The sequence below is a fragment of the Chaetodon auriga genome, chromosome 11, assembly GCF_051107435.1.
Source record: "Chaetodon auriga isolate fChaAug3 chromosome 11, fChaAug3.hap1, whole genome shotgun sequence".
Classification (NCBI taxonomy): Eukaryota; Metazoa; Chordata; class Actinopteri; order Chaetodontiformes; family Chaetodontidae; genus Chaetodon; species Chaetodon auriga.
This window is the reverse complement of record NC_135084.1, coordinates 26,469,403-26,541,491: the sequence shown is the minus strand read 5'-3', so window position 1 is coordinate 26,541,491 and position 72,089 is coordinate 26,469,403.

The following is a 72,089-nucleotide window of genomic DNA, read 5'->3' as shown; positions in this document are numbered from 1 at the left end:
TCCCTCAAAGACAAGTGTGTGACCCACCAATCCCTCCAAGCGTTCGCTGCTTTTTAATTCAGTTCCTTTTGTATCACATAATGGTATAAAAGTTAGAATTAATTCTCCAGAGGTTATTAATTTGGCTCTCCTTGACCTGCTCTTTGGAGAGTCCTCTTTTCTCACCTTTGCATCCATTCTGCAGGTTATTAAAAAATGCATATAACAGCCAACTCATTACCAGCATGCATGTGCACTGTTCTGCATTGATGGCTAAAAGAAAAACCACAGAAGACCCAAACCATGTTCACATCAGTGACAGTTTATCATGTTTTAAACACTAAATTAAATTTTGGTAATTGATCTTGCATATGCATATCTTGTAAATAGAGGTGCAAAAACACAGGAAAAAATGTATTAAATGGATAAACAGCCACAAACATCCCGTCGATGATGGTCAACCAGGCGAAGTGCTGGATTTCTGTAGGACGTTACTCCAGTTTCCAGGCTCAGATGTGTCACATTCTGCCTCAAACACATGCAGAGCATTCATTAAGCAGACTGTATGCAGGATGCCCCTCTCTCCTCACTGCATGTGCATGTCAGGGAGGACTGCACAAATAAGAGGAGGAGACATGTTAACAGAGGTTAATTATGTATTCTGCTGGATTTAACGGGGTTGTGGAATCTGCGACTGTCAGATTTGTGCAGAAATTATTTTCCTCTGAAAAGACAAAACAGTGCAGGATTTACAAGAGGCGCCAGAAAGACTGTCAGGAAGAGAAACGTGCATCAAATACAACTAAAGACTGATTATTAGAAACACGAACGACACAAAATAGATGATTATTACACAACGTCTGATCATTATTAGAACGAAAACGAACAGTGGACAAATGTTTTGGTTTGTGTTCATCAAACTTCATTTGAACTTCACATCAATGAACCATAAAATAACTGCAGGCTGCAGATAGATGTGCTTTAATTGAACTGTGCATTTAGCTCAGCATTAATGTCCACATCAAACTATCTACACCTCCACCTGCCCCATCTCTCTCTCTCCTCTCTCCAGTTGTTGTAGTGCTGTGTGAACAACCACAACACACCATCTTCTCACTAAATGTGGCCCTAAAATCCAGCTAATTAACACCTCGACTGTGCTTCCGTCTCTTTCTTCTGTTGCATTCTTGCACTTTTTTATACTAATTCACTCTCCCACCCTCCACTTCTCACCATCTTCGCAGCGCCTGTCTTGTTTTGCAGCGTGCTGCTCTGCTCACAGTCAGCATTCACCTCATGTTCTACCTGTGATGGCTGACAGACAGTCCACAGCCTCATCCTGGGAGCAACCAGTGTAGCAAACATGCACATGAGACACACACCGAATGCACACGGGCATACAGAAACACACAGGCGTGTGCACACACACATATTCATACACAAATTGAATGACACAGCTGCCATTGCAAATGCACACTTTCAGTTTGAACACCAAATATGTGGATGAAAATGCACATACATAAATGAAACAACGTGACCATGAGGGAAAGCCAGAACACTGCATTATCCACTATTGTCAGTGGGGTGGTGAATATGCAGTAAGATGAATGTAATCATATAGAATCTTCTCCAGCTGACATCCATCTGCAGCTGATAGCTGTGAGTCTGCTGGACAAACAAACACCACCTCTGCATCTCATTTTGGTTCAGATGTGCTGTCAAACCATAGAAGACGACACTGGAGCTTCAGGCAAATTCATTCAAAGACTTTTCCTTCATGAAGTAATACACATGACCGGAAGTATCATAAGAAGTACACAGGGTAGATCTGAAAGTGGACATGTTTTGCAGTTATCAGAGCATCACTTGGCTGCTCTGCTGTCAGAGCTGAAAACCAAACATCTAATAATGAAAAAGCAGTTGTGCTGTCATTGGCCGAGATCCTCGCACGCCTACTGTTACTCTTACTACTTCGTTCACTTGCTGCTGTCAGTGAACAGAAATACAAATCGAAGGTTTGACAGACACTAACAACGGCTTGGCCTTTTAACGTCAGTCATGGCGCCTCATGTCATTATTTGGTGTCAGCTGCTTGTAGACCTTTGACCTTTGGCTGCTCTGCCATCCACCATGACTGGACTTCTGAGGGATGAGATTGGCCTCTGGTGTTTAGTGCTGACATGTCAGGAAGCTCAACAATGAAAGCTATTATACATGTTTTTTTGTTAAATGTCTCGAAGGTAAATCCTTCAAGAACCAGTGCAGAGTAAGTGTTATTTTTGCTCTCGTCTATATCTGAACTACTTTCGGCGAATGTGGTGTCATGTTAAACTCGGTGAGGCTGTGTGCACATCCAATCCCATATCTAAACCAGGAGCAGAATAACAGATCAAATAACAGAATATTGGAGAATATGTGCAAAAAGGCGGCATTTTAACAGAAGCAGGGTTTCATCTGCTTTTTCAATTCAATTACGTTTTAGAAGCTTTAATGTGAAATGCAGAAATCTCCATTTTTTCTTCATTAAAATATCTTTTGATATTCTTTTATGACTGTTGTCGAAAACCATTTTTTTCCCATTTTTTTTGCAGGACAAAGGCTTTGTTTGTTGTCCCATGAGCACAGAGACGTCTCTTTGTCTCTTGTGTCTTCTTCTCCTTGTCCTCTCTTTTCACTCAGGCTTCTCTGTGCTGAACCATCACCCCCCTGGGACCCCCCCTCTCCCTCCTCCCTCCAGATGTTTTGGATCTGGATCTGGATCCTCCTGGAGGTTCAGCCTCTCCTCTCCTCTGTCTCTCTCCCTCATGTGCATGTTGTCCTTGTCTCTCTCCCTCCGTCTGCTCTCTCCTTTCTGTGTCAGCGGTGTCTTTTAGCTTCGCCTCTTGTTTGTTCGTGTACTTGTCCTCTTTCCAGGTCTCCGTGGTTGAGAGGAGGACATGTGGCTTCTGCTCTGATCTGAATCGAGGGTCTTGGGATACAGATTGTAAAACCCCTTGAGGCATCTTTGTGATTTGTGATATTTGACTATGGTTAAGGTATGGTTTCTATTTTGGTAACATGCTTTCAGTGTAAATATAACTCTTATAGCCGACTGCATTTCAAAGTATGTAAGAGCTTCTTTTGGCATCCTGTCATAAATGCTGTTTCCTGTCTTTCCTCAAAGAGTTTGCTTCTACTCAGACCTGCGTTTCCTTCATCCTGACCTTTTTATTTCCCTGCTGTCAGATGAAAAGTGAAAACAGTTTGAGTAACAACGTTTCAGACCAGGAGAATGGTTTTACAGTCAATCCACATCATTGGGTGTTTTGAATAGGTCATTCATCACCTGGAAGTACACACCACCTCAGGGGTTAGAAGAACACTTCTTAAACTTAGAGTCCTGTCAGGAGTCAGAAACACTGGCTTCTCCCGCACAGGAGGAAGATATATAAGAAGACATATATAAGAAGAGAAGTCCATTTTAGAATATGTTAAATCTGTGACGGATTTCTCCTTTGCTTCAGTTCCTCCACTGAGCTCTCTCCTCATCCTCTTTGTGTTTCAATAAAAAAAATCCTGAAGTACAGCCACTGCTGGCCCTCCTTTCAAAGGATGATGGGATATTATCAGGTATTAGAGGTTTTTAAAGGACAGGTAGACTGTCATCGTCCTGCTGTAGCAGGATTTGTTGATAACCTTTACCCTGAAGACTTCTTAATGCACTGATATGTCTGTGGAGGAAATGGGGACATGCTTTATCTGGCCTGCAGCTACACTTACACTCAGTCCTCAGACATTTCATTTTTTTCAATCACAGCATATGTGAGAATGGATTCAAAGCTTGCAAGAGGCAGAGAGAGAGCAAGCTGTTTAAAACACTCCTCGGCTTTTTTCCAGACATGTAATGTATACTTCAGAAAAGGACATGACAATCAAGGCAATGACCTAATTCAACACAGGTGACCCTCAAGGGTCCGAGTCATTCTGATGAATAGCACAGCTGTTGTTTTCTCTAGATTGCATTTTGTTGGAGTGACTAAGCCTGGGCTTCCTTCACTTGCCTCTTGTGGCTATCTGTGATGAAAATCTGAAAATGTTGAGAATTTGATAGTTTTATTAAAGGCCTTGGGCATGCAGTCAAATACAAGAGTCCTAAAGGAAAGTAACTTTGAGAAGGACCAGACCTGATGGGTATGTGTCCCAGTCTCCTGTTTACACTGATCACATAAAGAAGAGGTATTGGGTTTATACCATGAAGCCTGGACTTTGAATAATGGAGTCTGTCAGCTGATTTGAATTGTATTGAGGTATGTCTAGCATTTATAGAACTATGGTGAATATTAACAAGAACAGCCTCCCATACTAAATCAGAGATGTCAGTATCTAGATCCTGATGCCAAACATTTTCCAGTTCCTCACTGGACACTTCTACGACAGCCAATGAAATATCTTAGTTTTCCCTCAACATTCAAGGCTGGGTCTACTCGGGCAGGAGGGAAGACATGGTTGTGGCAAACTGGGCTGTCTTTGTGTACTTTCAGCAGGTTAAGGAAAGTTTGGATTTATTCCCATACTTTCAAGAAGTGACTGGATTGTTTCTGTAAGTTGACATTTTCGCCCTAACTGGGTCACTAAGTACTGCCGGGAGGAAAGTACAGCCACAAGTCGCCAGCTCAATCTGAAGGAGTGAGGACCTGGTCATGTGATGGTGGTCGAACTGGGACAATATCTTGACCTGGTCTATTTTTTCTGGACAGAAACTAAATTGAAGAGAGATGGTGAACAGGAACAACCTTGAAGAATGGCTCTCTGTAAGTGCAAAGTCTGTGACACCTGACTCTTAGTGATAATTGATGCTTGAGGACTGTTTGAAAGTGGGCAGCACATTCACATATTCAGTGTGATCAAAATCCTTTCAGGCGTCCAAGGCAACTACCACAGAGTCTTCTGCATGGTTATGATACGTCATGTTGAAGTAAATGTGTTGACCCAAGACAAAACCCATCAGATCAGGATGTATTATATCAGCTCTGTCTTTGCATAGTCTGTTAGCCTACATGTTAATAAAATTTTCATTTCCTTTTGGAGGAGGGATACTGGACAGTATGATGACATTTCCACAGGGTCTTTTGTCAAAATCAGAACAATGTTTGCCTTACAAAGCAAGTGGGGTGGCGCTGAGGTTTCTTCGCAATGGTTAAGCATAGCTAGAATCAATGGAGAAAGACATGATAAGTATACTTTATTGAGTTCAATGACTAGCCCATGGGGGTCTGGGGCTTTGTTATTTGGAAGTCGAGACTTCAGAGCAACTTTGATCTCATAAAGCGTTATATCAGCATCCGTGGCCTTTGCTGAAGTAAAGAGCTGTCTGTTGTGTAGATATTGGTTCATAATCTGGGAATCGATGGTTTTACCTTTGGACTGATGTAACTCCTCTTTGAATTGTGCCAAACATGTATCGATCTCATCGTATCTGTTGTAAATTTACCTTGACACGTTGGCCTGTCAGTGCTGCAGCTGCCTTGTGGGTAGTCTGTGGGATTTGTCTCACAGTTCAAAATGTTTTTGTTGTGTTACATCAAGCACTGAGCCAACTCTTTGTGGACAGACAATGTTGTATTCATATTCTAATTAGGTGAGAGACTCCAGAGTCGGGCATCATTAGGATTGTTCTTAAACACATTCTCCTCAGTTAAAAGGTCACGTTCTGTATCTTTCAGTCTACTGCTCTCCATTTTCCTTTCACTGGAGACACAGATGATATGACCTCTGATGACTGCCTTTAGAGACTCCCATAAAATGAACTCACTAACCTCGCCAGTGTCATTCCCACAGATAAAGTGAGAAATTCGTTCTTGCTAGTTGGTGAACTGCTCATCAAACAGATACATGAGAATAAAGCTCCCCTTTTGGCTGGCTACCAGCTCTCAGTTCCCCATTTTCATTTCCACGGACGATCAAATGATCAGACATTATGATGAGGTGATATGTTACAGTCTCGATGGTTGATGATAATTTAGATGTGGACTGTAGAAGGAGTAATCTCTTGGAGGGATTTTGCAGACTATTAAAGTCACTACCAGATTACAACGTTTGTATCTGAAATATTTGGGATCACACACACAAAAATTGCTGCGCCCCTCGCTTTAGTAGTAGTTGGTCGACTCAGTTGTCCTTAAAAATTCCCTTAGCTTAAACTTAATTTGCATTTCCTGTAGAAACATCATATCTGCACGTAGGAATACGGGCTCATTGAAATGGGAGTTCACATGAATGAGCGGTGGAGACCAGCTCTCCACCCAAGAATCAACTTCGATGATATTCTCAATTTATCAACAAGACAAACAGGTCTGTTTTATTTGGTTCGCAGTGACGTGTAACTGGTTAATGATATTTTTGGATAAGAAACAACTGATTACTGATTACTACTTCAACTGTTATTGTCTATTGTGTCCATATGTTAAATATATTTTTTGCTCATATGGATTTTTGCCTCTGAGCACTGCTTCTACATTGGGAAAACACGCCCTTACAATAATTACCAAGGCCTGTGCTGTTACGCAGACATCACATCTCTTCCAAACAAGCGCACATGTATAATCTGTGGAATTAAAGTCCTCAGTGAGCACAGGATCCACAGGTGCAGTCACATCACAGGTGGTTTGTCCTATAATTATCAACATCACCTGACCCCCCTGTCTGCACATACGGCAGATGTAAGTTCTTCTCAGAGTTCTTCATAGGATAGAGAACTGACATTTAAATTTATTTTGATGCCATGATTTTACAGCAAGGTCGAAATATATGTAAAGGTCTCCACCAGTTCAGAGGGCTGGACTGCTCTGAGATGAAGTTGTGCCTCTCTTACCCAAATCTGATGTACATAAACTAATAAAGACCTATTCTCAAAGTGACCTCAGGCTAATTACACCCATTTCAACCTGAGCCAAAGGACAGTGGAGCAATTAAGTCTGACCCAATTACACCAAACTGTTGTGAATAAGAGAGATGAATGATGAAGCTGTAAGAAGAGATAAAGATGATATAAAGCACAACCTGCTGCTGGGCAATGTGCACCACCTGTCATCAGTAAATTATTACTTACTGTACCATGATAATGGGTGAATCATATTATCAATTCGACCATTAGTTTAATATGACATCAGAAAATTGAATCGTCTTCAGTATCTTCAATCTCAAGTGTTAAAGGTTTCTTAGTAAAGACCACAGTTCAATTTATTTAGGAAGCGGTAACAAAAATACATTGTTCAGGGGGAACTAATAAACCAATGCAAAACAATAAGGATGAACTTCTGTGGTAGTGAGACTCAAGTCTATTTGAACCTCAATTTTAATTTTCTTAAAATACGCCTGACTTAATGAAAAAAGCCTGTGCTACAGGTAAAGCCCTCATGGACACCTTTTGACTCCTATATTCACAGGCTACCTTTAAGTGTGCTGTCACCTACATTTTGGTCAGATTGTGGGATGTAGATTGAAGCCCTAAGGGCCAAAACACCTGAGGAGGGAAGTGCATACCAATGTTGACCATAAGCAAACGTCAAGTTTACCCACCTGAAGGATGAATGTAGAAGCATTACTTGATTCAAGACAAATTCGTACAAACCACACCAACATACTGCTTTCCATTTTGAATGGGTTGGAGTTCAGTTATCTTCTGACAAATTTCATCAGATCTTCACCACAATTGGTGCATAAAATACTTAGATTATCCCACAGAAGTATTCATTTGTTTTTGCATGAAGTCTTGGTGATTCAGATGCACACCCTTTAAATTTGTCACACCATATTCTTACACGTTATACGTGTTGTAACATAAATAGGAAACCTTATCAGTGCACCTGCTAACTGGATGTTATATAGAATCAAAGAACTAACCAATTATTAGCTCCTTAAAAATCAAAGTTTGAGTCTTCTCAGCAAGCAGCTGGCACATGTCAGCTCATGACAGACAAAAGGAAAGCTTTTATTACTTTGAGGCATGAGACTGTTTCAGAGATGTTGCCAAAAAACTTAAATTACCTTTGAGTACTGTGGATTACACTATCAGAAGCTGCAGAGCTGAGCAGGCTCCAGCAGACCCAGACTGACAACAAAACCAGACAAGGTTGTCTTGTGGAAGAGAAAGCTGACTGCATCACACATCAATGTTGAAGAAGTCAGGAAAAAATAAAGTGTCCTCTCAAAAGTGGAGTGAAGGTACCAGAAAACAGCTGTTGGAAGATACAGCAGCTCAGAAACCTTCATTAAAATGTCAAAACAGAGTTACGATTAAAGGGCCGAGAAGAAGTGGACAGTTGAGGCTTTATAGGCTGATGAATCAGTGGTTAAGATCTGCTCACTGTGCCATTTCTGTCACTTAAAACATATTCCTTCCTTTAAGAGTATGAGTACTTTGACACAAAAAAAGCTAGTAGAGAAGGCAGAGAGTGCTCAGAAGTGGTCTGGGTCTGCAAGCTCCAAGATGAGGACTTCAGCTGGTCTGCTTCTCCTGATTACACCTCATTTCCTCAACACAACACAGCTGTGGTTTGCATTTGCTAAGAAATGACCAAGTTTGCAGTCAAATAATCACAACCTGTCTTTTCTTAAGCACTTTCCCCTGACCTCGATGGAAAGGAAAGATTTGAAGGAGAATTAATAAGAACTTATGAAAAGACAACACCGGCACTAAGAGAACGGTAATTATGTGACAGTGGATGTCATTGGTGTGGGTCACCCACAAGGCAGACAAGTAAAAGGACATCTTCGATCCTTTGCTCTGTTGATTCGTGCAGGCTTTAAAACGTGTTTTCATCACACTAATTGTTAAATTTAGGCATAAGTCATAAGTTTAAAACATACATTGCAAAGATGACTGGGGGCATCCTGGAGCCCGCTGAGGAAGAGGAGCCACCAACACCACAATCAGTGTAAGGGATGAACATGGTGGTCAGGACAGGACTGGTGGTCCCAAAGTGTCCTTCACTTCTGCAAGATCGTTACTGTTCCACGCTGTGAAGTGACTAAATGTCTGTCCTTTGACATTTTGTTTTCAGCCAATGACTCAAGAACATTTCCTCAAAATTTTTGTTTGCACATTAATAAATGAAGAACTTGCCTTTTCTTTCACAGTGTTTGTCTCTTTTAAACCAGTGTTACAGGGGTCCATCGGGTCAAACTACTCTGAATAATAAATGTAGAGTGTCTGAATGGAAATGGAAGTAAATATGAGGAGGGGGTGGCCGCGTTCTACATTTATGTCTGTGTGTTCAGTCACTCCTTTTTTAATCCGACATTTCATTTAGCTGAGTTGGTCACTTTGATTTCAGGGAGTTTTAATGTGGTGAGGGACAGCTCTGACAGGTGGGCTGGTGTTAGTTTCTAGATTGAAGCGATGCGCTGCTCAGTACTATTCCATTCATTCAGCAGCTGAAGAGTTTCGTATTAGTCTTTAAATTAATACAAGCAACTTTGCACAAATTTTTTTTAACATGTTTAGAAAGAGGAAATGCCCGTTTTGCTCATATATTGCAGCAACCTTTGCTTGCTCCTTTTCAGCCTGCTTTTTGAGGCATGCCCCCACCTCTCTTACCTTTTCGCGGGTAGCTGGGAGCAGGTGGAGGGCATGGACTCCTCCTCACTATCTGTGCCAGGCGGGGGGACGTCTGTGAAGGCTCTTCGCATCCACAGGTTGTGGCTTCAGCAGTAGTCTGGCACCAAGCATGACACATCGAGGGAGGGAGGGTGGCTGAATGAACGGCCTTTCCCCAAGTGTCTCATGCTTGGCATCGAACCACGGCCAAGTTACCGCTGTTGCCTCACCACGGTCAGTGCCTGTGCTGGTGTGGGGGGGTTCTTGACTCCTATTAACATCAGGCACAACAGAATGTTACTGATAGGGCAGCTGGTGCAGAGTGAACAATGAGTCTAAGTGTTGCCAGCCATTCAACTTCGTAAATCATGACTGTGGATTGATTGGGATATGCTGCGATGCCTGCTCTCACCACGATGACAGAGAGGAATGATTTTAGTTTGGATGACTGTTTACATGTATATTGTCTTTGTCACATTTGAGCAAGTTATGATTAATTATGGCATAAGATAGAAAATGCAAAAATAAACAGCGGTAACTTATATTATGGTCTGCTTCCCTCGTCAGTCATGTTGATCATTCCTGTGAACGACTGGATCGTGCATTGCTTACATGTTGCAGCTGCCAGGAACCCTGGGATGGCATTATCTCCTTTCCTTTTGTAAAGGATGGTCCAGTGCGTCCTACAATATGAAAGGAAACACTGAAGAACCTCTTTTCAGCATTTAGTTTTTGTTCTGTAGAAAGCATGAAATGTTCTGAAGAGCTTTTTCTCAAGTCTTCCTCATTACACAAATCTGTCTCCAACTACAGCAGCACATTACTTTTAAACAAAAGGAATAAAAGTGCAGCATGTTCATGAATGTGTCAGGAAACTCACTCTGCCAAGCTGTTTGAATTATTTTAATGTAGGAAGGAGGTCGCTGGTTCGATCCCCGGGTCGGGCAGGGCCTTTCTGTGTGAAGTTTGCATGTTCTTCCCGTGCATTCGTGGGTTCTCTCCGGGCACTCCGGCTTCCTCCCACAGACCAAAAACATGCTCATTAGGTTAATTGGTGACTCTAAATTGTCCATAGGTGTGAGTGTGAATGTCTGTCTGTGTGTCTGTCTATGTTGCCCTGCGATCGGCTGGCGACCGGTTCAGGGTGTACCCCGCCTCTCGCCTCTAAAGGGATATGTGGGTATAGAAGATGAATGAATGAATGAATGATAGAATCATTCAGTTGATCTGTTAGTGTTTGTGATTCCCTCTTTCTTCATCAACACTGCTCATATTGTATGTCTGACATTATAAAGCAGTGAAACAGCAGGTCAGTGTGTTTGACAGTCTATCATGACTAATGTTTGGCTGAACACTCAGATCCTGACAACAGTTCTGCTTTATTTAGGGTTAGTGGATCAATCCCTGAATCCATTGTCTGCATGTGCAAGAGACTGATCCTCATACTGCTCAACGTCCAGCCTGTCTTCACCTGTCAAAATAGTCATTTTCTACAGCCTTAACCATCATTTTTTATACCTGATTATCTGCCAATGTTTACACATGCCCGTGTGGACACAGTTAACTAGTTAGCTAACTAGCCCGGTTGTTTTATTTAATTACTTGCTTGAGTTACTTTGTTGTCAGGCTGAAGTGCAACTGACTCAGTTTCTCAACAGTTTTTCCAGATCACCCACAGCTTCACAGCGACTTGACGGTGACCGTATCCTCCCCTTTGTTGAAGTTACCTTGATCGGTAACTGGTAGCGTTAGAGGCTAGACAACATCAGTTAGACTAGATAACATTAGTTCGCAAGCTAGCGCTAGCTAACTAACATGAGCGCTAACTAATGTTATCTTGTGGTAGCTACTTAACTAGTCTGCTAACGCTAGCTAACTGATGTACTGAACTTAATTTTACCTGGACCGTTACCGGTAGCGTTAACTAGTTAGTTAGGTAACACTATTGGTTACCGGTAGCATTAACTAGTTAGCTACCCAGCCCAGTTGTTTTATCAGCAGCTTCACAGCCACTTGACAGTGACCGTATCCTCCCACTTGCTGACGTTACCTCGACCGTTAACAGCAGAGCTTGGCACTTCACGGCCACAGGCCACATCCGGCCCTCACAGCATCTCTGTCTGGCTCCTGTGAGGTCAGTCCCCTGCAGCGGACGTCAACATTTTTCACTTCAAATAGGATTTATTATAACACCATTTGTTGCAAAACAGGTATGATATTAAAAGAAATATGAACAGAAATGCAGATTAACTTGATAATAAACATTAACAGAAATGGAAACAATTAAAAGCATCACCCATCCATAAAGACATCTGTGCATGAATCCATGCGCAGCATCTGATTCTTCACAGCTTAATTCATATTTTTCCCTTCAATCTGTTCAATGTATGTCGAATCTGTTCAGTGTATGTTGAACAGATTGAAGAGTACCTTCCGCTTCCTCCATGTGTACTAATTGACGATGTTTGCATACTTTAGTTTAAGAAGCCAGCAGTGTTTTCCTGAGGCCCACACAGTTTGCAGTGTGTGTGTGTGTGTGTGTGTGTGTGTGTGTGTGTGTGTGTGTGCCTCATCAATCAGAGAGGTATATAGCTGATTGTGTATCTCTATTCAGATTTTGGTAACACTGCAGTCTGTTGTTTTTTGATCTTCTATAGCCGGCCTGCATTAAATGGTTTATTGGCGTTGCCCGTCCAGCCTCTCTCTCTCTCTCCCTCTCTCTCTCTCTCACACACACACACAGAGGATGGTGCAGCAGTGGGTGAGGTGGAGTGAGGCGGTTGAATGGAAATGACCTCGCTGGAACCTGCTGTTACCCAGGGTCCTCTGGGTCGCACCAGCATGCCCTGCGGCAGCAAAGTTAATGGGATAGCAGCAGGACTGCTGATCAAGCACACTGGTGGCACACACTACGGTACACACTCTCATACATACACAGCAGCAGCAGCACCGCCGACACATTTGGCTACACACACACAGACACACCTAAGGAAAAAAAAAAAAACATACAGCCATCATCATTAAAGGGAGACATACACAAAAAGACGACACACACTCACACACCCCTCAGGAGCTTCCAGTTCAGGTGTGTCCCACAAGCTTCTGCCACACTAACTTTACTACACACAGAACACAACACCTGCATCCACACAGTCGAGCAGACGTTTCCACCGAAGCCACAGAAGTGAAAGACAGACGCTACTGTTGAAGCATCCAGTCAGCAGCCACAGAGCGCGGCATCATGAAGACAGATGGACGCATCACTGGTCAGTGACGACCTCCACTGTCCTATCACACCCTAAAAGTGAAAGCTGTGTGTGCTTGCAGGAAGTTGGAAAGTTTGGGGGTTTTTTTTCTTTTTCTCTGCACGAGCAAACAGGTATGAGTGAGCAAATGCTGCTTGATGTTAATGGTAAGCATGCTGAAAAGCTTTTGAAAAGGAAATGCCTACAGTAGACAGCACGACTGGGCTGTAGCTTTCAAAAGCACAAATAAGGTCAACAGCAGTCAGCAGCTTGGTCTGGATACCACACACAGAGGCATGAGCAGGAAAAGACGGTGTGATGGAAACTACTTTTATATGTGAAGAAATGAATTTGTACTACAAATGTTTGTATATTTAATGACTGTCCATCTGTTTGCTTGATAACGGTCATATTCTGAAAATCATCGTGTAGATGGACATCATGATGGTCCAGCAGAAGGTCCATCATTTCAGCAGCTTTTGACTGGTTCTGTAGTTCAGCATCAGATCCCACCTGTCGATCCACTGAGGCACTAAGGTGAACGTACTGTTTGTCTCACGCTTTGCTTAATGTTCCTCACATTAGTTCTACAGATCACCTGTGGCACATAGACCACCAAGGACACTGAAGAAAACGCTGTCTTCCACCACTCCCTTCCACCTGTGCTTACCTTCTTTAGCCACCTCACAGCTCGTCCCTAACGCTTGCCTGCAGCCTGGTGCCTTCAGGGGTTCAGACAGTGCAGCGCCTCTGCCAGCCGAGTGCGACAGTGGAGACGAGCTGCTCTTCACACTTCAGAGCTTGGGTGCAGTTCCTGAAAGAAGTGCTTCATTATTGTGCAGTGGCGTGTGTGCAAGTTGGTGCTTTATGTTTCTGGAACATTTGTACTTCTGCTCGAGTGTGTTGTGTCAGTGCTGAGTCGCTGCTGGCTGGTTTGTTTGATTATGTTTGTGTCGTGGAGTAAAACAGCCGCTTATGCTTTTTATTTCTGCAGAGCTGCAGAAGCTCGATGTTAATGTCGGGTTGTTTTTTTGGCACATGTTCTGTCTGTCTGCGCTCTCACTCCCTGTCTGCCTGTATGACTCTGCAGACGTATTTCAGTCTGTACGTGCTTATTTAGAAAAACAGGATGTAATGTAGATCCATTGGTTTTGATTGGAATTTTTCGCCTTTAATTTTCTGTTCTTTCTCTCCTCTTTTGCCTTAATTGGGGACACTCTGCTGATGTAACCAGGCCTTTTTTAATCTCTGAGATGCTCTTGAAGTGTATTTTGTATTTTCTCTTTTCTGTCTTAGCCTCAAGTTTTAGCAATTCCCTGCCCAAAGAGCTTAGAATGGTAAAACAACTTTAATCTTTTGAATCGCTTCTTAAAACACTGTTTTCTTTTTACAGTGAGGCTTTGAAAATGTGAGTTTACGCATTACAATTATTAGCTTTGCATACTGTCTCATACTTCCAGGTCTGCCGTTTGTGTTACTTAAATTATGTACACATTAATCTGGAACTGTCACAGTTTTTACAAAGGCGGTAAAATGTGAGCGTTCTTTCTTTTAGGACGGAGCTGTTGTAGTTGTAAAAGCTGAAGTCCTCAACAAGCTTGTTTGTGTCTTTAGAAACCACCTGATAACAGGTAAGAGTCCCATGCAGAATGAATCATTTCAGATGAATCCTTCTACTCTCTTGTCCTCACGTGATGAACTCATGTGAGCAGAAACTGGGTGGCTTCAGTCTTTTATTCAGTATCATTTACGTCTATAGGAAATATAACAAACTGCCATTAAAGACAACTTGAGCCGGCTTGGCTGTCCGTGACAAACAAACTGTGAGTTTCCTTCCCTGCCAATTAGCCGTCCCTCCCTTCACGCACACCTGTTTGTCATCTGCTCACCCAGCCACACCTGTTCCTCATCAAGCCTTTCCCTCTCCAGGTTGCCAGATTGTCAGTGTTGCTTTTTGCCATGGTTTTGCTGGCTGTACTTGTTTTGAGTAAAGTCTATTTTTCAGCCTGTTTGGTCAGACCGTCTGGATTTCAATCATTTTTTCCTGTTGCTAGGTGCCTGTATTTGCCTGTGTTGGGAAAAAAAAATCACCTTTATGGTCAAAGAAAAGCACAGTCACTGCTGTTAGGAGGTGATTGCGAGTCACACAGAGTTTTAAGAAAGTCATGCTACCTCTGCTTCCACTGGAGACTCATAATTTAATGACTGCAAGAGGCTGTTTGTCAGGATGTCCAACAAAGACACAACGTCAGGATGTAAATGCTGAAACTTCAGAACATGACGACAGCTCTGTTAGTGAGAGCAGTCTGGAGCTGAATTATACGGCTGCAACAAACGCTTATAGTCCCACCATCAGTAACCTTTTTAAAGCTTTTGTTTTTTGACAGTGGACAGTCAGGGACGGGCAGGAAATCAGGGGATTTGAAGAAGGACTTTCCCATTTCATGGTCGTATTCCACTAAGACGCCACTATTAATCTGTGTTTTGATCCATTCGTCATGTGGCCTGCAGTGGAAAACGTCCATCACAGTTTCCCACACTCCAAAGTGATGCCATTGAAGTGTTTGTTGTCCAAAACTCAAAGATGTTCAGTGTACAGTTATAAAGGATCAAATGTTGATCATCACCTCTGCCTGCATATCAAAACCTTTAACGCTTTAAGGCACTTTGGAAACCTGGACAGTTGATTCTCAGTGGACGACGTGGGAGAGTGAAGCAGTTTTCTCCTGGTAATTGCTTCCCAGAGGAGCATATCTACATTCCCAGGGTCTTGTGTTCCCTTGCTCAGTATTCTGTTAACACACATTAACCCGCCCGCTGTGTTTGGGTCAAATGAACCGAAACCCTTACCCTAAAACTGAGGAACACAGGACCCTGGAAACGAATGACTCCCTTCTCAGCTTTCAGCCCAGTGTTATTATTAAGATGCCAAAGGTACCAACATATGAACATTTATTTCTGACTTAAAAATAGCTAATTCCTCCTTTTAGTAGCAGAGTGTTGGTTGTGAAGGTGGTAAATAAAAACCTGCCGAGCTCAATGTAGATTTCCTTGGATCCTCAGCACAGTGGAAAGATGTACTCATGCTATTTGCTCCTGAAGACGATGATGTGAGAGTCGGTCGCCTCACTGGCACGTCACTATTTACTAATTAAAATCCAAAGCAGGTGACCTGATGTTTTTGGTATTTCAATATGGAAAGTTTTTCACCTTGAAAGTGGCATTAAATGAACTCAATACCATCCCACTCTGTGTTTGGATGTCTACCTTTATCATTCCTACAAACTCTCTGAAGCACAATAAAATGTAATATTTAAGGCAGAGCGAGTACAGGCTCATGGCCACTGTCAGCTGTGCCACATTACAGCAGTTTACATAATTGGTTTGGAGGAGAAGTGCTCTCTCTTAGTGCTGCAAACACCCAAACTCTGCTGCTGATTTAAACTTGTCTTGACATTTGGAGCCACATTGTGTTTGGCGTAATACAAATCAATCTAAAGGCTGGACAAACCAAAATGAGATGAGATTTGGACAGAACATTCGTACTTTCTGACAGTCTTCAGAGACACTGTGCACCTACAGCAAAGACACCGAACAACCAAAGTCCCTTTGCAGCTTTTAGCCACGCTGCCATTATCCAGAGACAGCGAGTATGAAAGCATCTGTCACAGAGGAGGGAGAGACGAACCATTGAATTAAAACTATTAAAATAGTCCCTCTTTTCTGGCCTGCTGTCATCACTGACCACATCACCGCACACATCCACGTCTGTCTGATATTGTCCAGCCCTGCTTCAATTCCCAGAGTCCCACAGGAAAAGATAATAGATTCACAGATTGGACTGAAAATGGACACGGATGGGATTTGGAGGAGCGGTTGATAAAGTTTTAATTGAAGGAACTAATACAGATTTAGTTATTTTCTAAAGATTAAAGGGGCAGGCAGCTGATTTTAGGTTAATGCTGCTGATTATTTCTTAGCCTATGTCATCTCTGGACAAACTGGAGGTGTGGGTGTTTACCGTGCAGACAGGCTCAAACCAGCTGCTATGGGATCCAACATACTTAGTTTGACTTGTACTAGCAGCTAAAGCTAGCGTGACCTCTACTTCCTCAGCTTTCACCATTTCAATCGTTCTTTCTGTGACGGTTGAGGACACCGCTGCGTCTATGGAGTGTCAATTTGAACTCGAACACTCTTATGAGACAGGAAATGTATTTCCTCTGTATTCCTGCTTGATTTGTAGCATCAACTAGTACTCAACAAAGCAGCCCTCATTAACGCACACTTTAACTTGTAAAAACACGACATGCATCAAAAAGGCGAAAGCCAGCCAGCTGCAGTCGCGCTATCTCGTGAGTGATTAGGTTTGTTGAAACACAGCAGCTACACAAAGCCGTCTCCGAGCGCCGCTCTCCCACAGCAAAGTGCTTTGTGATAAATTGTGGAAACAGCTTGTGAATTACTAATTGCCACTTGATCAGCAGGAATTTAGGAATTGGCACTTTAATCTGCCGTTCTGCACATGTCCCATGTTTAAGTGAGTCTGCCAGATCCCATGTACCCCCCCCCCCGACAGCATGAAACACAGGATATGATGTGATTGGATGTGACCCTGAACAGTGTGTGATGACATCAGTGGATGGCAGAGGATACAGCGCAGGTGTGGCAGACAGGTATGACTGAAGCAGTGTGAATGTTTGAGGCGTAACAGGTAATTTGGTGCACATTTGAGGCGTGTGGCGCCCTTTTCCTTTTATTTGAATCTCCTCCTGCAAATCTGTCATCATTATCAGACGTTCACCAAGTCTTAACCGGCAAAGTAACAAGAAATTATGCTATTGGGAAAAATATGAACAGCATCAGAGCAACACTGGTTTGAGGCCACAGAGGCACTGCTGATCCTAAAACAGCTTTTGATTTATTCTGAATAGATCTAACTTCATGAGGAACACTAAGAGCCAATTTTATGTGCTGTATTGATCATGTTGGCCATGAAGCCTTACAGTAGGACTATGAAGTAACTATGAAGAATTAGGCCGACGGGATGCTTTTTCAAAACCCTCCTCAACATTGTACCTCTATTTTGATGATGAGCAGTCGAAGTTTCAGGATATTTTTGATTAAGATGAGACTCAGAATGCAATTTGTCTTAAGATGAAGACAAGAGTTGAGTTTTGGTACAGAGTTGTGCCACTAAGGTCTGGGTGGAACACACACTCAATCAACAAGGATCCTCCCAAGTACAGAAATACAAGTGTGTGTGTGTGTGTGTGTGTGTGTGGGTGGGTGTGTGTGTGTGTGTGTGTGTGTGTGTGCAGCAGATCTAATCAGATGTAATCTTTTAAAACTGCAGCTGACCAGGTATCATACTGTTAAATAAAGACATCGACTGTACACTCAACAGTGAAATTAAATTTACAGGGGATCTTGGGCGCACACAGACGGCGTGAAGACCAGGCTGGGCTACGGGAGCCTTTCCACGCTGGCTTACATGCATTGTTTGACTTACAGTGTTGGCATGTTACAGAGAGAGAGAATCATGTTTGCTGAAGCTACAAACCCTCACGCTGTAATTCTTATGTATGTCTGCACACCAGATGACACCAGTGGGAAAATGAACGGAGAGTACTGGAGCTAACCTAAATCTCTTCATATATACAATAATCTTCTAGGATATTTTTTAATATTTTCATTTAAGTCATTTGTTCTTTTATATATTTTTTTCATTTATCATTTGTCTTAATTTTTCCAAAAACAACACTTGATTACTTCACTTGTGTCAACGTTCCACAATCTACTTTGGCATTTTTGCACCTGAGTGAGGGATTGAGGGAGATAAAGATGGCGTACCACCCATTGTGTGCTGAACTATGCAGCATGCCTGAGTGCATCCATGGTGGCTCATTTACACAGAGAGCCAACAGTTAGCCAGCTCATGGAAAAACACAGCTGAACTGCCACGTCATCAATTAAGTCTCCGTCCCTGAACACACGGGCGGTAATAATACACATTAAGAACGGCCTGTCTGGGATGGAGAATTAGCCTTTCCGCCCTGCTCGGCGGCATTAGCATTAGCATAGTTGGGAGGGCTCGGTTCCACGGGGCGGACCCTGCAACCAGAAGATAAGAACTGTACGGACAGCACACAGCAAAGGTCTGGTCTGTCCTCCCTCCACATGCTAATATTTCCACCTCTGAAACATCCTGCTGACTCTGAAACATCCAGTCAGCCAAGGGAGAGGAAGCATTAAAAACAGCTCCACCATTACAAGCAATAGAAAACATGCACATGGGGGCGCTTGCACATGCACAAACACATTCTTTAAATGTGTGTCTGCATACACACAGGCTCTCCAGAACACCATTACTCTGCATAATGACTGTGAATCGATTGGAGGAAAAGGGGCTGCAGGAATCTCTGTCTTCACAGGGCTTATTACTGTGTTTGATAGCACACATTTCTACAGCTGTGGCACATCTTCATTAGTTTATCTGCTGTCACAAGAAAAGTCCTGCAGATGTTGTTAATCACAGGTCATTTTTCTATTAGCTTTACTCATAACCACGTTTTCATTGTATTCTTGTGTATAATTTGTCCAACACTTTCTCCTAAGAACTGTGTTTTTCTGCAAGTATTCTGCATTAGATCGATGCATTTCGTGAGAACAAGGTTGAGGTTGTTTAAATACAGGTGATGGTGTCATCAGCACCTCCATGTAGCACATTAGCAGCAGACCTTTTTCAACACGAAGATGTGCACTTGTCACAGCAGGGAAAGCTCAGCAGTGTTCAAACACAACGGCAGGGCCATGGAAGTGGAACACGTCGTGCAGTGTTACCATAATTAATGTTCCTAATTACAGCAGTGATTGCGAGTCAAAATGTCTTCTGTGATGAAGGTCTTTGAAAATCAAGCCCATCAGGGTGGATACAGCGATGCAGACAATGGGTGACCTAGACCAGGAGTGTATACCATAAATGCAAAATGGTGCTCAGCCCTGATGACATGGAGTATGATTAAAGCATCTATGGATCGTTATTAGCCCTGTGGAAAGCATGCAGCCCCCTCATTCATTCAAATGATCCCAGCTCAACAACATAACCAACCAAAACCAAAAAAACCCAACTACAATTCATCATCATCATCCTGCAAAGCGTTCCACTGACCGATCGGATGGACGGCAGGTGAACGTACGATCGCTGCGATGACAAACTTTAAAAGTCACCCATCCATGACACAAACTGACCTTCCTCCATCACATCTCATGGTCTCACTGATACCTGCAGCCCCCTTTTTGTGTTTTCAGTCCTGACCTGTTTTCGGTCTGAACACTGACAATGATTGGAAACATGAAGTACTGTGACAGGATTTTTCTGCCTATACTTTTGCCGTGTTGTGTGAGTCACAGGCATCCATTAGAGTGCAGCCATGAGATTCCTATATTTACTAAAAAGATGTAAATTACACCTTTTATCCAGCTGCCTGACACCTATGATCATCTTGTCTGACACTTTGACTGACGGGATGAATGGATGAAGGGACTCCATATATTTGACTAACGCTCTTCAAAGGGTCTGTTTCTGTCGCTGATACCTTTGAGGGGCGACACCGTGGGCGATCCGCTACCTGCAGCTCCCGCTGAGCCTGAACAGGACTTCAATACTGGGACGGTGATGTAGATGTGAGTCAGGACTAGAACACCAACAAAACAAAGAGCGAATCCTTTCAGAGTTTAGAAATTTTGACTGTTTGGGAATGTCTTATTAATATCTGAGAAGTTATACTTAAAAAAATCCCAGTTAATGAGTTTATTTGCTGCTATTCTCACATTCACACATATAGAAGATGTATCGACCCACACCCTGAACTTCTTCAGGTGTTCTGTGGTGATGTTTTAATTGAAGCCTACAGAGTGAAAGTTACCCTCCAGGTACAGATCACCTCAGAATCTCATCAGACAGCAGCAGGGGGAACACTGGTTAAATGAGCTCATCTGAGCTTTTTCAGGGTCCACTGTGCAAACGCAGGACGCTGTTTTGTCTAATGTGAATTCAAAACATCTGCAATACAAATCAGTCATGACTCAAAACTGGAATTCATTAGAATTGTCTCACTTCACCTTTTTCCTCATCATGAAAGGATCTTTGAAACTTCAGTCGGATCTTATCAAGTTTTCCTCCACATCTAGAAGAAAGCACTGACACAGCAGACGTGACGGTGGAGTCCAACTGAAATTCACTTCCCATTCATTTCTACAGCACGTGGAACAGGCCGATACACATTTACCTTCATCACATCGCGCAGAATTAAGTCTGATGAAACAAGAGTTGGGACTTTGTCAGTGTTACACATTAATCACAGGAATATGTTTCCAATACATTGGACTGCTGTTGTCAGCATGCTGTCCATGTTTGTTCCAGCAGTTTCTGTTCATAACCGGACCAAAGCTGCTTCTTTCTCTGACTCTGGCCTCACCACGAGACATTTTTGAATGTTTTACCATGGACTGATTGAAGAAAACTTCTAAATCAAAGCTAAATATGTGGAAGAATGGGACTAATTTCTAAGTACTTGGGACGGCTTTTCCACTAAAATCCATTAGATGTGACATTACGTGTTCTCCTCAGTGCCTCTCTTCCTCCCTGCAGCACCGACGGCGAGCAGCGTGAGCTAATGTTCACTTAGACATGGAGTCCGCTAACGCCAACAAACGACATGACACAGAGCCCAACATCAAGTCCAAACATTACTGCAAAGCATGTCAATTATATTGTGATATTGTAATTTGACCTGGCTAATGTTACATTAAAAATAGCTTGCATGCTAACACAGATGAATTACAAGCTAGGTGGTAAATTAGCTAGTTTTGCTGTTTGCAAAGTATTTTATCAGCTAACGTTAAAAACAATGGCAGGCACATGCAGCATAGGTAAGTTACAGCTAAATGGCTAAACTATATATATATATATCACCTTTTATTCTTGCCATTATTGCTCTAAATTTCCCGTGTGGGGTCGATAAAGTTACATCTTCTCGTCTTATTTTCTGATGCTGGCAGAGTGTTAGCTTGAGCAACAGGAAGCTAACTTCAGTTTACTTAATGGCCAAAAGGCCGCTAACGGTATGTGTAACTTCCAGATAATGTTACTCTTGGCGTGTTAATTTCAATAAAGGCGTGTTTTCATACCTTCAGTATATTTCGGTCTTGCACAGAACGAACGCGGTGCCTTTAAACTCAGTCGTCCTAAACTACTTTTAATATGCTTCACTGAGACCACACACACAGTTCATCACCACTGTATTAACTGATCAGATTTTCTCATCTCTGCCTGTTTTTGGTTTTAATGGGACATTTTGATGTGTGTAGTTCATTTGGCTTTGATCCAGCGTTCGTGTTCACACTGACTACAGACAGATCCTGCTGTGGTCAGATAGGGGTGTTAAGGGATTGTCTGTGCCCTGAAGTGTGCTTAATCTGTGTCTGTTATATTGTAATTTGTGCTCCTGTCAAATGTGCAAATGTGATCTCTCTCAACGTAATCTCCCAGATGAGCCCCATCTTGGCCTACCGCTACCACATCTAATTCCACTGCATGCTGTGTTAAGACAAGTTGGTGCAAATGAAATACTTTGTAGTCGAGGTACGACAATGGCAGGCATCCTGCCAGCATCCGGTTCAGATGCTGTGAAACAGCAAATCCTCACACATGCCTGCACCAAAACAGAAATGGACATCTAACAGTAAACACTGCTCCAACAAAAAGGCAAATAAGAGACAAAAACAACACCAATAAACTCTGCAAGAGTGAGGTTTGATTCATTTGACCAGTTTATCTGCAGATAAATGGGATAATACCATAATACAGTACTGTCACTCATGGCACACTGCAGTAATTCTCCGTTCACTGTTTTCCATCACAGCAGGTCAATCCAGCCACGGCGTCAATCATAACCATCATCCACCCATCATGACATGCGTCCACCATTTGAGATGTTACCTCCCAGAGGTGTCACTATCCGCCGCGACGCCTCCAGACGTCTGGCTCCTTCCTAGGTGGTGATCATTCATGTCAGGTCGCACATCCAGCTGAAGCCTGGCAAAGTGTCTTAGCATCGATCATGGTGAGACAGAGGAAGACCATGACGGTCGCAACAGAACGTGTCCTCTATAATCAGTCCCTGGGCTCTTAAAGTCTGCTGCTGAGACTGAGGGAATCTCGCTATAAACCCACCTGCTGGCTGGGATGGGAGCCTCTGCTTTTCCAGCTGGGGGTGAACAGCTTCCTGTGAAATAATGGACATCATGTAACACGGCTGTCTCTCACAGTGCAGGGACACTTTATCCACCAAAGCACTTTAACATGACACGTACTGTTACAGTTTTCCTGGGGAGCAGACGGCTGAACTCGTACTCGTAGAATTCTGCCTGTGAGGTGAACCACAGACTGGTTCTTGGCTGAGTATGTGCAAATTTTAAAGTGTACTTAAATGGAAAATGATTTTTGGAAAAACTATTAGAATTATCTATACTGCACATGGTTCATCTCTGATCTTTTGGAATAACATCATTTCACCCAAATTGCCAGAAAATGCCACAGAAAGTGGATGTTTTCTGTGGCAGAGCAGAGTGGAGGCTTATACATGCTAACATGAGACACATGCTAATGCACGTTATATATGAATGAGTGAAACCACGCTGAGCCTGTGCTCGTCTCTGCCTGTTACATTAATCCTAGCACATAAATTGATGTTTGATGGGAAGTGAAATGAATATGTGAAAGTGATCGTCTACCTTCTCCTACAGGATGAATCAGCCACCACGTCTGATGAAACTAACACACACAGACCTGTGCACCTCTGGCCCCTGCGAGCTCCAAATGGGACATCTGGATGAGCGATTGAATTGATCTGGCAGAAAGCGGGGGGTCACTTAATAGCCTTCCTGATGGCTACTGCAGGAAAGCCTTCCTACAGCGTTGGTTCCCAACTGGTTGGTCAATTCCATCGAAAAAGAAAAGAGTGGCCAGTTTCTGGGATCGCACAGTGACCAGAGTCAGAGTCACTGCCTGTTACGTACATCGATCACTTTCAGTCTGAAGAGCCTTCCAAACGTAACAAGCTCCAAAATGATTTTTCTCCTTTCAGGTCTTCACATGAGCTGCTGTTAAAATGTTGTGGAAACTTGAATAAGCCTGACTTTGTTAAACCTTTTCCACCTATTGTTTGCTATGATTTGTCTCTCTCTAGTTCACGTCCACAATGAACTTCAAAGAAACATATTGTCCAGCTCTCATATGGCTCACCTGAGTAACAGACATTGCTTTAAAGAAAATAGAAGGTGCTGTGTTGGTGTGGACGTGCTGCTCACTTACAGGCTAAACAATGAAACACAATCCAGAAAGTGCAGTTTGAGTAAAAGATGCTGCCGTTTGAAGGCTGATCGGTCACTAAAAACACTGTGGTTTAGAACACTGTGACACAGGATTGTTCATTTCTGTAGAGTTATCAAAGTACTTTACCTTTTGTAACAGTCGTAAACAGTAAAAATATGGGCTCACATTATAATGTAATCTACCAGGACTGTGTGCTTGCGTGTATTTTATTGGCTTTGACGGATGATGCTGCACTATGTTCCGACGAAAGCTGAGCGAGGTTCAGCATCATTCTTCACAAGAGGTTGCTTGTCAGAAAACATACATATTTTTGGGTTTTCTTTTTTTTTTTGTGAAATAAAACTGGTGATAAATGAGCCTGTATGTGTAGCATAACTTAATGACTCGGGGGAGTGTCGATGCTGAGGATGGAGGGGCTGTTGTTGCTGTTGGTTCCTATGAATACAAACACAAACTCATGGCAGCAGTTAGAGATTTACAGGAGCAAAGCAGAGTCTGTCCTACATGTGATGTAAAGCAGCAAACACACTATTGTTAATGTGCCCCAGAAGGACGGCTGGATAAAAAGCAAAAAGTATTGAAGGCTTATGAGAAAAAGAAGAAGAATGCATCCCAGATGACTGTTTAAACTTCAAACAGAAGCAGAGGATGAGCCTGAGTGCTGACAGCCGGAGGAAGAGCACAGCGGCGATCCAGCCGACATCAAAGGCACGAAAACCTCCTGATGTGTGTGAGCGCGTGGCTACATGTGTGGGCATGTGTGGCGCGAAGAGTGTGAGCACTGGATGGTACCACCGCTCAGGCCATCACAGTGCACCATTTGTTAATTAGCAGACACACACGCGCACACACACTGCTCTTACTTACCTTACCTGCCTGTGGCTCTACGTACTCTCACATGCTCATTAACAAAGATGCACATAGATTTGCTGTGATACACACTCTGATTTGCTTTCTCTTCAAGCTCACAGTGATTCTCTCATTTCTGGCTCCCGAAGATAATTAGTCAACCTTCGTGTCCGGTGGATATCTTTCCTGACGGATGCGAAAACAGGAAGCGTTCGGAGTGGTTCCTGTCCTCGCTGTGACCTCTTGGTAGAGTCTAATGTCCTGTGACAACGGATCAGTCTGTGCACACTCTTACTCTCTTTAACTCTTCGTTTTCTTGCAAAGCTCAGTTTAACTCCTCTCGTTATCCATGTTTCCAGGAGGCGGCTGAATTTCAGCGGACATAAACCCACTGTGCGTGACCGAGCACTAAATGGAAGAAAAAATTAGCAACTAGCTAATGAAGAAAATGAACCAAAATTAACCAAATGGGGCCAAAACAGAGCTAAAAGAGATGAGAGTGAATACAAGGCTTTCATCAGGTGGACACAAACCAAACTTGAGAGAAAGAATTATGCAACTGCTTGCTAACATGTTAGCCTCTTCTGCCCCTTATCATGTGATTTTAAAGGTGTGTAGACAAAGCAAATGCTCACATTGACTTATCTGGGCTGAGTTGACCACTGGATGTTTCGTGTACCCCAAACAGGCAGAGTACCAGCTACAGGGACGTTAGCTTTAAGCTAGCTAGCAAAGGATGCACGAATGTTCTCAGAACTCATCAGAGACTCAAGATTAACACAAATTTCTTGCACAAGTTGAAGCATTTTTAACACGCGCAAACACGAAGCGTCAACTCACACCGCTCCGGGTGAACTCCTGTCCAATCACAGCTTTCCACTGACTTTGCACACAATCATGCTGCCTCTTCAGGTGCTGTCAGACGGCGAGCGGTTAGGGTTAGTTGACGTGGTCACACGGTGAGATGCTGCTGCACGTTGAAGAAGTTATAGCATCATAAAGTCCAACTGCGGCAGCAAAAAGCTGTGTGCGTTCACGACCGCAGCGGCTATCTCCCTCTCATGTCACTCACCTCAACACCACAGGGGGACTTCACGTTTGTGGTAACTGCTATAGAAATGTCATCCTGTAATGATCTTTGACACTGAATAATGTAAATGCACCTTGAATAATAATCTCGACACTGACACTGAGTGAGTAGTCATCAGAGTGAAACATACGTTGAATTATATGACGTGAACGTCAGCTGAACTGAAGGGCCAGATGCAGTGGTTGGTTTAAATCGTTCCACTGATGCAACCTTGTGTGTGATGTTATTAACACCCAATTATCATCCCAAACCACAAATGCGGGGGGAAAAAAATAAATAAATAATAAAAGAGGAAGTGGTCGCCACCACTGAGAGGCTAAAGGGACAAGAGGTGCTAACAATGGAGACTATTGATATTCAAATTCAGAATAAAAGTGACCTATGCAGTCCACAAAAGAGGACCCGAAAAGACCTGTAGAAGAGACAGGAAGACCTTTTCAAGCTGCTATAACTCTCCCATCCCTGAATGGCCATTCTTCATCGTTTGCAGGCTTTACTCTGACAAGACATTTATCACCCTGGACTGTAGTGTGTAAAATGTTGTTCTGATGGGCTAATAATAGGACCCTGCGTCGTTCAACAGACCGGGTGCTAAAGGCCTATTCACATCCAGACAATACAAGATAACTAGAAACTGAAATGATTCATTGTTGGTCGAGCAGTCACATGACAGTGTTGTCTGGGCCGAGTTCTCAACAGAGAGGAACTTCTTCAAACTTTAATACGTCATTAAAGAGTATTGAACAAAGTGAAGGCTGTGTGTTTTTGTTCTCATATGCTGCCTTTAAAACAAAGCGGTTGTATAGTCGATATGGTTAGCATGCTGATGCGGTTGAACTCTTGAACATACAGTTTACTGATTAACATGAACGATGCCTTGTTTCCATTTCAAAAACGGTGGAAGAAGCTTTACAAACATACGAGGAGTTTAGGAATGAGAAGGAATCCAACAAATGTGGGCTGTGGGGGTGGAAGTCAGCATCAGACACGACAGCCGACGCTGCACTGAGGACACTGCGTTCCCAGTTCGCCTGTAAGCTATCTCGGCTCAGAAATCGCCTTGCGAATAGCCTAAAATCAAGGTTAACACTCACACATTAAAACTTTAGGGTTTCATTTTTCTGGCACTGAAGAAAACACAGATAAGGGATGTACACAACATCCTAAAGTCCCTGCAGAATCTGAAGAAGTCAGGATGGGTCGAGGTCCCCGAGGAACGAGCGCAGAGTGTTGTTTGCTGACTGCTCTGAAGAAGTAAACTGTTCTAGCTGTAGAGGAAACCTGTTTGTACCAGTAAGTAGTGAGTTGTGCCTGATATAGTGAATACTCAATGAATTAGAAGAAAGCACAATCAGCTGACGCGTCAGCAGCAGCTAAATCATCTGCTAATATTCATGCGTGCAAAAGGCAGAGGTCAACTTGTGCAGTTTGTTAAATTACGCATGTCGTGATTCGACCAGCGGCTTGTGATTACCTCCAGAATAATCTCCTCAAGTAGAATAATCAGGAAAAATAAATAAGCCCTACCAGCTTCACACTACTGCACCAAGCAGCCTTCTGGGTCGTAAAATCGGGTTATTTGGTCTCATCACTGGAGCAATGAACATGATGCATCGCAGCGACATCTGTCTGTGCATGCTCTTCCAAACCTGTGAGGTCACAACTGTCCGACTTCGTGACACCCCATCCTGTGATGCACTTATAGTGGCTGCCTCCTCCTCTTTCCTCCTCCTTCCTCCTCCTCCTCCTCCTTCCTCTGCATCTCTGTGTTGCTCACCTATTCAACAGCCTGCCTGGCTGAAGAGCCGCATCGGCTGCTGAGTGAAATGATAATGAAGACAGGCTAAGAGTCTCCTCTCCCTCTCCCCTATGTACTCTCTCACTGGTACACTCATTCACGCTCTCCCTCTCCTACCCCCCCCCAAACACTCCAGCTGTAACCTTCGGACGCTCAAGAACACCGACTCAATCTGTATACATGAATCCCTTATTGTTACCAAGAAATCAAATCATTCTGCTGGCTGCTGACAGGAAAATTGCCACATTGAATACCACACACACACACACACACACACACACACACACACACACACACACACACACACACAGAGCGTATTTTCATCTGCATCCTCCACAATTCTTTCACTCCCTTGATTCCTCCTCTTGGAGTAATCATTTTTAATAAAGGCTCATCAAAGACCAGGCAGCGCTGCTGTAACGCAGCTCCCTCACCTGCTTGTCTCACATTAATATGTTTGAATGTTCCAAGGTCAAGTGACCCAGTCAGCTGATGAACAGCAGCATACTGAGATGAAACCATGACAACCTATCATCATGATTCATGATCCCAAACAGATTCACGTTTAGTTTCCACACAGAGAAAAACACGTGGACCATCATCCAGCTTCTCCAGGAACATCCACCTGTCTGACTTTATAATAGGACACATAGCTTCAGAGCACGGCATGCATCAAAACACAGATTAAGAGTTTACTTTTGGGGAAGACTTTTATAAATATAACAGTTTAGTGGAAGATCAGCTGCAGATTTACTGCACACCCTGTAAATATGTGTCAGTGATCTGACCTGAACTAGAACATCTGAGCAGATCTTCAGAGATAAATACCATCAGAAGCTTATCGCTTCTTGCCAATAAATTGCAGGTGCCTCATCCTCAAACACAGTAGCTTTACTGACAGAGGAACTGAGGTCACAGGCTGGAACCAAATGGGATGTGATCGGCAAACAGTCTTTTATATTAGCAGTTTAAAAACACATCTAATGGAGAATCAACGGAGGTGTAAAAACTCTCCCGGCTGAAGCACCAGCACCACATACGAGCCGACGCATTGGAAAACATCTGATTCTGTGAGGAAAAGTCGAAGGTGAAAATCGGTTTATGTAAAAACTTGTGTCAGCTGAGCCTCAGATTCTAGCCAGGAGCACTCCTGTCAGAAACATCCAATTACTGGGCTTAACATTTTGTTGTGAGCCCTGCTAATGGCCAGATGAAGCTAAAGATTTCTGTAAACCTGCTGCAACATTCAGCCGTTTAATCCGATCACTTTCTGACATGAATTCAGCATCTATGGTGCTGTGTGTTGTTCCCAATGCAACGATGAAGCTCTGAGTTAGCTGCAGCTGCTACGCCTCAGGCCGGGATCACCGCCTAATCAATGGCCCCTGAGGATGATGGGCATCCTAATATACAGAGCTCCAATATGCAAAAAGTTAGAACTGAATTATGACCGTTTGCTCAGTCAAATCATTTCATTCACTTAAGTTCTAAGATTTGTTTCCATTGTTCTTTATTGCTAAATAAAGACACTAAATGCCAAAATAATACTGAAAAGACTCATCGACCGTGAGGTTTGTCCATTCTGAGATTTAAGATAAGAGAACACATAATCATACGTATTCTGGTACTTCAAACTGTTTTGTGGAGTGAAGTACAAATGTAGGCATAAATGTAAGCTCTGTTTAGAAGATTAAATGCTCAGCAAACACCTGCGATTGAAATCACTGACACTGAAGATCAAATGCACTCAGTTCAGCTTCTGGATCCTGTGTTAAACATTTGTTTGTTCGCACACTGAACACCTCTGCCATCGTTTGTGGAGTAAAGCTGAAGATGTCCTTACAAGAAGTCTCTCAAATGCTAAATTGCAGTGAGGAAAAATACTGTATTCCCACCAAACACTAGTATTAGCCATCCCTCTGACTTGACTCCTAAAATCATTTTTCACGGGATGTTTGTTATGAGCCCGAGCGCGTCCTGAGGCGCCGCATGCCCTGCAGAGCACACGGACACGGTCACGGCTGAGCCATCGCCCTCCTGACAGTGACCCAGCGTGTCGCAGGCTGCACAGAACAAGGACGAGCAAGTGTCACAAAGAAAAGTCACGGCAAACGCCCGAGCCGCCGGATGTGCTTCTTCGCTCCCTTCGACAAACCCAGAGTGGTCGCAGCTGCGGTGCTCCTCCAGGACTGATCTGGGGTCAGGTGCAGACGACTCCCCGTCATGTGATCTGTGTCGAGTCGGGCCGCTCTGACAGACGATCGCTGTTCACGCCGTCGCCTCAAAGTTCAGGTGCAGCACACATACAGCTGAGGTCAGCCTCCATTAGTACACTTCATGTCACTGCGTATTAATCCAACATATCTGTGACACGCTTTCATGAGTAAAACATAAACAAATACTTTTAATAACGGATTTGGTGTTAGTGTGCGCTGAGCTGAATGGTACACAGAGTGCTGAGTTGGGCTTGTGTTGTTTTTTTAAATCAAAGACTTAATAAGATGAATATATTTCCTCAGGCATGTTGTTAAAAGTCAAAGAGATTGGGAAAGCTTAATTTTTGCATTTTGTTCACAGCACTACACCTGTAAAAAGAGACTCGTGTGTAGATCTGAAGATAGTTTCGATGCTGAATGTTGGGAAAATAAGCAGGAGTTGAGTTCTTTATCTATAAGTAAAGTAATCAATTTAGCTTTGAAATCTTTTAAATGCACCTGGGAGCCACACAGATTATCATCTCATAAATAACCAGCAAAGCACGTGAATTTCTAAGTGAGAAAATGAAGTAGTAAAGGATGATTAATGGTAGAAACTGCATTTTCATGGCCATATTTAACAATAATGTAACACCTCCTTAAGCAAGGGAATGTTTTCAGACTGATTTTTAATGCCTGACGAGCTTCAGTGAATATAAATTCTTAAAATCTCCATTTGCATCTAACTGATGAATACTAAAAAGTTGTAGTTATCTCGGGTAATTTGTCTCAGGAGGAAAAACAGCAGATCAAAATTAAAAACGTCACCTTTAGCGAGCAGAACGCTGGAGAATGGTCATGGTGGAAGAGACGGGGTTAAAAACAGGAGGGACAGTCGGAGGGACAGTCTGGGCAGTTGAGAAGTGACTTGCAGTCTGTCGGCTGTACATCTGTCTAACGGCTGGAACCGCGACTGTATAAACGGCTGCAGGTGCCTGACAGCTGATTTAGAGGCTGGGCCGCAGGAAATGAGGCGCGGCACTAATGGTCCTTCCCGCCACAGCTTTAATGGACAGACCCGCAGAGCACCGGGCACAGAGCACGAGCCTGCCAACATGCTGGGGGCGGGATGTGGGAGGAGGTGAGGAGATGTAGTGACGGTGGGGATGGAGGAGAAAAAAATGCAACGGGAAAAGATGCTCGAGAGGAGGAAGGAGGAAGTTTGGAGAGTCCTGTGGTTTGTGGCTTCCTCTGTGAGGAAGATGAACACATGAAGCAAAGTCCTTTGACAAAGAGGAGAATAACATCAGAATTACTGGACTCAGCACTGATCGAGTTACCCCACGCTCATTCGCTCTCCCTGCTCTCCCTCCTCCTCCTCCTCCTCCTCTCTCCCTGATCACTAGTGACCTCTAGGAAAACACTTTCAGCACCCAGGAGGATTTTCTTTTGACAGAAACCATTAATCCTCACTAGAATTTAATTCAAGCCAATTCTCTGAGTCTTACCTTCAGCAGTAGGTGGCTTTCTCAAATGGTTTTAATTAATGATCACTAATTAAGATTTGATTACTCCTGATTGCATGAGGTGGTCCAGACAAACACTGAAGCTTTTTTTAGCTTAGTTTGAAAAGTGCGACTCAAAGATGTTACACACAGACAAAAAAATCTACACAAATGAAATGACGAAAGCTCATTGTGACATTTGGAAATACCAGTTAGAAAAATCTATTGTGCTCAGAATAATTTGTCAAACTGCATCTTTAAGGTTTTGTGGTTATTTTTATAGTGATAAAATGTTATATTTTCTTCGTCTTTGGTCTAGTTTTCTACTAAACGTCCTCTTTTTAAAGCTGTTTTGCAGTCAGAGTGCAGGAATCCTCCACATCATGTTGTGACAGGTCTGTGCTGCAGGCCAGCTGCTACAGCTCCATTTCCATCCTTGTTAACACGTGTGTACAAGTTGCTAATAATGCCCAGTGTTTGTTTGTCTGTCGCTTTGTTTTATAGCCCAAAGTCCAAAATTCAAAGGATTCTGTGGACGTTCTGCTTCCGCTTTAATTCCTCTGAGGCCTGCTGGACTGTTTGGGTGGCTTGTGCTAATTACAATTCACATGCTGTCGCCCTGTCTGTCTGTCTGAGTTGCACTCAGCGGTGTGTGTGTGTGTGTGGTGTGTGTGTGTGTGTGTGTGTGTGTGTGTGTGTGTGTGTGTGTGTTTGTGTGTGTGTGTGTGTGCCATCATGCCCTCAGAGGACCCTGAACCGCCTCCGATGCTCCATCAGTCATGTTCATTTCTCAGGAAGGAGCCACTGACTTTCCTGCTGGGAGTTTGTGAATTTATGAGATCTGTGACATGGATCACCATCACCACACTCTTCCTGCAATGAAATCACTTTCAATGAAATGCCCTAAATGTAATTTATTCAACAATGTCAAGCTCAAAGATAGTAAAATTAACGTGAAAGGATAACAGCATCCCCACATCCCGCCCCACTCGTCTGAAAACAGGCTCATGACAGCAGTGACCGTCGTGTCACTTCCATCAGACAGAGACTGCAAATATGTTTATGTTGGATTCTCTTGTAAGCTCAACAACTAAAATATATCAGCATGAAATGAGGTGCGTATATGCATGACGTCTGTATGAGGAAACCTACAGCCACTGGTGTGGTCCTGATTCTTCCCTCTAGTGCCACCACGAGGTTGAATTGTAATTTGGTGATCTCTGACCTCGAGTCATCTGACGTCGAGTGCCATCATCAGGTCAAAATTTCACTTTGGTTTAGTACAGAAATGACATTAGCATCATCCTCAGGTGTACTTTGTGTTTAACGCTAAATAGCAGCATCAGCTGAAGCATCATCAGCACGCCGACTTCAGCATTAGCTCAAAGCATCGTGTGTCGGAGCTCAGGCTCACAGAGACTCTTACAGCAAGCAGGAATTAATTATTATAAACAATACAGAGACGATACACAACATCCAGCCTGAGATGAGAGTCAGACATCAACCCACGGCCCCACCTTTCCCGTTCAACTCACTGAAAAATATACACACACTTCACACCAGGACTGAGAGCGAGCACTTGATTTAAGTCACAGGACATGAACATAATGTATAGACTTTGCTGGTAGAAACTCAGGTTATTAGCCTTGCACGGAGGGTTTCCACGAGCAGATGTTGTAATGTCTACGCACAGACAGAGTTACTGAAATGCTGAAAAGGGTTCACTTCACTTTGTTGAGTCGGTGGAATTTTTCGGCAGAGCTAACGAGGCTCAGTTCAGCGTCAGCAGCATTACACGTGGACGGACGTTATGCATAACGTGGACAGGCAGCAACAATACATCAAACAATGAATCATAATTAACAGAATTCTAAGGAGGCAACAGTTTTTGTACTTGATTAAGGAAAACACTCATTTTCTATTTCTAATAGCCACAGACCAATGTAATTACTGAGCTCTTTCACATTTACTCTTCTGTTTACAGTTTCCTTCTGGAGTGAAATAATTAAAGCAACAGGAACAAGGACTTATTTAAACGAACAACATTTTTGAATTTGGATTAATGAGGGTAGAGAATCTAAAGCTGTCGTATTACTTAAACGGCCATTTTACCCTGCTGAGACACATTAAAGTCTCTGAAAAAGTTTGCTCCATATTTCCCATGTGGTGTCAGAGTGCTTGCTCATGTGTGAGCACACGAGTGTGTGTGATGTTCTTCTGTGTCAGTGTGGTCGTAGTGTGCAGACGACTTTAGCATCCATAAATTATGCATCTGGCCAACCTGACTAATTAATGTTCTGCAATGTGCTCCTCTCTTGGAGCTGCTGCATGTTACAGAACAGAGTCTGCTGAAGAGTTAAGGTTTTACCTAGAAAAGCTTTTTAGCCAACAACAAAAAAAAAAAAAGTAAATAAACGGTGATGATAGATGCTGGCAGCTCAGCAGGCAAGCAGATGGAAATGGGAAAAAATGAGAATTATTTCTGTAGAAGGGTACTCAGAGCACATCATTGGCCTTGTTATATTCAGTTACAAAGGAGATCTGTCTCATGCATTCTGCTCTCCACCACTGCTGCTCTGCACAGGCTGAATATATTTATTCATTAACCCTTTGTTCAGATCTATTTTCATCCCCTCGTGCAGCCAGACTCTGGTGCAAGTGTGGAGACTGACAGGGAAAGAGGACGGGACACGAGTGTTGGGGAGACTGTATGAACAGTAAGGCCACTGTCATTAAGAGCAACCCTGAGAACTAAAGCCAGAGAAGACTGAAACTCCTCACACCAACACATCTTTTCTCACTAGGCTGCTGTCATATTCCCCTCTGCGGGATAAATAAGGATTATCTTATCTCGTCTTATCTTCACATGCAACCCTGTCTCCTGGAAATTACATTTATACAGTCCAAACATGTGGTGACAGACGTAATCGATGGCTGAATTATGTTCAGAGGCAACATTTATGCATTGAGGGAGGTGGACGAGGTGTGCATCCACACTCTTCTGTTAGGTTTAAGCTATAAGCTGACTTTGGTTAAGGTTAAGGGAAGATTGTGGTTTCACTTAAACCTTAATTAACACATTCTGTCTGAAGTTAAATTCACTGAACAAGTTATTTAAGAGCACACGCTACAGCTTTAAACCTCCCAACTGTTCAAAATAAAATCCAGAAACGCTGTTTTAGAGTGAAAATGTCAAAGTGTAAAGATTTATTATACCCCAAATAGGTCTATATAAATGCAAAATTTAAAAAAATAGTAATTGTGAAAATCCCCAATAAACAAACAGACCAGTTGTACTTTTTCACTTTGGAGTTGTGTATGCTTAATTATTAGTAAAGCTAGCACAACATGCTTTTAAAGTGCTTTACACACTTCAAATATCAACCACCTAAATATTACTCGATGATGAAAATGTGCATGAAAGACCACAACTAAACTAAAATTACTCTTATGTAAAGCAAATGTGCATTAAAAGCACTTCAGCATCACCAAATTCAATATTCAACTCTAACAATACACACACAATATTTATGGGCCCACACTTTCATAAATAAAATAAAATTCTGGCCAAAATACTTGAAATCAAGCCCCGTTTCAGGCCTGATAGTTGATGGTGCGCGCTTAACCGACGCCAAATGTGGCCGTGAAGCGGGTTACTCACCCTCCGGTGTCCGTTTTACCTCTCAGCTGAAGTCTCCGGTCGGCGGCTCCTCGTGTGATTAACAGACGTCCTGGCTCCTGGAAGAAAATGGCTCCTCATTGCGGTCCCCGGCAAAAAAAAAAAAAAAAAAAAAAACAGTCTCTCATGCCTTATCGCCAGAGGTGCAGCTGAGGCTCACCTGGTCAACCTGTTCAACATCTGGACGGCTGGCTCAGGAGACAGAGCGGTCGCCCACCAATCAGGAGGCCGGTGGTTCGATCCCAGGCTCAGGCCTCCTAGGCCCCAAAACTGCCCCCGAAGTGTGAATTCACACCCAAAGCGTCTGCAAAAGACAAATTGTAGTTTTCTTCAAGTCTCGTGCCTCCCCTGGAGTGCTGGCTAACGGCTGCGATTAATGCAGTTCAAGTCTCAAAGTGCTAACTGGCGGTGTTAGCCTCCAGGCTAATGGATGCCTCGTACTAGCTCGATGTTAGCTCGGCCGTTAGCTTGACGTTAGCTGAATGCTCACACTAACTCTCACAATCTTAATACACTTCATTCGACTTTCTGTGCCAAATAGCGTCATTGTAACTGTTAATTACAACTTATTAAAGTTGAATATCAGAACGTTGTCTCCGTCCTCAATCGAGAGAGTCAGGCCGCGACAGACCAACGCACCGCCTGCTCTCACTCATCCTTATCCTCACCCTGACGCTATTGTCCCGCCCCCAACCAATCAGAAACCAAGGAACTTGATCTTGCTCTTGACTGACTAATTAGAAGTAGACTCAAACAAACATCAAACTAGCAAATTAGGTTTTAACACCTCGCACCATCAAAAGTTAAAGAAACGCATTACGATGCATTCAGGTCTGTAATAAATCACATGACTGTTAAGGAAATAGTCATTTAACAACATTTTGTCCATTTTAGGGCTATAAAGATGGCCCAAGGAAACTGCCAAGGGTTTTGCAAATAAAATAACTGAGGGGGATTCAAATTCCAGGTACATTAACATTTCCTCATCCTGTGAACACGGAGTGGAAATGTGTTTCACCTGAGGTGAAAGATATTTGAGTCAATGTTGGAAGTCACCAGAAAAAAGGAAATGGCTTCTATAAGGACAGATGTTGGACAGATGGAAGAAGCATTGGAAGCTCTCTGCTGTGTTCCTGGAGAGGTAATTGTCAGGTAATTGTTGAGAAGCAGAAGCTTTGGCCTCTGATAACAGTCTTTAACTTAGTCATTTCTAGACCTTTTACAAGCCCATCCTTTCCTTCATTGACAACACTGTCTTTTTGGAGATGCATAGTGGGTTGTAGACAGTGGATTTGCACCCATTAGACAGTGTGATGCACACTCAGAGCGTGACAGCTTTAATCAGTACTGTTTGGTCTGGGTGGACTCCAGACGTCCTCATACTTGAATGACTCAGAACCAGTTTTGAGGGTCTGTTTTTGAGAGATTTTTTTAAATTTTTTTAAGACAGATTTCTGCAAAACAATGTGATGCAAAATGTAAATCTTTATTTGCTTCCTTCAAGATGACTCTTCTGAAGACAAGGCCAGCACAGCAGGGAGTGGGAAAGGATGGTAATCCTCCACCCCCAGTGTCCTGACCTCAGCCCCCTCCAACGTCTACTGTGTGGGAGGAACCGGGACACCGACTGTGAGCTGAGCCTTATTGCACAACCTCTCTTATGGTCTTGTGGCTAAATGGGAGCAAATCCCTGCAGCCAGGTTCCACAAGCATCTGGAGTGAAGCTGTGAATACTGTTTGTAATGTGGGTGTCCGTGTAACATGGGTGTCAGGTGTCCACATTCTGGCCATATTGTGTTTTGTGCATTGACTGTGAAATTCCAGTAGAACATTCTTTCAGAAATATCAGATTTTTTGTGCGTTCTTGCCCACAACCCCAGCTGAAACGGAACAAGCACACCATGCTTGCAGAAACAACTAGGAAATTGGAAAAATAAGACGAACCAAGGCAACGGCATGGACAAATAATTCTGTTATGGCCTTTCCAGCACCTTATTCAGTTGTCTCTTTTATGCTGTCCTTCAGTAGGTATCTGCGTTGTCAGAACATTTCAATTTTCGGTCTTTTGTCACCACCATGTCCTTGATAACATGCAACTGTCTCCTCCAGTGTGAGCGGCTGTGTTCAAGCTTGACAGCAATCATTATGTGTTTGCAGAAAAAAAAAAAAAGAGAGAGAGGAGCGAGAAGTGTGAGTCAAGTCAATTCCAAAACAAGCTGATATTCATGATGGAACTGAATTGAAGTGAAGTGAAGAAGACACAGAAATGTCCTGAAATGATGGTAATAGGGACTCAGGATGCCGAGAGCACATAGAGCAGTTTATCCTGGCCAAACAGATCGTTAGTCCACCCAGAGGGACGCCAAAAACTCCGAGCAGGGATGGACCATATTTATCGATGCCAGTTGGAGCTTCCCATTAAAATGTGTAGCCAGGGGACTTGGAACGCTCGACAATCGTCCTCAATAGAAAGATGAGAACTTTAACGTGTTCTAGTTCAAATATTGTTGTGTGTCATCCGTATGTTGAAACTGAAGGAACAGCCATGACGCAGCGTTGAGTCTGATTGTGTTTGGTTGGTTGCTCACATTCAGTCGTGTCAGAAAGAGTCGCATCAGCGTTTCTTTGAGTTGTGTTTGCATTGTTGAGTCTTTCCATCATTTGGTCTGACGGCTGCTATTTTTACCACTGCAAAGCATGCTGTGTACGTGCAGCGGATAGAAGCACATCTATGTGACGGTGACATGACGAGTAAATCCACGGGCTCTGTGCTTCAGAGGAAATGAGGCACACAAGCCTGAGTTTACTTGATGATATGACAGATATGATATATATTGATGTGGCAGAAGGCGAGGACGGAGAGGAGGGAGGCAGTAGTTTGACTTATTGAATTTTGAGTTAACTTACAGTTTGTCATGCAAATGTGCCCGATCTAAACTGAGCACACCCATGCAAACACACACACACACACACACACACACACACACACACACTCAGAGATGAAGATATACACACTCTTGACACCTGCTTCTTGCGTTATGTGGAGAACAACATTTCATTTGTTTGTCTTGCTGTCACATTGGAGCAGTGTGCTGCAGAGCAGCTTATTGTTGAATTAGCAGTTGAACTTTGCATTTTTCGCCTTCCGACCTGTTTGACTGACGGTTTTATTGATCACGGTTGAAGACAGTTCGATGGAAAAAAAAAAGTAGCTAGAGCAGAGTATTTTAGTCACTATTACTGTAAAAACATTAGTAATGACTTGAAAATGCTTCACTCTGTGAACTTGGTATAACTCCATTCCCACACTTGCTTCATCAAAAGCTAACTGAATAAATAATACAGTGAGTTTGCTGTTATTTTAATTTACTTTGAATATCTACCCTGAGGAAAAATAAGATAAACTAAACAGTAAAAACTTAATTAAACTACCGGTGATATTTCAAATTCGATGATCTCTCTGTTTGCCCAGTAGAATAAAACCTGGAGAGAAACGATGTCCTGAGTCCAAACAGATCCTTTTATGATGCACAAAGTGGAGCCAGACCACGCAGCTCTTTCTTCCTCCACTTTTTGTAGTGGAATTAATGAAATTATTTCACTTTGTGAATGTAGCAATAAGATTTGTATTGACAGGACGTCTCAGTCCAGAGTAGCAGTGCTTGGCCTGCTGCTCAAAGATCAATACCTGGCAGCAGGATAATCACCAAACTACAGCCTGCAGCCAAAAAACTGCGCGCTTCCCCCATTGAAAGCCACTGTCTGTGGATCGGAGCGTGTCCCATGTGTGAACACGCCTCTGTTTGTACATATCACACCTGTGAGAGTCTAAATGACACATTTGTACACGACAGACTTCTTTCTGTGCTTGACACCTGGAATCTGCATTTTCAGTAAAACAAAACACAAATTACTTTGAAATAGACGTTTTTTCATGGACTTCTTCAAGAATGACCCTTCCTTGCTTTACGTAAGTTGTTTGGTCAAACAGCTGAAAACCATGGTTATCTTTGAAGTAGTGTAACGTCCTCTGTTGAGGTGAAAAGTCAAATGGAGGAGTTTTGGGTGGATGGATGGACACACAGAGCATTTGATTTATCATCAGGGACTGTGGAGATCATCTCCTTCCTTCTTGCAATCAATGTTTAATAACATTTATTTAAGATCTCTAAATTTAACAACAATCTAATTATAGGGGTTTGGTGAGAAACTGCTCCCAGCTACAAATTTCCAACTTCGTCATGTAGTTATGAGGACTTGCTGAAATCGCCATATTACAAAACAAACAAACAAACAAATAAACCCATTCTACATTTCTGCAAATCACAGATGTTAAATTAGTACGTTTCATGTGTATCATATCAGCTTGTCAACACAAGGATTCAAAGTGATGCGTTTAAGATCACTGGGACATGAGTACGAGCTGAAGTCCTCATCAGGAGGAGGATGTGGTGGTTGGGCGACAGCTGGGAGAGAAGACTGCCAAACAGCAGACTTTTGTTCAAACCACGTTTCTTTCACCAAATGTGGGTATTTTCAGCCAAAAAAAGGTTTCTCCAAACCCTACCAAGTGATTTTTGTGCCTAAACCTCAGCAGACTTTAACCACAACACAAAATGAAAAAGTGAAATTTAAAGAAGCATAAAATCTGAACATAAAGAAACGTGAAGGTCTGAAAGAAGTCATCCACGTCAAACTGGAAGGGCCATCACTGAGCAGAGGAGGTGGTCTACAACACCACTTATCAGCCACTGACAGTACAGTCCTGAGACCCCCGGCAGCTCAACAGCCCTTCACACCATGAGTCATGTGACCCTAATGACTCCCATGATGGCCAGGTGGGTCAACAAGCCTGCAAGAGGATAAATGCCTGGAACTCCCCGCCAGTCAGTTAGAAGTGAAGCAGCCTCTTGGATGAGAAGTGAAACGTCTTCTTCTTCTTCACACGATGACCTGGATGACGCGGAGGAACAGGTGACGGTACAGTGCCGACACTTGATTGAGTTGGACTCTCAGGAAGCGCAGGGTCAAATTAAACTGAAGATAACAGCACAGGTTAAAATGAGAAGTTTAGTTTTAACATTTCATGTGGAGTTAGTGTTTGTGAACAAAACACTTTGTGCACATTTATCTTTGATGTCTCTCCAAAGTGTTAAACGCATTTCCTTCCTCCCTCATGAAGATTTGGATTGCATTGTTTAAATCCATGTTTGCTAGCTAGCTATGTTCCTTACCTTTGCAGGCAAGTCGCTTTGCTTCTCAACGTACTTCCACACAAGGTTACGATTCGCCGAATAGTGTAATCAAATTAAATCCAATATAAGACCTGAATATACAGACTCAAAACGTTTCTTTGACTCACCATCAACAACAATCAAGCATCTTAAGTTTGACAAAGGCGGTGTTTGGCACATGAGCGCTCACCTTTGTGCAGGTTTTCTACTTCTCTGTGTCATCCCATTTGTCTTTTCTAAACAACCACTGAGACACCAGATACATAAGTAACACTTCTCCAAATACAGCTGACAAATGCAGCTGTTACAGAATAACTCAGGGAAAGCCGCTGAACGGCCTGTCCAGCCCTTCAAACTCGGCTCCCCCAAACATTTCATTAGATGAACGATTCCCTCGCACCGCTTCAGAGGAGCAGTTTGTAGCACCTGGCCAAGGTGAGAGCCGGCTCTGGATTTATAGTGGAATGCGCATAACCTCAAGGTGAACTAGCTGGTAATGACACTATTTCTGCACTCGGAGTCCCTCTCCCTCATCTTCACACCGCCTATAAAACCGAAATGTGTCCAGAATCAAGGCTCCTGCCAGCTCCCGCCACTATTTCCTGGCAACACTTTCCATTCGAATAAGGCTCGTTCTTTTTCAGCCATATCCCCCATTCACATTGAAGGGCCGTGATGTTGTTGAATCATTCCGCGAGTCTTTCAGACGTCGCTTACGGATGCCTTTAAATCTCAGAGGAGAAGCGAGCCTGGAGCGTTTGGGACGTAATGAGGTTGAGTTATTGATAAGACAGAATCACATAAAACGGACAGATGACTGGTCATCAAAAGTGCGCTGAAAGAGGAGCATAAAATAGATTTTGTGGATTATAGGACACAAGCTTTAAAGTTGTTTGTAAAGTTGTGTGTGCGTGCATGGCTGTGTGCGTTAGTGCATATTTATGTTCATTTTGTGTGACCATATAGTGAGAGAGTGGTGATATACTGAGGAGCATGTTGTATAACCGTCACAAGGCGTTGATCACCTTGTCCTTTCTTACCTTTACTATTAGACAGTCATGCAGGAGCACATAATAAGAAACATCTTAAAGTTAAACTCTCTGACGGCTTTTCGTCAAACAAAAACATCTCAGGACAGCTTCAGTGTTAACGTCTGCTCGTTCGATACATGCGCACAGTGCATACTGGTCTGAGAATGCACTAAAAGCTTTACCCCCAAATTCTGTGTTTTGAGTATAAAATAATCACCTCCTGTAGGCTTGAAGAGTGGCTTTTAAAAGCTCGCGTCTTTGTGGAGTCGTCACTTCACAGCAGTTGAAGTGATTTGAGACAGTTATGACCTGCAGTCACAGCAAAATATCCCCCGAAGCTCCTCAGCCACTCCAGCAGCGCAGCATAATCCTCCACGTGTGGACATAAGGTTGCTACATTCCAGAGGCTTTTCAGGATAGCAAGCCAAAATATTGCTAGCACGGTTAGCTGTGCAGTGGCTTGTTTTTGCTAATGTTACTTATGAGCACAGAAGCCGTATGCCCTAAGATCTGCAGACATTTTCATGCGGTTCACTGTCACTCTTAATGGTCAAACTCAGATGAGCCTGCCGACCCCTCAAATGTTACCAGTGCCCATCCTGCTCTGCAGTCTAGCTGTTCCTTGATCCAGCATCATATCCACATTAATACTATGTGGATCTCTGTGCACTGAAAAAGGGCAAAAGAAGCAACACAGAGCTCATGCAGAGCCCTGGCTGGAGACGCCTGCTCAGTGCAGCCTGAAGAACCGAAACTGAGACGACTTTAATTGAAGGACAAGCGTTTCCAACTCATTATTCCCTCCACGATTGATAATTAGTGCAATCAAGACAGTGTTCCTTATGAATTCTGCTCGGCTTCACTGTAAACTCAGCTCTTCCTGCCTGTAGTCTTTGCTCTTTGACTACATCTGTGATCCTCACGCAGCACAGGAAGCAGCCGACATCGAGCTGTAAACAGCGAACATTCGATATGATCAGAGCGGCTTTGATCTGTCAGCAGGTCCATCACTGTGCTGAGATTATTCTTGGACACACTTCACATTACCAGAAAATCTGTGCAGGTCATCAGTCCAGACCAAGATCAAGATCAAGGGACTTGCTCTCAGCTGTCATGACGTCCAAATATGCTGTAAATTGGACCGATGAGCCTCTGGAGCGCAACACCTTGATTTGTGTATTCCTGCAGGTGTGCTGCACATGTCAGTGGGCACGGACACGGTCATGTTGGGTGGCATGCAACAGAATTATGAGAGGCCGCTAAGAAGTTGAGACTTAATGTGTTTGTGGAATGGAAACTAACTAATCAGCTTTAGAAGAGCACTTATTGGAGCATTGGAAACTAATCAAATTGAAGAATGGGGCTATTCAAGTCCAGGAACAAAGCGTTCAGTCTCCCAGAGAGGACAAAAGAAGACATATTAAAGAATTAGAGTTACTGCAGCAACAGACAGCCACACCCCTGATTTCTGTTGTTTTATTTACAGCAGAGCCCACAAAACGCTGTCACCATGATGCCATTGGCTTTATGAAACTTTTAATACATAGACGTGTCTTTAAATTCATCACAGCACTGATTAGTTCAATTTACAACACAGACACAGTAACAGTAATTCAGCAGGGTGAATAATTTATGACTGAGCCAACCTGACAGCAGGACAGAACCACTTCTAATGCGAAGGACTCGAGATTAATGGAAACTGCAGTGCACAGTACTCGTGTTTCTCTCACATACTTTTCAAAGTGAGCTGTGCTGCTGTAACATTGGGAAGGTTAAGAAAAGAATATTCACACCGTTCTGTGACTGAGGGGCGTGTTCTCCCTCTGCGACATCAAACTCAATGCATTGTTTCAGATCTGCATCAGCTTCCATCTTTCTTTGCCTCAAAGGGAGGGCTGAAGCAAGAAATCACATTTCCCCATGGTCCCATATCAATTAAGAAAATCCCTGTGAATTCTTACAGTTAAGCACGAGAGGTGTTGATCCTCGACCTTCAGCACTTCGTTGACGTTACATTGCTCAGCGGCTGACAACAGCAGCAACAGCGACTCAGGACAATCTCAGAAACAAAAAACTCAAGTGTGCTACTATAAGATAGCTATAATACTATTACCTTAGTCTTGCTTGCTAAGCTAAGCTAAGGTAAGCTAAGCAGCTCCTCACAGAAGCTTCATATTTACTTCATAGAAGTCAGTGTGGTAAGTGCGTGAGTCGAAAATATTCAGCTTGAGCTAAAAATGTGTGCGTACGGAGGGCCTCTGCAGAGAGTTGGAGGACCGGACGGAGTGGAGGAACAGAGCTGCTGTTTCCTGACAGAGCGCTGCTGTGCCGGGGAGCTCGGGATGAGAGAGCCGGGGGCAGATCCGGAGCTCCTGGAGGAATAAACACCCGCAGTCACAGCGGATTCTGCTCTTATCTGGAGCCCTTTACCAGCGACAGGAGAGCTCAGAGTTCATCGTTTCAACTTTTGGGACTCAAAAGTGGGTTCATCTTCACTCTCGCTCTCATCCCGTGTGCAGCAGCGAGGCACCGAGGCGCTGACCTTCACTGTCGTGTGTTTGTAATTAGTCTCTGAGTCCATGTTGACTGCTGACTGGTGTGGAGATGTACTCCGTGAACGTACACAGAGGAGAAAAGAGGAGCGACTTGAAGGAAACTGGCGTCTCTGGTGACGGCTGAGTTCAGTCAGAGGCTGAACTGAATGCACCTCAGACACAGTGGATGCCTGCAGACGCTTGCTAGCTCACAGCTACACACAGGTATTGTGGCTGTTTGCACGTGGGTTGATCCTACGGTCACACCTCAGCAAGTGACGGGAGGTGGAACTTTGCATTTGGTCTGAACCCACTGCTGAAGGGTCGCATGCTGTTTTGATGTCTCATCCTTTGCTCTTGTATATATTGCAATAGCCGCTGGCTCTCGTGTCAAGTGTTAAATGACGATAACGAGCTCAAAGCCAAACCCTCTTGCTGCAGAATTACAGTAAACGCACGCAGCTCCCAGTCCGAGGTTTAGCACAACATGAAGCAGCACGGTGTCGTCCTCCCACACAACAAGACAACTTCTGCAAGACATTTTTTAGCTTTTCCCTCATACAATTGAATCCAATTATGAATAAAAGCAGCTGCAGTGTCTACCTCAGAGTGAACCAAAAAGATTCCTGTCAGCCTCTATAATCTATTTTTTACAGTCTGCTGTGGAGGGCTCCTGACTGGGTTCCCTGAGCAGCCCAATGACAGCAGTAATAAATGGTCTTTTTATATGCTGCCTCTTTAATACTCATATAAAGCCTCCAGATCTAATCCTGTGTGTGAGTGCAGGTATGGGCCACGGCTGCAAAAAGAGCAAACATAAAAATTTGTGAGTGACTTGATAAAAGCGAGATAGCAGAAGGTAATGAGGGGAGAATTTCATTAAATTGGAGGCATTTTTCACCCAAACGGAGACGCAAAACAATAGTCCCATTCTTATCGTCAGATGACATCAAAGAAAGAGCTTTCTGTGCTTTAACGGCTGATTTGCTGTTTGCATTTCTCTTCTATTTCTAAACACTGTTGACACTTTGCACACCTCCTACAACGGTGATAAGAGGCAAACAATTACAATTCCTGCACTTTCCCTAAAGGCACACAAACACACTTAAAAGCAATTTCTGCTGTTTCTGTGCACAAACTCACAGCTCAGCCCAAGATGTGTGAGTTATGAGTCAGGCTCGGAACAAAATGCTCATATCTGGATTTATGGATTGTTTGCATTTTGATAAGAGGCGAATTAGAAAGGAGGGGAGAGAGAAAGGTGTGTGTGTGTGTGTGTGTGTGTGTGTGTGTGTGTGTGTGTGTGTGTGCGCAGCAATGCTGAAGCAGAGCAGAGTGACAATGAAGGGAAGAAAAAGAGAACATGATTGAGTGGGACATTTTGTCAGCCGCCGACGTGAGCTGGAGCCTGGATTGGGTGTGTGTGTGTGTGTGTGTGTGTGTGTGTGTGTGTGTGTGTGTGTCTATAGGGGTATACCAAAGTCTGAGTCACCCTGGACCTATTCTTTACTTCTTTATTGGAATTCTAAAGCAGCCGCCTCTGTGCTAACCTGAGCGGTGCCACGGTCGTTGATAGGGCTGCCAGTGCCCATGTCTCTGCTGAGTGTGTGTTGGTTATATGCGTGTGTGTGTTTGTGTGTGTGTGCATGTGTGTGTCTGTGTGTGTCTAAACTCTACCATTTGTGGACATGTTCCCAAATATGTATCTTTTTGGGTTTGAACCACCTTTAAAGGACCAGCTAGTCTATTTGTGCACATAAGCTTTAAGCTGCAGACACAACTAAAAGCCTTAAATCACATTAATTGTCATATTAATCAAGATTGCAGGACCAAGACAGATGCAAGTTTTTTTTTATTATACAATGTATTTAGAAATGCACATTTCCACAAATCAGTGGTTCAGGTGGTGTAAAGCAGCTTCATCGTTAAGTGCAGAAATGTTCTAAATCAATTAACTTGCTAGGTTGATGCTAAACAAAGTGCCCATGTGTCGTGTGATTCATTTTAAGATTCAGAACGATTGAATGTCGTATGTTCTTCTTCACTGCACATTGTTTTTATTAATGTATTCAGCTGCACACACTGGAGTGTTGTCACATGTTTAATTCCAGGCAGTTTCTGAGATGTTCGTATCATCTCGCTTCGTCGTGACTGTCAGTTTGATGAATCTTTGGCTTTTAAATTAGAAATTGCCGTTTTTTTTGCGTTGACATGCCTGTTTGAGACGCGCCACGAACAGCGCCTTCCATCGCGCTCCATGCAGGACGAGTGGTTTAGGATAGTGCTCTAAACCGACTGATGTGCCAGCTGCTGCTCATATGACGTCATGTTTGGTCTGAAGTTTGCAGTCTGGCATGTTTGCATGCAATGAAACGTCCAAAGATCAATCATCTGTTCTCTGTCGATTGTCAGCATTAAGCTGTCAGCCCCAAAGCTGCAGGAGAAACAAGACTGTTCACTTGGGTCCAAACTGACTTGCTGCCAGCTGCTGTCATCAGCCTGCACTGCAGCAAACTTGGACCCACTTCAGTGTTTATGACTGAATGTGTGCACGTTGCAGGTGGAACTACTTTTGCATTGTTGACACAGTAATTAAAAGACCACCTGTATTATTCAGCACCTTCAGGATCTGCAGTGGAAGAAATAACAGAATAATTGAGGAGATGTTGTCATAGTGCTGTACGGTCAAACTGCCATGAGATTTTACAGAAGTCATAATGTTTTCTTTAAACCAGAATGATTAGAAAAATGTCTATTTTCTTTTTCTGAATGTAAAATGCTTCTTTGTTAGTCTGTCAGTTGTCTGTTAGCCTGCAGTTACAGTAAGTGGTCAGTTGTGACTGAACCACACCACAAGATGCAAGTTGAGGCATTCAGCTGTCAAAGAAATTCACTTGAATTACAAAAACACACAGCTGACTGAGGCGTGCGAGGAAACGCTGTGCGCTGCTTCTTTGCCTTTATTTCAAATGGCAGTCAGGTGATTGCAGTTCGCGGACCACCAGCCATTCAGAACAGCACTGCATTAACACAAGGGGCTGCACAGGTGTTGTGTCAGGTGCAGCATGACATGGAATAACCTTCAGGAAGGCTGCTTTGAGACATTAATAAGTTTAATGGTTTAAAGTTGTTTCTGAATCATTCAGTGGTTTGTGAGGTAAAGAATTCCTCACGTTACAGTGAATCATACCAGGAATGTGCGATTGGCTGAGGGATGACGTCCAATCGTATTGCAGCAACACAGCGATGTCACAGAAATGACAGTGAGGGGCGCAGGAGGATGTTTCCATGCAGAGCTTAAGAAGGTCTGAACGTGGCTCCAGAGTCATCGCATCGATTTAACTGAAGGGACGGTCGTCACAACAGCAGCAGTGCGCTGATGTCGGTGTGCGTGTTTGTGATGTGGCTTCTCAGGGAAGTGGACACGAACCAGTGGTTAATTTAATCGTGTTTGTGGGAGACAAAGCCGATTTTTCCTCTAAATGGTGCCACTTAGACACCAGAATCAAAAGGATTACAGTCTGAAAGGGATTAAATGTCTTTTGTGACAACGAATGAAACATCACACATGAATGTTGGAACACAACTTTTTATGCATATGCACACACACACACACACACACACACACACACACACACACACACACACACACACACACACAAAGCCTCAGGAGTGAACTGCAGCACAAACAGAGCCTGTTTGCAGTGACGTCATTTGAATGAATCTCACTAACAGGGCGACTGAACTCTCTCCTCGGCCTGCTGAGCTGTATTTTGGTTCATTCTGTGACGAGTACACGTGGTGGACTTGAGGATTTTGAACTTGATGAATGTTAATCTCTGCAGGAGAGAAAAGTCCAGCTTAGCATGAAGAACTGTGAAACAGACTCACTGCGACACCATCAGTTTGTCGAGGTTGTGCTTGTGTCCACCTCTGACGTCCATTCTCCTTTTGGTCTCCACCGGCTCCTGAAAAAAGCCTCAGTTTGTGAGCTGCTAGATGTTCCACTTTCCTCACCAGCTGGTACCTTCGTGTGTGAACCATTTGGTGGAGTCTACAGTGGCTTCATCACAGCTTGTTTGCTGAAAACAGATGCTCACTCGGGTTGATGAGAATAGCAGGACTGCGCCATACAGTGAAATTTGCAGCCAAACGACATCAACAAAGAAAGAACTTAAAGTGGAAAAATCTCCTCCAAAAAGCCGTTAGTGAGGTCGTATCTTTGATGAAGTCAAGGGGCGTGCAGCGTTAACATCACTGAAGTCATCAGAACGCTGTTTATGACAATAAAAATGAGTGTTTGCCTCTTCAAACACGTTAATGATTGTTTTTCCTGCCTTTCAATGTCATGACGAGGTCAAGAAAAGGGGAGATAACAGGTCATTTCAGTGGCTTTTTAAGAAACAAACATGAGCATCTGCAGACGTCAAAGCTTTCAGAAAATTTACTCTAAAAATCAGTGAGAACGACGTCAGTGGCTCACTCAGGTAGACTCCCCGTGAAGGTGCTGGGTGACTGGTTTCTGTCCCTGGAGCTCACGTCTTCACATTCAGGCCAGTCTGGAGTCTCACACAGGATGGTCGATTTTGAAGCAACTGTTTTTATAAAAATGTAGAAAATAGGTATCTTTAGAATTTAGCTGGGCTTTTGAGAGCTCGGGTCGGATCACTTGTTCGGGCTTTCCGCTGTAAATGTGTGAGAGGAGAGCTCGGAGCCATTCACTGGATGTGCTGGAATCCAACTCGACAAGCGTATGTGGCCTTGTTTCCTCTCCTCGCTCCTCTTCTCTCTTCATCCCCGAGCATCTGTTTGCTTCTCCTCTCCCAGGCTTCCTGTCTCTCCCTCCATCTCTTTTTGTTCTGGTCCCTGGTTACCATGTGGGCACAGTGTGAGATGTGTTTGTTTGTCTCCTTCGGCGGTTCTCTTTCCCAGGCAGAGAAAGAAACTGGAGACGGCGTTTGCAAAGCAGCACACAGTCACAGACGCATATTTCACTGACACACACGTTTGGGAGCGCGCACACACACACACACACACACACGCACACACACACACACACACACACACACACACACACAGATGAAAGTGTGTTGGTGTTGCACACGGCCAGAGATTCTGAGAGAAGGCTGATATGAAAATCTCAGGTTTGGAACAGAACAGAAATAAGGGAGGCGAAGAGAAACCTGCTGGCAGCTTTACTCGTCATGTGCACATAAAAGTCAGCGCTGTGCTGTGAGCACACACATCAGCAGACACCCAGACAACACACATGTGATGTGGGCACGTGAGAGGCGTTCACACTCTTCACACCTCTCGCTTTGTCAAAACAGAAAGTGTGAACTTGTTCATTATCTAACTATGTTTCTGTAGAAAGAGCAAAACGTCTGACGTCCTGAGTGTGAGAGAGCAGCTAAACGGTGCATTTAAGATGACAATGCAACACCCATCAAACCAGCCATTATCTGCTGTTTTTAGGCTGATTCGGGGGCTTTTTGTTGTCTGTCCACTTACACACAGAACTCATCCACACCCACACCTTCAAAGCAGGGTTACACCCAAAGTTTCAATAAGATAAGACTTTATTTATCTCACTCTGGAAAATTCACTTTTTACAACAGCAGGATGAAAAGCAGAACAAGGAAACAATAAAAAGATAAAAGATGTCTGAAAAAGACTGTCCTCTCTCTGAGTGCTTCTTGCTTTAATATGGATCAGAGCAGTCGTCAAATAGAGCCATTCGGACCTTTGAACCAAGCCTACCTCAGCACAACACAGCTGATGGTCTCAAACACATTGAGAAGCCAAGGAATTGCAGGAGGTAACTCTTGACGAGGCACACCTGTAGACTGAAAACCGCTCCAGGTGACCACCTCATGAAGCTGATTGAGAGGAGGAGTGTGCAAAGCTGCCATCAAAGCAAACGGTGGCTACTTAGAAGCATCTAAAATATGAAACTCATTCTGGTTTGTTTAACACTTTTTGTTTACTACATCATTCCATAAGTGTTCCTTCACAGTGTGGATGTCTTCAGTATTAATCTACAATGAAGAAAATAAAAAAAAATAAAGAAAACCATTGAATGAGAGGTGTGTCCAAACTTTTGACAGGTACTTGTGTTGTATTGGCAGGATCAGTTGCACACATGTTAAAGTTGTGCACACATGTTTTCGTGTACGATGACATAAATGAAGCAGCAGGTTTGTGATGTGAAACAACATCAGCACAGTGCTGCATGAGCTGATGGTGGAGTTCAACAGTAAACACATGCATGCAGTCTAATACAGGGAAAACGACAGCGACGATGAAGTTTCACACTCTTTGTCATCAAATCAAACTTTTCTATAATCAAGTCAGAAATTTACAAACACAGATTTATGTCAAAGGCTTTAAGATCTGACACCTCCGCACAGCCTCGACCCTTTGACTTAAACAGGAAGAAGTCTTTCAACAGAAGCCTCCGGAGGAGATGATCATAAACAGAAGGAAGCAGGAGCAGAATTCTGATAATAATGATAATATTCAGTGAATAATGTTCTCTTGGAGTAATGATCTAAGTGTGATAAGTAGTTTCAGGCAGATAAGTGATGAGGAAAGAAGACTTTCAGCTGTTGGTTCAAAAGCAATGAGATGTATTCAAAAATGTTTTGCAAGTACAAACCAAGGTGAGCTTGTTCTGGTGACACAAATCAAGGGTGTGCTGCTAATCTCATGGAGATTTTCACAGAAGATTCAGGTGTTCAGGTTTGTTTGAATCGATTTTTCTGTCCAGAAACGTGGAAGCGTGTGGGAGTGAGTTTGGGGAGAGACTCACAAGGTGATTTTAAAGGAGGATTTTCACCGCCCACACGTCGACCTTTCTTCCCAAATGTTATAATTTATTCTCAAAGAACCTTCTGAGGTCACTATTTGACATAATATCTGGCAAAATAAAACAAAAGCACAGAATCTTTCCAGGCAAAATCATATGCAAACTTTAACATTTTCCAAATAGCATTTCGACATGACCTGACACGAGTTTTGATTGTTTGCAGATGACTCAGAGGACAAATTCTTCAAACATCAGTGTCAAACGAAATAAAATATTCCAAACAAACAGATATCAAGCTGTCATGCATGCATTAGCATTACCAGCACTACCTTGAAAACACATTAACCTATGCATGCTTGAAGAAATATTCAGCACATGCAGCATACATGAATGTAAAACATATCTGCTCATACACTCGTGCATTCGAAGCAGCTCAGTGCTTATTTATATTTCTGTTTATTTGACAGGAGCTAATACGGCGTCATGTTCAGGGACGGGCAGAAAGACTTACTCCGAAAAAGATCCTTTTTAATGCACGACGAAGTATCAGCACCAGCGGTTATAATAAGATGCTTTCTGATGCTCTTCTAATCATGGGGGGGGTCAGCCCTCACGCTGCTGTGATGAGAATGTAAAAACACGGCAGTGCAAATGTCAGATTAGACGAGATTAGAGGCAGTCACATCTTCACGACAAAGTGAAGGTGTTCTGTGGTCCGAGGATAGATAAAGATAAACGCAGCTTGATTAGCTGAAGCCAGAGTTTCGTCATGTAGGCTGGATGAAGTGCCACTCATGTTCTGCAGCAGGCTCGGTGCTCATGATGGGATGTACGTGAAGAGTGAGACTGACGTGGAGGAATTCAGGAAGATTCGACGAGTTACGCTAACGTGGTTTACAACGTGAGTGCAGATGACACACACACACACACACACACACACACACACACACACACACACGCACACACACACACACACACACGCACACACATTTCCATACTCATAGTGGCCCTTCCTAACCTTATTCTAACTCCTTCGGCCCTAAACCTGAATCCTCATCCAGCCTGCCCACATTTCCAGTTTGCCCACGGATTCAAAAGTGTTGGCCAGTGTCTTCTGATTGGAGAAACAATCAGCCAATCAGAACTCTGTGGGCAGAATTAAAAGAAGCCATCTTCCTTCCTTTCCTGCATCTGTGAAGAGCAGTAACAGAAAATTGGCGACACAAAAACAGAGACAGGCATGACGGCGACCAGCAGGTTCAAGTAGGAACAAATTCTCTGAAATCAACACATTTTGATCATGAAAAACATCAACTGCTCCAACAACTAGAACACAAGCTTCCATGTCAGCTGTCAGATTTGACCCCCCCCAGAAGAAACTCCCATTAGAACAAGAAGTTAGACTGAATGAATGAAGTAAAACTGAGAGGAAATTCAGCCTGATGATCAGGCTGAAACAGTATCTATGTTTTCACGTGTTGTGCTGCTGTTTGCGCTGAACTCATTTCACTGGAACAACTTTCTAGTATTTGATTTGGACAGAAGCGACCAGGTCTCTGTTATGGTTGCTGGACGGTAAACACACCTTTGCTTTAAAACCATCCCGATGAAGATCATAGGTCTGCAAAATGTGTACCTGTGCCTGAGCTGATTAACTAAAGGGTTTTGTCGGCGGGCTCCAGTTGGCTGCACTGTGCCAAACGCAGCCGTGATAACATCGAGCTATCGTTTCCTCTCCAGCCTCACAACAGGGGACAGCAGCGGCACAGCTGTGGTATCAGGCCGACCACAGTCAGGCGGCGGCGGCCGTGTCCTCAGCAGCTCCACCATGTGTCTCTGTGCTGGAGATCAGACACAGCTCTGCTTCTGAAAGCCTCAAGCTCTCAGTACGTTTGTAACTTCTACCTGAATCTCTGAGGTTTAGAGTTCAGCCTCAGTCCTGCCTTTCTGTTTGATTTCTCTCTTTCGTGATCGTGCCCAGTCGTATTGGGGTTGTGTTAAATCACTGCTGGTGCGAACCAAACCTTTCCTGCTGCTTCACATTAAAAGCTTTGCACCGGCAGACTGACAGGACTGACTGCTTTTATTGTGAAGAGGTTGCAGGAAATATAATGTGTTTGTAGGAGCAGAGCTTCATTTGCAGAGCGATTCCTCAGTAAGACAGGCCTGAGCGACCACACGGGGACATATCCGTCCACGTCTGGTCAGCTTTAAATACTGCAGAGGGGAACAGCTCGAACAGAACCACGGTGAGCTGAGGAGGGCTGCAGGTGGCAGGCTCACAGGGCGGTTTGTGACTCACCTGCAGCATGTCATCAAGGTAAACTTCACCTTTCTGCTCGGTGGAAAAACAGCTCCATGCTTGCAGCTGTTCATGGCATTGCTCTTTGCCACTAAGCCCCCCCCACCCCACCCACCCCGAATAGGGAAAAATCCTTTTACTGCTGCAACACATACACTCACTGCTTACACACACACGCACACACAGTGTGATGAGTGATTGATTACAGCTCTAATCAGCAGATGAGTCGCAGCTGCTTCCTGGTTTTAGGAGCAAGCAGACAGATGTTAAAAGAGCGATAGGGTATTAGGCTCTGACTCTCTCTCCATCCATCTCTCCTAACCCGTTCTTTTGTCCTCCCTTTTCTCTTTTTTCCTCCCTGCAGTTGACTCACCTTCATGTAACCCTCCTTAATCAGATTCCCTCCGCTATTCAGAAACAGGATGATTCCCTTGATTCAACATTTTTGCACCGCACTCTGCGTGAAGCCTTTCCTGTTCAGAGCGTCTCTTCTGCTTCGTGTCAGTATGTTATCTCAGCAAGACCAGCTCTTAATGTCAGTGCTGCTCTACAGAGCAGATAAACGAGGATTTTCAGCAGCATTTTCTGCCTTCAAAATAAAACTTCAGTGACGAGTTGATGGATTGATCTGTGGACAGAAGTTTCATTTTACATTTCTTACATTTTATTGTTAAATCCTTGTAATTGTTGTGTTTTGTGTGCTAAAAATATCACACAAAATGAGCACACTGTGATTTCCTCTAATGTTTCAGAGTTTTGGACTGACTGAAGAAATGGTGAAATAGATTTTTTAAGCTCCTCTCTGCGTAGTTTGCCACTTTCCACTGATTCAGTTCTCCTCCTTGAGAACGTGTGCTGATCAAACTCTTCTTCAGGTTTGGTTTGAGCACCTGTTTGAGGACTCTGTCATCACATCACACTCGTCCTCCTTCTTGTTGTGTGAAAATGTAGATGAAGTACATCGTTTTTCCACATTACACTTGAGATTACTGACTTTGCTCAGTCTTGCTCAGATTAGTCTGGAAGTGTCTCAACAGCGATTCCACAGATTTGTAATGGCTTTAAAGTCTGGATATTTGACTTTCAGATTCCCGTTGAAGCCATCTGCGGGCTTGGCCGTGCACTTCAGGCGACTGTCCAACTTAAATCCCTTGACTTGTTCTCGTGGCACACTGAGCAGGTTCTTCTCAGTGGCAGTAACTTCCCTTTACCTTTACAGATTTCTCTTTCCCTCCTGCTGAAAACAGTGTAATTCTGCCGTCACCATCTGCAACACTGTGCTGTTAGATAAGTGCTTACTGATGGGATTTGATTCTCTCTGTCCTTTTGTGACTCCTGTGGCAGCTTACTGAAAGTCTCTGTCCAGTTTGGACCCTGTGCGGTTATTATATTATATGTTTGCACTGCCCACAAGAGTACAAGAGTCACATGCTTATCAGCTCATCAATGACATTCAGGATTCAAAACGTGGATAAGTCTGTTTATCATTGGGCTCTCAGTGTTAGACCAGAGGATCCAAACCGAGTCTTTGCAGGTTGTTGTAGCTCATAATGTGGAAAACTGAACGTGGCTGCAGAAAGCATCTGAAGCCACGTTCAGTTTTCCACAGTTGCACAGTTTTTATGTGCAGTTGCCAGGACAACACTAGAGCTGGTAAGCAACTTACCTCAGCCTTGATTGACCATCCTTCCAGGAGATTGGTTCAATCAACAAGGAGCCTTTCGGAGACGCATCTGATCCCTGCTCACCTGCAGCACAGACACGTGTCCACAGTGTGTTAAAATGACGCCCCTCTGCAAACACTGAGCACGTGTTCGTGTGGATGAGCCCGTGTGGCCGGCAGGGAATGAGCCTCTGTGCGATGTTTCCACGGGTCTGTGGCTTTGTGCTCATGCTCACACACAGATGAGAAGTTTCTCTCCACAGATGATATTCTCTGGAAGGAAATGCTGATATAGACATCGTGAAAGCTTTCACCTACAAGAGGCTCTTTCTATCTGTGGTCATGCCACATGTGAGTGTACTTGTACCTGTTTACTATGCAAACCTTTAATCACTGCTGGCATTAAACAAGAGTGTTTCATTAGCTGTAGGAGGACACGATGATGTCAGAGGCATGATGGTGACCAACAACTCAAAACTGGTACTGTTCATGCTGTAGAGGCCGCACTGTTCTCATGAAAGAACTATGGATAAAAAAAAAACATAATAAGAGAAAAGTTCACAGATACACAGCAAACAACACAGCTACTAAATTTCTAATGTGAGCAAAACATTGGCCTTCATATCCAGCAAGGAGCAGCATCAGCATCCATCTGGAGCCATGTTTCTGCCCACCTGACGAGTTCAAGTCCAGCACTCACTTATCTTTTCGCTCTGATTTGTCCTTCCGTGAGAAAATAAATTAAAAAAATAAAAAAAAATATAGATTTCTATCCTTTCCAGCTACTTGTTCCACTGTCTTCACCAGCTAGCCGTTGCCTGTCTGCCGTTCGGTGCTGGGGACACAGTGGATGGTGCATTTATCAGAGCTCGTTAGCTGAAAACCTGCCTGCTGCTTCTGGGTTAATGAAAGTGGTGAGACTGAACCGTACACTTAATGTGCTGTAAAACTAAATTAAAATGAGGCTACAAGAGGCTAAAAGCTCCTTGAAGCTGCAGAGTTGGCACAAGATGTGCACACAGTGCATTTTGGTATAGAAAATACTCAATCTAAACTGTGTTTTAATCTCTGGAAGGTGAGGGGCGCTGTGTTACGCACCGTATTGTACCTTTAAAAGGTTCCCAAGAGGATCATAATTATTATACCAAACAATCTTTTCCAAGCTATGATTTAGGAGTCAGAGAGGATAAAAAAATGGCACGTACACTATGCTACTGCTATGTAAAGCTTCACTCACAGCTAAATTCACTCACAGGAACACATGCTGACAGAGGGCTTTAATAACACAGAGGAGCTTTTACATGGCTTCACTCTACTACTACAGAAAATATCCCTTTCAAAGAAATACAGTATTTCATGAGGGAGTGGAAAACACGACTTATCAAGAGGTTGGTTACAAAGTCATTTCACCTGAAATCTGATCCCAACCAAGAACCTCCCACTAAATTTCACTCAACCAGCAGAACCACAAACATGACCTAAGTTCATATTTAAAGTCTAAAATCGAGTCAGCGTGACACAAAATCTTCAGCTCCTCACATAACGGAGCGTTTTCAGACCTGCGGCTTGTTCGCGTTGTTGATTCAGGAGCCAGTTTGATGCAGCTGTCGGTTGTTTGGTCCTTTGTTTGGCTGCAACACTCAAGAGTGATCCAAAAGTTAGGAGTTAAAACAAATATTTTATTATATTCAGATGCATTTCGACCGCAAAAAAACCCAACGGATTTTGTGTGTAGGTGACCCTCTTTAGACGGGCTGAGCCTGCTTGTCTTGACCTGCGTCGGAGGGTGATTGACTGCTGTGTTCACATAAGACCAGAGGAACACGAGATAATATTAAGATGTGACAAATATGATGCAACTGCACCTTTCTATGTTTACAGTCTGTGTTGTTTATGTCTAATGTTGGTTTATCAGTCACGTCTGCTCACTAATGTGAGTTTACAGTGTGTACGGTGGTGCAGACAGATAGATGACACATAGATGACGTAGAACTAGATGTGAGAGACAAACTGTGAGCGAACAGCAGGCCAGCACGCACATTTAATGCATTAACCACATGACACTTTACCCTAAATATTCTCTTCAGTGTCAACAAGCAGAGCACGAGCTCCACCGCTGAGGCACCAGCTATCGATCCAGCGCTTTGTATACGTCACGCTTTGCCTTCGAGGCTTAGAAAAAGATTTTTCTACATAATAAACAACAACATTTTCTATTGATTGACTCGCACACTCTAATTAAAACAGGATCACTTCTTATCTGAGAGTTGATCCATTTCTTCCTAAATGAATTGAACTGTGGGTGAAACCATTTTGTGTGTTTTCATTTTCTGTCTCCACACCAGTGGACAGACGACGCTGGACGCACTCTTATGTTAATAAACAAGTGCACTGAAGCAGCTGAGCGGCCGCAGGCGCCTCAGCTGTCAATGAAGGGTCAGGTGTGTCTTGTGAGCTGGGAACCGACGGCCACTGAGCCACAAACCTCCTTTGGATCTTTAGGTGCATGTTGGTAAAATGTGCTGCTGCGTGTTCGTGTCTCAGCATGATGCTCATTTCTGACTTTTGGTCCCATGTTGAGGAAAATAGATGATAATGTGTCAGGGGCGGTGCTTTCAGGTGAGGCTTCACTGTGATGGACGAACCGCGACCACGGCGTGTCCTCAGGTTCTCAGTCTCATCCAATCAGGATGGAGGGGTAGCAATGTGTATCCTCCTCAGCTTCTCTCTGCCTTCAAAATATCAAAAAAAAAAAAAAAAAAAAAAAAAAAACAGGATTTGGAGAGGAGATAAAACCAAAGTCAAACCCACAAACCAGCCCGTGACCATGTGGTGGATTTATACTGTGTGCATTACTAAAGACATGAACGGGTGAAGAAGCCTCCCTGAGGACAACATTACTGTCCTCGTCTGGACATTTTCTCAAATCTGCAACCTTTCAAAAAGGGGAGAGAAACTTACATTGAAGTTTCTAATCAAATCAAGAACGGCGTGAAGGAGAGACGTCGTGGCCCATCCAATTTTAGATCAACTTCACACACATTTCTCTAAACTTCAGCTTCCTGGTTGAGTTTTTCCTGTTGTGTCTGAAGCAGCAATAATTCTTTCTGAATGAATGGAGCTTCTGTTTTACACAGACTTGCTCTCAGAATAGACTTTTTTTCTCTTTCAACCTTTTCTTGCAGCCAAACTAACTCATCTGTTTCTGTGCACCAATCGAACGCATCGCATCAACAAGCCAGCTGCCCCCAAGGCCACAGCGAAACCTGAAAGGATGCCCCCACTGTCCAACCAAAGACTGAATGCTCCAGAGACAGCCCCCCCCCCCCACACACACACACACACTACAACATGACAAACCCAATGAAAAGCACAGAAGCATCACTGCTGCACTTCACCAGGAACAATTAGCTTAAAGCTCCAAATAGAATTCAAATACTGAACCCAGCTCGTCAGTTCTGAGCAGACAGGCCAGAGGACAGTCACAGGACATAATGTCTCTCAGGCGATCTTATTTTTTCACTGCGTTTCAACCACAGATGGACAATTAACACCTAGCTTGTTCTCAGAGTGAGCTGAGCGCGATGCATTCACAGTGTCTGCACATGCTTGTATGTGCGTGTAGGTGGATGTTGTGTGCGTCACTATTTTTAGAGCGAGGGATTTTTCTAACGTGTCATCACCTCACGCTCTGATGGAAAGAATCACCGTACATGGCTGCCATAGCAACTCCTCCAAGCCTGAGACAGAAAAATCTTTGTTTTAAGACACGAGTGTGAGTCCTAGAACGGTAAATTCACCAAAGCAAACGTGTGTTAGCAACATGCTGCAGCAGTCTGAGGTGTCTGCTTAAACACAAAGGAGACGAAGAAATGAAAAATAACTCAACGCAGGTCAAACATTTCACACATTTCGCACGAGTTTGCAGACAAGCGCCGCAAATCAAGTCAAATACCAGCGACATGGCCGATGTTTCCTGCCTATCTTTCACAGTGGGTGAGAGAACAGCCTGTTATTATGATCACAACAAAAGTGACAGTTTGAGAGGAAAAAAGATGTTTGGTGCATTTTTCTGGCAAATCCCGATTTTTTGTTTGATGGCAGAGGAAGCGAAGAGGCTGCATTCAAACTCTGATGAATGCACTGATGAGCAGACACCAGGGCAGCTTCAGCTCAGTGACCGGCACACAAAGCGTGACGGACGCCGCGTGCCACCTGAAAGGGCTCGAGCAGGTGCTTCACATGATGGAGGAAGACCGCTCGGAGCTGGAGGCGGGCGATAACGGCAGCGCTCGCACAGGCATCAAACTCACCAATCAACGCGCTCAATCACAAGCCCCCGATCTGTTGACGCTCACGGTCGTGTCTCTTCGTCTCAGCTGGAGTTTTCCAGAGAGTAATGTCTTCATAACAACGAGCGGGCTGAAATTTCTCCTGACAGACTGCAGCTCGTCAGCCAGAGAGAAGGAGAAAGGTCAGCTCACGCGGATTGCATTATCTCTCAATTCCCCCGTCGTCTCCACGCCTCCAGCCATGGACAAAGAGACGCACCCTCACTGAGGTCCACTGTGTAATAAGGACATAGCCAGCGTTGTCCATTATATTGCATTTGCATTTTGATAACTCAAGGCTTGCCCCCCCCGTGTCACCTCGCTCCCTGGTGTGTGTCTGTGATGGAGAGGGGGTTGGTGTGTTGGTGTGTTGTGTGCTTAACCTCATTCTGTCTGTCTTTCTGTCCCTTTGTCCCTCTTCCTTTCTCTTCTCTGTGAACCACAGATTGACAGCTGAAACAGACAAACTATTTTTCTTCCACCCTCAAGCCTCCGTTAATGAGACGCTGCCTCTCACTTCCTTTGGCTCGTCAGCGACCTGCCATCAGGCTTTCCATCCCTGAAAGTGATCCGTAGAGTTTTCTGAAATGGTGTAATGTGGGGCGAGGACGCGCTGGTCGTGGTATTGACACAGGGACATAATTGGAGATCTCCCAGCCAAACAAACCGAGCTGTAGCAAACTGGGTAAAGCGAACAAAGATTTTAAACACAGTGCGACAGCAAAGGTTTAAAGCATTTAAAACAGAGGAAGACATCCTTTATGCTTTGCCCACAAGCATTGATTTGGTGATTCACAGACGGCTTCGAGGTTCTGCTCAGACAAATTCAGCCCAGATTTGTCCTCCAGCCGTCCAGACATTGTTTGACCTGTGAATCATCAAATCAAATCTTTCTGTTTTCAGACGTTCACTACAGGGGCGGCTGGCCGATAGAGGGCGCTAGGGCGCCGCCCCCTCTGTCTCACATCACGTAGAATCACACAGCCCTTCCTTTAATAAAACGTTCTTTAAAATGACTTTTACAAGTATATTCTATGTTTTAAAAAGGCAAAATGAATAATATATATAGTCTGAAGTGAGTTACTAAAATGTAAAATCTGCACTAAATAGTCAGATTAGAAATGTCCTGCGTTGTCCACAGTTACCAACAGCTGACATATATCCGGCCCGGGGCGGACTCATCTTTCCCCATTGACTCCCGTTATAACTTTGACATGCGCAGTTCGTTCCTCTTCAATACAAGAGATACGAGACAGGAGACCGCTGCCTCCCTCTGATCGCTATACACACCACCGGCCATGGGGTGGCAGCAGAGAGCGAGCGGTCTGTTCACCGCGAGCCTGTAATCAAAACCGCCAAGCGAGTGACGTTGAGCGCAGAGTGTCGGAGCAATAGGCTCTGTGCACAAGCCTCGTGACGTACTTCCGATTCCGCCTGAAATCGGCAAACCAGTTTCCGGTTTACTTCCCTCTCCAGTCAAAACAGCGCTAAAATACATACAAGGAATGAAAAATGAATCAACATCCACGAAAGAAGACGAAGTATAATGTGAGAGGGACTTTTAAGTTCCAGAAGACGGTGAATGGCTCTAATGAGCACTGTTGTGTGCCACTTTGTGCCGGCTCAAGTCGCTGTAACAGCGAGCTTAGCTTCCACTGCTTCCCGAAGGACACCGAACTTCGTGCACAGTGGCTGCAGAAAATATGCAGAACGGGATTTTCGGTAACTCAGCATACGAAGGTATGCAGCCGACATTTCGAAAATGCCCAAATTCGAAATACCCCCAAAGGTAGACGGGTTTTAGCAGCAAACGCAGTGCCAACACTGTTTGAATGGAACAGTTACACAGCAACCAAGACAAGAGCCGGTGTTTGGGATCGCCGCCCTCGACTGACATCAAGCCCAGAAACATCACCTGTGCCCTGATCTTTGTCTGACACTGAAATGGACATAAAGTCAACACAGTTAGCAACAGTAAAGAACATACGAAGCAAACACAAAACTAAAAAATTAGCACGTTGCTAACGTCAGCTAGTCAGCTAACGTCACCAATAAATCACTTATCCTCGTACTGGTGAACGTAACCAGAGATGTAGAGACGAAACCCTTTTTCCCGTTTGCTCTTCGGAGCAGGAGAGTGGGCATCCACGATACGATGAACATCGTTGATAGATATCTTTGACAGATTTTGCAGGCATCTTGTAAAGTTCATTGTGATGACTAGCTGACGTTAGCAACGTATGTTCTTTACTGTTACTTGTTGTGCTAACTGTGTTGACTTTATGTCCATTTCAGTGTCAGACAAAGATCAGGGCACAGGTGATGTTTCTGGGCTTGATGTCAGTCGAGGGCGGCGATCCCAAACACCGGCTCTTGTCTTGGTTGCTGTGTAACTGTTCCATTCAAACAGTGTTGGCACTGCGTTTGCTGCTAAAACCCGTCTACTTTGGGGGTATTTCGAATTTGGGCATTTTCGAAATGTCGGCTGCATACCTTCGTATGCTGAGTTACCGAAAATCCCGTTCTGCATATTTTCTGCAGCCACTGTGCACGAAGTTCGGTGTCCTTCGGGAAGCAGTGGAAGCTAAGCTCGCTGTTATAGCGACTTGAGCCGGCACAAAGTGGCACACAACAGTGCTCATTAGAGCCATTCACCGTCTTCTGGAACTTAAAAGTCCCTCTCACATTATACTTCGTCTTCTTTCGTGGATGTTGATTCATTTTTCATTCCTTGTATTTATTTTAGCGCTGTTTTGACTGGAGAGGGAAGTAAACCGGAAACTGGTTTGCCGATTTCAGGCGGAATCGGAAGTACGTCACGAGGCTTGTGCACAGAGCCTATTAGCAAACAAGATCATTAGATAGTCACAGAGAGAGCCGAAAAAGGAGAAAATAAACTGAGAAAAGTCAGTGAAGTCACTGAAAACACCGCCGTTCAGAGGAGAAACTGAGCGTGAAGGAGCTCGGACCTGACGGCCGGACGTCTTCATCAGACAGCAGTCGAAGACAGAGGGAGGAGATGTGCGCGCTCTTTTTCACGGAGCTGCTCTGAGAAGACGTCTCGGCTCACGTGACGCAGTGAGGCAGCTGCTTTATTTGGCTTCCCTGACCAACGTGATCAAGCACGTGTGGCTTAAAGCCTGATGGCTTCACTTATTTTCTTTAGACAAAGGGATGATTTTTTGTTGCTTTGATAGTCTTAAATATGAGGATTTGATGTGTTTTCATTGTCATTTAAGGTTGTTAATATAAATGTTAGCTAACAGAAGCACTTTGGGCTTTAAGCCTGATGGTCTGATTGTTTTTTTAAACAAAACGTTCAGTGTTTGTTGGTTTCATGTGTGTGTATTTGTTTTGTTTTTTTGTTTTTTTTATTTATTTAGTATGTAAATATAAACATGTTGTTCCAAACAATTAGCTGGACAGAAGAAGCACTTGGTTCTCTTGGAAGCTGTGAAAATGAATTGTTTCTCTTTTTACTTTTGAAATAAAAAATACATTTACACATTCTTGGTTTGTTTAATGATGGAAAAGGAGATTTTAAGGGTTTGTGTGGACCAATTCTATCTTATCTGGAGCCAAACATATCAAACACTGGGGAGATAAATTCAGATTCACTAACTGGTAACGATCACCTGCATCTAACTGTCTATTTTAAACTTAATATACATTAATTCTTGTGGTCCGGCGTCGCCAACTCCGCTTTTTGGTTTTGGTAAATTAAGCGCGCCCCCAAGACAAAAATTCACCAGCCGCCACTGGTTCCCTACATTTAACATTCCCGAAAGAGGCGACTCAGAGCTGTTATCTTTGTATCGTAGAGAATAAACCATCTCTCCCCTTAACCTTCATTTGGTATTGATCCTTTGGTTACAGCGTTTCAGACACCGTGGGTAACAAAATCAGCTGAACTGGCCCCACAGCGACAGCAGCTGTGTTCAGGTCGTTTATTGAAAATCATTCTGGTCGTTAGAATCCGGCTCATCTCTTCCACATGTCGACGTGTCCATGGGCGACGTGATGAGCCCTGAACTGCTGCGACGGGCGGCGTGTATGTGAGATCGATCCAAACACCCTTTAAACAAACACACAGTGAAGAAACATGATGCAAAGTGCACCAACGCAGCCACACCGACACACACACACACACACACCGACACACACACACACACACACACACACACACTGACACACACAGTCACACACAGTCACACTGACACACACTGACACACACAGTCACACCGACACACACACACACACACACACACACACACTGACACACACACACACACACACACACTGACACACACAGTCACACACAGTCACACTGACACACACTGACACACACAGTCACACCGACACACACACACACACACACACACACACACTGACACACACAGTCACACACAGTCACACTGACACACACTGACACACACAGTCACACCGACACACACACACACACACACACTGACACACACACACACTGACACACACTGACACACACTGACACACTGACACACACTGACACACACACACACACACACTGACACACACACACACACACTGACACACTGACACACACTGACACACACAGTCACACTGACACACACTGACACACACACACTGACACACACTGACACACACAGCCACACTGACACACACTGACACACACACACACTGACACACACTGACACACTGACACACACTGACACACACAGTCACACTGACACACACTGACACACACACACACACACACTGACACACACTGACACACACAGCCACACTGACACACACTGACACACACAGTCACACTGACACACACTGACACACACACACACTGACACACACTGACACACTGACACACACAGTCACACTGACACACACAGTCACACACAGTCACACTGACACACACAGTCACACACACACACTGACACACACTGACACACACTGACACACACAGTCACACTGACACACACAGTCACACACACACTGACACACACAGTCACACTGACACACACAGTCACACACACACTGACACACACTGACACACACTGACACACACAGACACACACTGACACACACTGACACACTGACACACTGACACACACAGTCACACACACACACACACACACAGGCTCAAGCATCAAATCTCTTGCTCACTTTCTTCTTCTTTGCATTTTGCTCTTCTTCATCTCCCCCCGTCATGTTTTTGAAGGTGAGGACACGCCTCACTTTCCTCTCACTTATTTCCGTCTTGGCTTCCTTCACACTGCTGCACGACTATGGAGCCAATTAACTCCTGAGGAAAAACCCAGATATGATTGAGATAAGACGGCCTGGAAGCACAGATGTGCTTGTGTGAGTTTGACCTGTGACATGTCTATCGCAGCAGTCTCTGCTGAACAAACACTGATGTGGTGATTTCTATCCGGCACACAAACTGTAGACATGAGAAAAGAACGAGGCTTTTTCTGACGTTCTTCATTAAAAGAAAATCGTCCTGGAATAGCAGCGAGTTCACACTGACAAACACTTGACAAAATATAAGACACAGACACATGTAAAGTTAAATCTTTTAAAATAAATCCTGGTGGGAGAAGACTCATATATTTCAGATTTTTAACAGAGACTTTCCAGAATAAGACTAAACAGCAGCCTGCAGGATGTAATGTTTTCCGTCAATGCTCGTAAGCACAGCAGCCTTTAGCTTTCACTCCTGAATCACAGCTGAAAAGCAGGTGGGTATCCAGCTCTGATAATTAAAAATAAAAAATAAAACAACAACCGAGCTCAACCCGTGGTGGCAGACTGCAGCGTGAGTGCTACCAAGTTTTTTAATTCAACCATGAAAAATTGAAATAAACCATCCAATCTGACGGCGATAAAAAGACAATCAGCCTGGTTTTGCTTCACGCACACGATGGGTGCAATAAATGATTCACGCTACTCAACAATAAAAGCTAATGTTTCTTTAGGCATGGACTTTGCTGCAAATGCCTTTCTAAGAGATTCCTGAAGAGGGTCTTGATTTCTCCTGGGGCAGAGGTTAACAGGCTCTCTCATTTTTACCTCCAAAAGAAGTGAAACTCACAAGAGAATGTGACTTTAAGACCATTACTGTAATGAGCAAGCTGCTCGCTCTAATATCCACTGACTGAGGAATCATCTTGGAAATGAAGGACACTTGAGCAGAACTCAGCCAAGTGCTTCTAATGAGGTATCAGGTTTTGGAGGACTGCGGCGACAATACAGAGTCTGTCTGAAACATGATGAAGCTGACAAAGCTTCTGACCTTAATGCGTCCACGTTGGTGAATCATGTGTCTTTTCTTGCTTTCTTGATTAACTTCTCAGCGCTGCGCTGGAAGAAGATTACCGACTTGGATGTCATTCTGGCCGCAGACAGGTGCTCTGAGCGTTCATGAGAGCAGACGGCTTTATGCAGCTTCCCCATCAGTCGGCCTGTTTGTCACCAGGACTGGCACATTTTGGACGTGAGTCCTCATGATAGCTGTAAGCATGAATATATTTGCAGCAGTCACATTTGCAGATATTATCAGGCCATCGTCAGCTCACACACACACACACACACACACACACACACACACACACACACACACACACACACACTGGGGCTGAATGGCTGGAGTCACCTTGCTGTCAACAGGCAGCAGGGAAGCATCACAGGGTGAAGTGTTGGATATTCACTGTTTTAGGCTGAGGCTGAAGGAATGAGGCGAGGAAGAACACGCTGGATGCAGTTTGGTTAGAAAAATGTGATGAAGGACTCTTGCTAACTTTGTTCTGAAGCGTCTGTGTTTACTCCGCCTTTAGCTTTTTGTGGCCCTCAGTAAAAGCACAAACTAGGAGCTCTGTGAAGAGAAAAAATGAGATGCTGACATGGTGTTGACTGGTCTGAATAACTGGCCTCCCATTTAACACAGTCTGACAACCCTCTGCCGCTGAGCAGTCCCGTCACAATGTGAGCTGCTGTTCCCCAGTTTTATGAGGACTGTCAAAGAGGAAGCGTCTGCACCAAGTGCCAACGAATGTTTAAATGTGCTAAACTGCCGCACGGCTTGTGGCTGCAGTTTCCACATGGGCACATGTGTGGATGGGGATCACTGAACTGTGTCATTTCTGATCAGCCTTCGTACAGTTTCTGTGTTAGCTCACGGTGTGTGTCCTCTCTCCTGACGACAGGTGCTGCCTCAGTCCGACAGCGTGTGGAAAAGTCAAACCCTCTGTTGCTTAATGAATAGCTGCACCGAGATATTCATAACATATGCATGGATGCATTTCTGTCATGTGACCCCTGCACTGTGTCTGTTAGGATGCATGGATTGGTGTATCATGGCTGTACGATCTGCAGCTGATAATCAGGACTTCCAAACTGTAGAGTCCAGCAGGTGCGTAACATCCACGCTGCCATTCTAGTCAAGAAAAGAAGCCATTAAACTACAGCCTGATCAAATCAGCGAACAGGTTAACAAAATCAGGCGGGCAAAACACTTCTGAATTTGCAGCCGTGTGAAGGACAGAACAAAGAGACGAGACTGAAGTGATGGATGTAGAGCAAACTCAAGCTTTTGGGCTGTACAGGTGAGATAGTTAATGATTCTCTCATTTTGAAGTCACACTCCTCACGTTCTTATTCTAAATACCAAATTTAATGACATTAATTTCATTCCAACATCATCGTGCTGCTAGATGACAGTGAGAGAGAATGATGGTTGATGTTGGGATGTCAGCTTTGGAGGAAAGAGGCTCGTAGGCACAGAACTTCCAGACCATAAAAAGACGCTGTTTACCTGAACATACAGAGCACGGCTGCCAGGAGGCTAGTCAGTAGATGTTTTCACCTGGACCCTCCTTTCAATATTAAAGTCAACCTGTGAGCATCTGAATAGTGTCTTAACTCAAGGGACTTAGCATGACATAGCACTGACAGCTTAATGGCTATCTGTAGCTCCTTACTGGTCAGGGGAGAAGAAGAAAGTACAGCAGCACCTGCCTGGGGACAAGTTAAAGCCACTCTTGATAAATGCCTACCCATTGCTCATAACAGGCCACAAAACCAATTTGAAGCCCCCAGCATGGTGCCATGATACATCAGGTTAATTTGACGTAACCAATTTAAAGTGTCATTGTGGTGGAATGACGGATGGCGGCCGTCCTGACATGGCGGGTGGAAACGGTGAAATACACTCGTCGTTTGTCTCACCTACCTGCTGAGGAGCGTCCTGCCCTTTATGCTGCAGAAATCTCCCCAGCTGAGCAAAGGTGAAGCTGTTGTGTGATGAAGAGACGCTGGTCAGTAACCTCAGCTCGTTTGCCTCAATCAGGTACAGAAGTCAGCAGTCACTGAGCTCACGCTGGCGTCGTTCAACGAGTTTGGCCACTAAAAATACTCACCCTTGTTCCCTTCTTTGTTTGTGGTCAGTTCAAATTCACATCTGAATTGGATGGGGACAACTTCACACAGTGAAAAGTATCAAATTATATGTGAGTTATGAAGCTCTCCTCATTGTCCGTCCTTTAATTGCTGCCAAGTGAAGTGTTGCACTGCAGCAGTATAATCTACAGGGATCCAAAAAGCCGCCTCCCAATTATAAAAGAGATGCCTGCAAAGCTGCTAAATAAATAAAAGAAAGTAAGCAATGACAGTAATAATCTCACACAGCCTTAAAAAAATCATTTCAGTGTTAAAATGGGACAAGCAGGCGAGTTCAGCATGCAGTGGGTTCACAATATGGACGCCAACAAACTAAAGGTTTTGAAGAAATCGTGATGGAAACAGTGGAAGAATAAATATCTGTGCTTTTACCTAAACGAATGATTTATGATTGATCAAATTCTTGTTCATTTGTTCCAAAACTGAAGTGTTTTTATATCGTGAATTTTGCCTCATCCATCCTCATCCCACCAGAGTCAAAACAGTGTGATCGTTAGCTTTTTTTCTTTTTTTAATTGGCTTTTATTAACAAGATGGATTCACCTTAATAGTTATTTGGCTGACTCTGTGCAGTGTTTACCTACTTCACTGAACGGCACTTCATTGCAGAGCAGCTTTGTGCTTTTGGTAATTATGGTCAGACGCACTTTTCCATCTATTTTCATGTGAGTGCTGTCATTCTTGCACATCACTCTTTAGTGATTAGGACGTGCTCACTGTTGTGGTTTCTTTCCTTCCCCCATCACAAAGCTAACTTCATTTTGCAGCATTGTGTCTCTAAATGAGCCGCAGCTCCAAGGCAACCTGCCAGCTTAAATGTGCCTAAATAACACTGTTACATAACACGCATATTTCCACGACTGTAATGAAGACACTGACAGAGCAGAAAAATCTTTGGGACCGTTCTGATACTAAATGTTTATGCTACAGATTGACTTTGAAGAAGGAACTCAGATTTATTGCACATAATAAAAAGATTCCAGTTTGAATGTTCCACTTTTACATGGACGTGTTCTCTGCAGAGATCAGAGCAGACGGTCGTTATCTCCAAGATAATAACCACTGTAGTGATGACTGACACTTGGGCAGACAAAGCCATCTCGTCTCTGAAGTTCAGCCACATTCACGGTTTTTGTTTCTAGAACTTCTTGAACCAGCCACCAGTTCTTCCAATGTCCTTCGATGGACATCCTGAAGTACTGAACACTTAAATCACATCAACCTCTGCAGTGACCGAAGTTGCTTCTCTTTGACGAGACGTTTACTGGCAGATGGTCGTGATGGTGATGAAGATGATGCCACTCACAGCTGGTTTTCCAGGTTTGGGTCGGTCAGTCTTGAGCAGACCTGAGTTTTGAACACAGCTGCTCTCATCGGCAGGTCGTTGCTTTGCAGCTCAGTGATTTCCTGTTGTGGCCTGAAGGAGCTTCACCTCAGCGGCAGGTTCAGACGTCACAGCAGCTTCTCTTCTTCAGAGCAGGAACATGCTCAGTTTCCTCTTTAGCTTTAATTTCACTTCACATGATTTCACAGCAGAGAGCTGAGAAGCTGCTGGAGCTCCTGGTTCAGCTCTGAGAGCTTCTTGGTAACGTCCACCATGAAGGTCAGATCACATAGATGCTTCCTGTCACTGAGCTTCAATTCTCCTTCTGAAGGAGGTTTCAGCTTCTTAGCTATTAGCACAAAACCTGCCTCAGAACACCGTCTCTGTCTGAATGTGCCCTGTAAAACTCTGCTGAAGAGCGTTGATGTCATCCAAGCACATCCAGCTGTATTGACTCTTGTTTTTAGCCTTTTTCATCACTGTGAGAGCGTCCCCACAAACTAACTTAAACACACAGGTTTGCCTTTTACTTCAACAAAAAAATAATCCTCCCTTTCTCTTGGAAAGCATGACACTCTGCATGCGTTGCGTTCAGGGACCACTCTGAAGGATGTGTTAGTCTAATATCTTATGCTGTTTTCTTCTATCACTGAAAAAAGTTTAATCGTTGTCTAGAGATTTTTGTGTATTTGCGAGCTGCTTTTTTGTGTTTATGGCTTGCAGAGGCCGTGCGATCGGGCCGGGGGGCTTTGGGTTCCCCACCTCCGATTTAATGGAAAGCTTGACTATCATGGCACAGAGGAGGGGAGACAAAGCGAGAGCGTGAGTCATGAGGAAGAAAGAAACTGGGTTTACTACAAGACAATACATTCATGTGGTTAACCCACTAATAATAACAGCCTGTCTGTTTTCAGACATGAAATTTAATCCTGCACTCGTCCTCCAGCACTGATGCAGACTGCAGGCTCCCTCCTGCATTAGAGTAAATATACCCCACCCCCACCATATTAGCTCTGGCTCCTGCAGGACCGGCTTCAGCCCTGCAGTCCAGACCGCTCTGCCTGAGGCCGTACCCCAACCAGCCTCTGCCGTTCAGCGTGGCCGGCTGTGCTGACTGTCGGTCTGGCAGCCTTTGGGTGATGCCACTGGCTTCTAATTAGTGTAAATTTAGCATTTTACACGTTAGTTACAACTGGTATGTTAATTAGAAAACACATAATCACACATACACACCTGTGCTAAGTGAAGAGTTACGGCCCATCATGCCGTCCATCAACACTTGCTAACATCTCCATTATGTATTTGCAGCCCACTCGCTGCTATTTATGTTCTCATTTCTTTATTTGGATACCCGTTAGCTCATCCCTTAATGACCATTAATCTCCTCAGTATTCACACCAAAAGCTCATTCTGAAGGAACCAAACAAAAGACACTTTACGATAAATGAATCAATATTAAGTTCACAAGTGAGCTGTAAAAAAATAAAACAAAGCCCATTTTAGGAAAATGTGTAATAAAGATTATATTTAGAGGTTTAGAGGTGCCAGGTGGCTCAGAGAAAGTTTCAACAAGTTGAACTTTTGCCAACATATTTGTGTTGTGATGGAATGCAGCTGAAGAGCATTTAGCCTGTTTTTGTCTTTCTTTCTTTCTGCCTTTTTCATCTGAGCAATTTCCTCTTTTAAAACCTTTACCCTTTTTAAGGCTTTTGGAGATCTACAAGCATCCTAGATATAGGAAACAAAATAGAAAGAGACATCAAACCGGAGGAATCGATCCAATCTCAGAGGTGTCGCCACAAATATGAAAAAGGGGCAATGCAATTAACTGCAAGGCTGCCTGGGATGCCAAGGTGAAAGCAGCTCAGATCTCAGCCGTCTGCAACACGTCCACATGGTCACTCGTGATAATCTGCAGACATTGCTGCCAACAGCTTTAACACCGATTTTTTTGCAGTAGGAAGCAGATTGAATAAGAAGAGCTCAGTGAGATTTTTGCTCAACACTCAGAGATCAATACTCAGCGGGTAGGAGGTCGTCCACATGTGGTCAGACATCACATACAGGAGGTGTATCACCTGCAGAGAGGAGACACAAGATCACATCCAACCCGTCATCAGCAGGGAAACACAAGTTTGAGTCGGCCGTGCAGGCCGGTCGTTCCCACTCGTATTTCTGATTATTGTTCGGCAGCGGCCTCTAGTGGCCATGGTAATTATGACAGGAGCAAAGACGGACGTCAGGTGATGTAGTAGAAAGAGCAAGAGAGTCCAGATATGGAGGAAGGTGGTGTAGATGACACTTTACACTTCAGCTGCTTTCAGTTCAACTCATACTTCATCTTCATTAAGCACCGAAACATTAACTGAAACTTCAACTCCTGCAGCGCTCTCCCTTCCTTTCACTTATCGAATTTCAGAGGCACTTCAACGCCTTTCAAGTCAATTTCAGCTATCACTGCTGTACAAAAGACAAAGACAGTTTAATACATCAAAGCCTGTTTGAGCGAGCTGCTGTCTTTCTGTTTCTTTGGAAGTTCATTTTTTTCGGTGTAAACGAGCACTTTTAAAAATTTAATTGGGATCCTGATTCTTTCATGTCTTGTGTTTGCATCATGATGTGCACGAGCCCAATTATGAACCATGGTGTTTCCATTTTATATTCAAATATTGAACTGCGGCCTGCATTCGTACTTGATTGCTGACTGTCGTTTTTTCCCATATGCCACCAGTTTTACAATTAAATCCAGTCGTCGCCCTCATCATCATCGAAGTTAAGCAAGCCAACGTTCAGAGCTGCAGAAACTGCACCCTTATAGCGTCCATTTTTTCAAACATGGATAAAGAACTGTGTTTACAGCATCCTCTGCTCAGAGTCACAGCTGCGATTCAGGACTCTGTAAATTGTTGGAGTCCAAAAGATCCTTTTGCACTGATATTCCCGTCAAACTCAATGTCGCTCTGTGTCCTTTAAGCCAAACTTCCATCCTTTCATCTTCTTGCTAAAGTAAAGATATTTATTCTCTCAGTCACCAGCCGCCCTCGACGAACAGCCAATGTCAGCACCTATTACAAGTCCCCACGAAGGCTCTAC